The sequence below is a fragment of the Fukomys damarensis genome, unplaced genomic scaffold (genome assembly GCF_012274545.1).
Source record: "Fukomys damarensis isolate Sample0158 unplaced genomic scaffold, DMR_v1.0_HiC HiC_scaffold_9, whole genome shotgun sequence".
In the NCBI taxonomy this organism is placed as follows: domain Eukaryota; kingdom Metazoa; phylum Chordata; class Mammalia; order Rodentia; family Bathyergidae; genus Fukomys; species Fukomys damarensis.
This window is the reverse complement of record NW_022900921.1, coordinates 17,806,072-17,878,160: the sequence shown is the minus strand read 5'-3', so window position 1 is coordinate 17,878,160 and position 72,089 is coordinate 17,806,072.

The following is a 72,089-nucleotide window of genomic DNA, read 5'->3' as shown; positions in this document are numbered from 1 at the left end:
GGTATTTTGCCCTTATATTCATGAACAAACTCCTCACAGTTTTTACCTTCGCCCTCAAAGTAGCTGTGACAAGTCAGTCAAGGTCCACCGAATCCAATTAGAGCAGTTTTCTGGGGAAGGAATTATGCTTCTTGACAATATTAGGGCAAAGTACGAGCAAGCTGTTTTAACTTTAAGGGGGGCATTGGTAGCTACCATCATCTTTAGTCTGTGGCTTAAAACTCTGTCGTAAAACAGTGACAGGCACAAGATACCTGTCAAGCTCCACTGGCACCAGCCATTATTCTGTCGTACAAGGCTGTAGACTGTATATGCTCTGTTGCATAAATTCAGGAAAATGTTTAGGGTTTAGACATTTTCTGTCTTAAGAGGGAGTAGAGTTCTGTGAACCTTATGAAAAAGGCCTTTGGACAGTCTTTGCAATACAGACACCTAAATGTTACCCACATTTTCTTCATTCCAGGGAGCCCTGATGAACCACCTCCTGCATGCCTCGTTTTCTTCTCTCACTACACACATTGCACTATTATTTATCCCGTCATCTTGGTTAGGACTAGCAAAATCCTTCAATCTGGTCTCAGGACTCTGTTGTCCACATTGCCCTGTGCCAGAAGCACTTCCAAAAACACAAAGATAAACATGATCAATGTCTGGCTGATTCCTCATTCTAAGACTCTTAAGGCAGGATATCTTTCATAATAAGCTTGTGTTTTTTATAGACTCATCTGTTGAGTGCTCCATCCTTCCTGAGTTGACTTTGTGCTCTGGTAATTCTGAATATAGTCTAAAACCATGTTGTACATCCAGTATCGTGCCTGCCTTTTAATTCACTTAGAAAAGTTCCAAATATTATTCTCTGCCCTGCCCTGAGATGGTGCTTTCTCAGATGGGCTTTCTGGTTTACCTCCTGAGAGTTAATGGCTTTCTCCTCCATTTCCATTCAACAGCTGTACACAGTTGTCTCCAAATGATGAATTCTACCACCTCTTCTGCACTGTCTTATGGACCCACAAAAATGAGTATTACAGTCACAAAGCAGAGTTCTTGTACTCTTATAGTGCCATAAAAGAAATGAGAGATATTGAACTACATCTCTTAGTTTGAAGAAAGTATTTCTGTGTTTAATATTCACACCATTCAAAAGGCCATGACTGATTGACTACAATGGATAATATATTTAATAGTTCATGTAGAAAAAAGCAAACAAAAAGGAAAAGATCGTTTTATTACTGAAAGCCCAGTGGCTGCCCAATCATACACAGGCAAGGACGTTGTACAAATTTCTTCCTTTCTGGATTTAATGTTTATAGGTACTGCTAAGCAGATATTTATTCCCATTAGGTTAATATTTTCACATGTAATATTTGGTAAATAAAATCAACGAAATAGTGAGGCTCGGTTTTGTTTGTTCATGTTAGAGGAGGCCACACGGAGCGAATCATGTAATTATACCCATCCCTTCACTTGCTAACCCATGCTGGACATGAAGCTCTGATATCAATACAAACCACACTTAATCAACATGCAGGAGAAATGCAAAGGCGCTCTGCAGTTTTTGTAATGCTCTTTTCTACCTTTCAAAATTGAGTGGCTTTAAATAATCCTCCTGAAACTTCTCACTTCACACCCCTTCAAAGCCCGATGCTCGCGCACGGTAGCATTAGAGGAAGGATTATTAAAGACCCCCATTGGAACTGAGGCCTATTCATTTTCTGTGTAAACCACGGGACTCCTGTGCAGACAGTGATGTGCCAACACGAACCCAGGCAGCTGCAGCACTAAAGCTGCTCAGAGTGCAGGTGGGGAAACAGCTTGTGATATTAACAAGACTAGATCCTTCTTGTGGCTTTCTATAGCCTTCATTTAAAATACAGAAAAATGATTTCAAAGACTTATTTATAACTGTATCAAGCACAGATTGCAACACCATTATGCTGCAATGAGCACATGTGTTATTTATACTGATATTAAGTATTTTTTCCTTTTATGAAATAGCCAAAACGGAAAACACAGCGTTTCCTGATGATTTCAGATAGGAGCCACTAAAACTATATCAATGGAACTAACTTGGGTAAAAATAGCTTTGGGGGCATTTAAGAAAATCATGAAAACAAAAAGACTAAGAGTTGAGAAACTGAGACAAAAAATGAAAAATTTAAACAAAGGTTTTGATACATAACAGCTGTCATATGCATTTTTAACTCTTTCATATAAAGACCATAATTAAACTACATCAAGTGTTCCATATCACTGTGGGCTTGTGCTTTCTCTTTGTACGCTTCATTGAATCTTGACACAATCCTCCATGCTGAAAATATATTCACTGTTTGCCATGGAATTTTATGAAGTTCCTTTTGTGTACCTGATATCTGGTAATTACCACATCCAACATAAAAACACTCGAGGTATGCGGGTGGCTCTAAGGAATGCATGTCTGTGGGAAAAGGAAGAAATGATCATGAAGCATAGATGAAAATGAAAAGGGAGAAGAATAAAAATTGATATGAGAAAACTGATGCACTTTTTAGTTTACTACTACATCTGCTGTCTTCACACAAGTACTATAAGCTGAGAGTTATGGCAAATACCTATATTCCCAGCATTCTTGGAAGCAGAGGCAGGAGGGGTACAAGTCTGAGCCTAGTCTGGGAAACTTCATGATTTAGCAAGATGCTGTATGAATAATAATAATAATGATAGCGATAGTACTACCCCAGAAAGAAAGGCTACTATCAAGAAATGAACAAATTATGAATACTGGCAAGGCTGTGAGGAAAAAGGAATACTTGCTCACTGTCTGTGGGAGTGTAAACTGATACTACCACTATGGACATCAGTACTGAGATTCCTCAAAAAAACTAAAAATAGAAAGTCTATTTGATTCAACTACTCCCTTTTTAGATATTTTCCCAAAAGAAAACACCATCCCACAGTAATGCATGTGTATCCTTGTTTGCAGGAGCAAAATTCATAATAGCTGTATCTTAGAAACAGCTATTTTATTCCCATCAATGGACAAATGGATTTAGAAAATCCAATATTTATACACAATGGAGTACTACTATGCCATAAAGAAAATTAAACCTAGGGAATTCATAGAAAAATGGATGAACCATGATACTATAATGGTGAGCAAAGTAAACCAGATACACAAGCTTAAACATTACATAGTTTCCCTTTTATGAAAAAAGTTCATAGGAAAAAAAGAGGAGAAAAAAACTTACTGTATTTTAAGTATGTTTCCACTGTGAGTTTCTAGTTTGAAGTCAGTACGGTGTGAGAGATCACTTTGCAAGATTTCCATTTGTTTGGATACATTAAGGTCTTTATTCTTGCTCTGTGCATAATATATTTAACATTTTAAAAAATCTCTAGAACAGGAAAGCCTATGAAGAGGGAGAGGAGCCCAGTGGTTGCCTACATCTGGAGGTGGGGTGGGATTGGAAGATTATAGTTAGGAGGAAGAGTGATTTGTTTGGGGATAACAGAAATGATCTAAATCTGATTGTGGTGATGCTTTTACAACCTCATCAATGTGCTAAAATCAACTGAACATTACACTTTAAGTTTATAAATTGTGTGGTATGAAAATTTTAGTTCAATAAGGCTGTTAATTAAAAAATAGTAGCAATAATAATAAAATGATGGGGATATAGCTCAGTATGCCTTCACTGGTCTCATTCAATCCACAGTACAATAACATCAACGAGAGAGAGAGAGAGAGAGAGAGAGAGAAAAGAAAGAAGAAAGGAAGGAAAAGAAAGGAAAACAGAAAAGAAAGAAAAAGGAAGAAAGATGCATTTTTAAGTCTGCGTTCTGTTTACTCATTCTTATGATGAAAGCCAAACAATGACCCACCTTTCAGGGTTTTCCCAGGAATTGAAGGATAAGCAGTAATCAACACGCTTGACAAGGGTTTGATCACACAATAAACACTCAGGAATTCGTTACCATTTTTCTGTGATACTTAGTAGGAGCTGGGATAATTCTGGGATGACATTTGCAAAAGAGCTATACAGAACAGAAGTGATTTTTTTTTCTTTGCATTCAGAGTTAAAAAAAGATTTGATTTACTAATTGAAGGAGAAAGAAGGCTTTTCGCTCTGAAGAAATAGGAACTACTGCACAATATTTATGAAACAGTGAATGAATAAAATAATTACTCAGAAAGTGGTAAGTATAGGAAATACATTAAACAGAAAGAGAAGACTTTATGTAAAACCTCAATGCTACATTGGTTAGGGGCCTTTATTGCTTTTCTCTTAATTGCAATGTGGCTGTCTTAGGTTTTCAAATGTCTTCCTTACATTACACAAGTCAGTATTCATTCTTAGCTTTAATTTTCCAGGGAACTTTGACTTAGTGCTGGGAATTTATTGGTTTTAGTGCTTTGGGTGTTCACTTATTCTCCAGGTATCTCAGCTTTCACAATGTTAGAAAATTTTTCATTTTTAAATGATTCCTGCTTATCTACAAGTGGTGGTAAACATAAGAGTTAATACTTCACATCCTTAAAAGTAAAGTAAGAAAGAGTCTACATTTCATACTAAATATAAAAAAATATTTTTGAAATGGATCATTAGGTCAATAGAAATCATACCCTTAAAGAAACCTGAAATTATCATTTGAGAAATATTGACTCACTCAGTGTTTCTTAGAAAGAAAGAGTAATGAGTTGTTTCAATAAGGTAGCCAAATATTTTCAAGGTGAAAATACTCATGTCAGCAGGGGAGTGATATTTATGAAATTTCAAAAGTGAGAAAATTCTACAAGAAACTAACAATAAATACTAATCTCAAAGATGACAGTAACATGTGATCTTATCTTCTGATTACATATTTTGTTTTGCTGACTCCTTTCTAATGAGAAAAAAATAAGGATTAAAGCAAATCTCCTCAAGACAATATTAACAAACACACTTGTAATTATTACACCCTATCTTTTATTACACTCATCTGTGACTCTCTACAGGGTACTTCGGGAAATGATTAATTTCTGTTTACAGAAACCAGTTCATTTTTCCCCCTGAAGAACTAAGAAAATATGTAACAAATGTTTAATGTTTTTGCTTGAGGATTTAGGTCTAAAATTTACTTAAAGAGGTAAGAGTGAAAGTAATGAAAAATTGTCTAAGAGGGTATTATAACAAATCCCAGAAAAGAGAGAAGAGATTGTTAACAATAAAACAAAAACAAACAGATCATCTTCCGGTTATCAGTAGTTTGTTTGTCCCTTTTTAGCATATGAGTAATCTAATATAAAATGTAAGAATTGTATCACATATCAAATTAATTCAAACCATGACAGGAAGGGCAGAGAAGTGGCTGGTTGAGAAATGAATGGAGTTCATGAAGTATTTAATAAGTATTGATTCTGATTTCACCAGGGGGTAAACTACTCTCTGGTACTAAGTTAAGCATTTTTGAAAGATGCATTAACTGTAAGCTCCATAGCTCAGCCAATATCCAGTCATAAGCCATTGGCTCAATAGTCATTATGAAGTCATAGCAGGAATTCTTTCACATCCTCTTTCATTGGCTACAGAAAACATTTGGAAATTACAAAGATTATCTATTTGAAAATAAGGCACGCATGTAGTCCCATTAAAGACAGTGCTTGTATAGTGATGTGGAAATGAGCCTACAGTTTACCACTGGCACTAAGAGGCAAAAAGAATATTTTTGCAGATGTTTTAAAACCCTCAAAAAGGTCACTTAAGACACTTCATAAAACTTGATTCCATCCTGGGGTCTCTCTGTTTTAAAAACGTTCACTATTTTTTTTTTTAAAAATGTACCTTTATGGCAAGTCTTGATTCTCATTTTTTTCCCCTTACCTCTGCCCTCCCTTCACCCCCTCCTCCCCTCCCCATCTATTTAATGCAACATCATAAAGAGTAGGTACAGCTTCAGAATTAGAATGAGAAAGATCTTAGGAGCAACACTACTTTTTGCTTCATTTTTAAACTGTGTGCTTATATGTCAGTCTCTTTGGATGTCAATTTTCCATCTGGGCTTTGATGCTTATCAGGCTGAAAAGCTAGCTGAACAGGAAAAGGTGATTTAACAGCCCCTGCTTCAAAATGCTTCATAAATAGTTGCTAATATATTACCAACTACACAAGCTATCTCTTCTGCCCTTTCCTTCTTCACTCGAGATTTCTATATGGGCACATTGAAAAAGAAACTTGAAAGCCAAATTTAAATTGAATAGAGGGGAAAAGGTTCTGGGAAAATCTTCTTTTTTTCCCCCAAACTATACATTTTTCTATGAACAAAGTGACTGCTGCTTGGTAACACAGCTCTGAGTCTTGAAAAGGGATTTTCTTAATTTCAACAACGTGCCCCTCAGAAAATCAGAATAACTGTACTTATATTCCAGGATTCACACCATTTGTAGCTGTATGGAACGTTTTCCTAAGACCTTATTAAGCTGGCTGGATCTCACTATAGATTAAAAAAGAAAATAAAGTAGGTACTCGTATGAGAAAATATAAACACAGTGATAGGATGAACGGTTAAACCACTGTTACTTCCACTGATGGAGTTTATTTGCATGTTAATTTGCCTAATGCCTCAAATGCAGATTGATCAGAGTCGTAATCACCATTTTTCTTTTTAACATGGTCAAGACGAAGAACAGAAATAATCTACCATTTTCAAGAAGCAGACTTAGAACAGAGCTCCTCTGTCTCCAACTCCATCTCTATCTCCAGCCTTCAACATTCCTCACTTGAAACAAATACTGAGCACAAAACGTATTCTGCTTAACTTTCAATTTACTGTGAAACTACTTATTCATATAACCAAGAAGAAAATTAAGTTCTAAAATGCTGTCCCACAGTGATCTCTTTCCCCTAACTTATGCTACTTTATTCTTTTACTTTGATCATGATTTCCTTTGAAAGCCACTCCTATATAAGACTGAATTAGAAAAGCTCCCAGAGGGAAAATATGTACTTCACTTGCAAATGCTTTTTTTTTAATAATAACAATACTTTTCTTATTAACTGCTGGAAAATTATGAATTTTAAATATGCACAGATTTGGATTTTCTTCCTAATCTTAGAGGTCTTCTCTATTCACCTAGTCATCAGTTTTTCTTTAGCAAGTAAGATGAAAATTCCTATAAATTGCCAATTATATAGTAATGAGAAATATTGGGGTAATAAATCGGAAGTTTAATCCACCTGACATAATTCCAGCATGGTGCAGGAAACAAAATGTGTCCCTCAAATTGATGTGCACAGCTGAAGTGTTCCATTAACAATCTTAAAAAGACATCTTCTAGCAATAAAAATAAATTTAAATGAGCCCCTTGGATAATGACAAGGCAAGATTAACAAATACTTCTGATATATAAGAGCAATGGAAAGGCATTAATTTTATCATCCAATAATTTAGGCTGTGAAGCACTAGCAGGAGTATTAATATTTCCAGCTACAGATAAAAAAGTTCAGCATTTTGTCTCTAAGAAAAAATTTGAAAGCCATGTATACACCTAAGAGGAAGAAAATATTATATATAACTGATTTTGGAGAACTTTGTCAAGGAAATTACACTTACATCTCTTATGTAAACACAAACTTTTTAGATATATTTAAAACTTTTTAAATAATAACTACTAGGCAATGCAAAACAAAAAGGTTTAATGAAGAAGAAAATGAAAAGATGATATAGGAACACATCAATGGTCTTTGTGCAACATGTTGGGAAAGACCCAGGAAGATGAGGTAACACTTCAGAAATTAACTGATCATCTCTTGGAGGGTTACAGATTGTAGTATAGAATAAGCAATGACTTCAACTGAGATAGAGTGCAACTACACATTAGCAAGCTTCTTACAGGCAGATATCATGAGCTATTTTAAGGATGTGTATTACAGAGAGAAGTTTTATAGTCCCATATGATGAAAAAAAAGGGTAAATTTTTTATAATAATTACTAGGCAATGAAAAGCAAAGGGATTCTATGAAGAGGAAAAGTTAAACTAACCTAGCTGGAAGGTAATTTAAATACATTTACACCATGATTTTTTTTTAAAGAATCCACTTGACCTTTATCTCTGGGCCTTTGCAAGCCACTTAGAGGTAAGATACAAAAGAGTTATCAAATATTTCAAGATGTAAAGAGGAATGCGTATTACTAAATCCATTCCTGGAATAAACGAAGCCATTGTCTATTCCAGTCTCTTCAATCTATCAGATTACAATATATAATTTTTTTTTTCTGTTTTTTGAAACAGGGTCTCACTGTGTAGTTCAGGGCCTCAAATTTGTGCTGATCGCGCTGCTTCAGCCTCCCAAGGGCTGGAATCATAGGCGTGTACCACCACACCTGGCTATAATCTTAATTAGTATATTTTGGACAAGAAAACAGGGCTAAGGAAACACTAACCAGAAAACACATTAGTCTAAATTGAGAATGTCTGATATAGTTAGATGTTATCAGATAGAGTTAGTTTTATAAAAATAATCAAATGTATTTAACACAGATTCAGTCATGCGGGGGGGCAGGGCTAAGGAAGTAATCACACAACTGCCAAAGCTACATGCTCTTATTAACTGTTGCAGGGCTACCTGTATCATTGTGTACACATAACCAATTAATCAACCTGGAAATAAATGTCTAGGGCAAAAAGGAAATCAGCAAGGAAGGAAACAGTTTACACTAATGTATATATTTTATAAACTGATATATTTACAAACTGATATAAAACTAGGAGCAACAGAATGTATGAATTTAAAAGAATATCTCAAATAACTTGGTCAGAAGTGAAAACAAGGTGATCAGAAAAATACATAGATCACAAAATATTGGTCTTAGTGATGACAGAAGACAGTGATAGTGAAGATATACATAAGACTTTAGAACCATTATTTGAAACAAGGGAATAAAAAACAAACTACCATTTTCCAACCAATAGATTTATTTGATAATGTTATTTGAGCACATATATGGTTAATAAATTAATATTTTAGGAAGAGATTTCACTATGTTAGGTGCATTCTCAGAAGTTTATATACTAAAGTTGTAAGTTGTCTAACCTGTAACAATGAACAGTAAAAATTCTAGAAGTGAATGAGTTTATCTTATATTAGAAGACATTAAAGTCTTCTAAAATTTTAAGTGAGAAAACATAATTGAAAGATAATAAACACCGTGGCATCATCAAGTACAACATGCAGTTATATCAGAAACAATTACCTTTATGAAATAATTGTAGTGTAACAAGTAACAGGAACTGCTTGAATGTAGAAAATCAGGGTTTCAAATTTGAGAAATATTTTGGTTCATTCTGTGGAGGTATATTTCACAGGTGACTTTATAATAACATATTAAGCTATACTGCTATAATAATTTGTGCCTGAATGTTTTGCTTAAAATAAGGTCAAATTTCTGAAAGCAATAACAGAAACACTATTTCAGTGAAAATACTAATAGTAAGAACAGAAGATCTTTAAAAAGTAAGTTTGAGGAAAATAAAAACAACCCAACAATAAAGTTGGTAATATCTGTATTAAATTTCTATCATTTTATTCACATACTTGAAAATTTTTATGAGACACATTCCCCCTTAAAGAGTGAAAACATATCTTACAAATTCTAGAAGTAAATATATATTTGGAAATCCAGAGTTTTGGGAAAATTTTTTACTTTGGAGGTGAAAACTTTTTTATATTTTTCAAGCCACAAAAGAAAGTCAATTAATAAATATAACCAATAAATACAATAAATGTGGCTAAAATGGTCTGAAGGCAATATCCATTTACTCTACAAATTGCGACTAAAAGTACTCCTCATCCTTAAGAATGCTTGTAAAAATATTTGATGATCAAATTTGTTACAATTAAATATTTACAGTAGCATTTCAGAGTTGCTTAAAGTAGAAATATAAATATTAAAAATAGAGACAATTTTAAAATACACCAACTGAATGAATAGGCACCTATTAAATTATAAAGAGGTAAAATTACACCTACAATTTGTATTATATAGACACAGAATTAAAAAATATTTTGTTAGAATTTTGAAGTTTGGGAAAATAATGTTTTGATTTCCAAAAGTGTTGGTATAGTGTTGATTTCACAATTCTAATTTTAAAGCAATGTAAAGACTTATAAAGACAAAAATATATTTTAATGTATTTTGAATTTTCTATTTGCTATTATTTGTACACATACATAGTAATTTTCAAAAATACACATTTTTTGGAACTTATGTTTATCACTTGGCCATATGTCTTGAGATCTCTTCTATACTCACACTTGCATCTGCATAAGTATATGGAGGAACATTGTTTTAATTGGTTCTTAAGAATTCCTTAGCACAGATGATATTTTATTTATTCAGTAAAATGGCACAGGCATTAGAATTTTTTACATTTTAGTGCAAATATTAAGTTCCAGTACAAGTCTGAGTTTTTGGCTCTGTAGTTTAAAGCCACATATTTTCTTAGAAACATACCATAGGGTTATAAGAGAATTTACATTCAAATTCATTGATATGCAATGTCAGAAGCCTTTGTCTTTTAAAAAATAATTTCATGGGAGAACAAAAGTCTTATTACAAAACTATCCTAACATAATGATCATTATGTAATTTGTAGTGCATTATTTTTCCTAAGTTTTTCTTGCCCCAATTAAGTAATGATGTGTCTTCTTAGGTATGCATGACAACTATTAGGGGGTACAGGGCACTCCACTCATCTGTGTGGGAGCAGAATATCTAAGAATATTTCCTGGCCCTATAATTTAGTTAGAATTTGGAACAAAAATAAGTGAAGGTTAAATTGCTAAATGTATAGTACAAGCAGGAATAAACAGTCTCTGTGGATATCTTCTCCTGATGCCCAAAATATTTGGGGCTAATCTGTGACAGATTACAAACTTGGACATGTATGTCTACCAGTCGTGTATTCAACAAATGTATATAACATAACTAATTCTTGCATTCTGAACAAGTGGCTTCTCAGAATGTAGACCTTTGTTATTATTTAATGGCATCATTTATAATTCTGACTGTTTCCTCTTTAAATTAGAATTTGGAAAATATTCTGAACCTTATTTTCTTAGTATAGGCCAAAATTTGTCTACATGCTTTCCCTATTAAGACATAAAATATATTATAAGACATATTTTTAAGCAAGGTAGTTTTGAGTAGAAAGTGAAAATGTTTCAATCTGATACTCTTATTGATAAGTTCCAGGTATTTTTAAGTGGATTGTGCCACACCTGAGTTGGTTAATCTTTAGTCATCCTTTCCTGCATTATAATGGTTTATAATTCAGAAAAATGGTTTGTACAAGCAGTGAGCATTTCTCAAGTTGATAACAGCCAAGATTGACATCACGTAAGCCAAGGCTTGATTAAAATACTAACCGGTATATATAAAATCCAAATGTCAGCATGAAATTCTTGGGTGTAATTTAAAAGTATTTAAGCCTATTTCTATAGCTGAAACAAAATAATTTATTTACTTCAAATAATTTGGTTTAGCAGATATGAATTTGAAAATAAAAGTCTCTACCATATACCCTTTTCAGAATGAAGAATGTTATAATCTGTTAGAATATTTCTTTTCCTCTTAGAGTACATAAAGCAGATCATAAGAAAATCATTCAATCTATGAAATTTACTTAGCTATATCTTTACAGTAATCTCATTATATCAACTCCCACACCACTAAGGACAATTTAGGCAAGAAATCAGCTTCAATAAAAGTATTTGAAAAAAGAATATATGTATGTATATATTCTTTAAGGTAGAATAGCAATAAAAACACTATTATTTTTCATTCAAGTTTATAAATTCAAAGAGCTGCTTTGTATCTTAAAATTTAAAAACAATTTTTAACAAAGAATAAAGCACATGTAGATTTAAATCACTTGGCAATTTTGTAAGCATTACATGATTTTTATTTTGAAAGCATTCACACTAAAGTATGACATTCTATGTATAAAACTGAATCTTTACAAAAACAATTGAGGGAAAACAATTAGCTGTATTTACAAATTGGTGTAAAATCTCTACACTTTTCATAAAGATTTTGAATCTTGGTGTATAGTTACTCTCCCCAGTAGTGCCCCTGTCTGTGTTCTTAATTGACTTTAACAGTCACATAGGCAATAGTTTCAAATTCTTTTTTCTCTTTCTTGATCTCCTCCTATTAAACACTTATTCTTTACACCAGTACACTATGGTTCCCAATGGCTTTTGTTAACTAATTAGTACATTTTCTCCACTTCAAGATTTCTACTCTCCTAATTTCAACTCATGCCTTCCAAGCTCCTTCATGAATTTCCACGCTGTAAGACTTATTCTTCCTTTCTAGGCTCTAAAATCCATAAATACCAACCCACTAAACTCACCCTTTTCTTCCCCAATTCTACCAATACCTAGCATGAATCCCATGGCTAATCATCTCTTTCACATAGGCTTAAACCAAATAACTCATATCCTTTTACTTTTGATTGCTCAACTCCTAGTTTAATGTCAGTATCTAATCAGTCTAATCCTACTGCTAGACTAATGCACAAAGCTGAAGCAAACAACCATTTCAACTATATATTACTATCCAATTTCCAAATGCCTTTATCCATTGTCAAATGACAGAATCATAATAGACTATATTTTACCTCGCTGACTCGAGGACGTAACTTCAAGATGTTTTTCCCTTCCTCTGTACCATTTAATTTGCCCTCTTTGCTACATGATGCTTATAACAATACAATATTCTGTAATATTCATGACTTTTTAAACTAAAAACCTCACTCAAGGCCCCCGCTATCACCACTCACTGGCTGCAGGCCTTGCATGTCTCAGGTGGGAAGTAGGAACGGAGAAGACCGGCACAATCTGCCCTCTCCCCATTGATGCTGCCATTGCCCTGGGCCTCAAGCAATCATTGTGGGAGGCAGGAACACAAAAGACCCAAGGAACCCATCCTGTGCCATGGCTGCCATCAGGCTAGGTTGATTGTGATCCACACAGGATGCAAGAGGAGAGCAGCCAAACTACCAAATCCTAGACAGCTCTGCTTCTGCGTTCTCCATAGCACATGGCAGCAGAAGTGACAATCAAAAGGCGGACCTGACTGAAGATGAGACAAACATCCAGAATGAGCATCTCACTCCAGCACTGAAGGGTTACCTCCAACAGAGATCAGTTAAGAGACAGCCTTGGGAGATAGGCTTGGAAAGGATGAGAGCTAAACAGGAGCATGTTGAACTCCCCGGGAAGCACAGGCTCAGTCCAGGAGGATCAGAGGCCCTGCGCATAGTAGCAGAAGGCCACGTTTGCCAGGTATAATCTTTATGGGGGTAGACCTGAAGGAGATGGCATTTAGTCCAGTTGTACGCTTTAGTTCTTATAATACTGTCTACATGCAACAGAAATTAGTGGTCTAAATTAGAACAGGTCAGTATCTAGGTAGGTGGTTTAAGTATCTTCACTAAAAGCACTGACCTCTTTTTTTCTGGTTAAGGCCATTTCATAAGCAATTATTAGGGTTGTCATTATCCAGATTATATTAGATACCATTGTTGTTTGCTTGCCTTTATCACTATAGTCAAGGGGACATATATGATGCTGTTATTTGATTCTCTCTCTATGCCAATATCTGGATTAACTGGGGTTCATAATCAAGACAGTGGTTCATTCCCAAAGGTCTGTGTACTGCGCCAAAGAAGCCACACACTCCAGCACAAAAAATAAACAAATAAAAAAATGGAAGTATGAAAAGACAAGGCAATGAAATGCCTCCAAAAACTCCCAACTCCCTGAAAACTAGTTCAGGGGGCAGCAAGAAGAATAAATCATAAGCAACAGAGCAGAAAGTTCTAAAAGGGTAAAAATGGAGGTAAAACATTTCAATAAGCTGGTTGGCAAACTCAAAGAACATGTAACTAACAATATAAAGTCCTTAATGAAAGAAATGATCAATGTCTAGAGATGACACTAATAAAAATCTAGTAGCGCTAAAGAAAGAGATGCAAAACATTAATCCTTAGCATAGCATAGAATAGGATCCATAAAATACAACCAAACAGAAATCCAGAAGATTAAAAAGATGGTTGAATTTATGGGCAGCTGAAACAATCAATGAGAAGACAAAGTATCAAATCTAGGGGCTATGGCTTTGGTTAATGTTAAATTAAAGAGAGATATCTTAAAAAAAAACAAGAGAACATGAAAAATGCATCCCAATGCTAAATGAATTGAAAACAACAAGTATAAGGGTAACTGGAAATAATGAAAAATTGGGACACAGTAAAGACAACATTAAAAAAAAAACAAAAAAAATTTGTTACACAAGTAATAGCAGAAAACATTCCAGACCTGGAAAAAGAATGTAACATACAGACAAGTGAATTATAGAGAACCCTGAATAGCCATAAATAGGTGGGAAAAAGTCCATGAGACAAAATAATTTAAATTTCAGAAATCCAACACAAGAATAAAATTGTAGAGGCTGCTCAAGAAAAGCAATGAATTGCCTATAAAGCAAATTCATCAGAATTACAACAGACTTCTCAATACAAACCTTGAAGAGACCTTAAAATGAAGTATTTTAAGCCATGAAACAAAATCCAACCCATGCTGTTATTTCATCCTAAATTATCTTTAAAAAACTGAAATATAAACAGAATCCAAAGAAAACATGACTCAAACCAACACTCCAAAAAAATTCTCAAGGATATTCTACAAGAAAATTAAGCTAACAAGGCTAAAAAGGCAATACAATGAATGCATCAGGTAGAGCTAACAATTAAGTAGTAGGGAAAGAAACAAAAACAGCAAAGGCAAAATAAGATAAAAACAGGAGTAAGTCAATACCTATCAATTAGAACTATCAATGTAAATAGACCCATTTTGATAACTGAAAGACATAGATTAACAGAATGAATTTACAAACAAAATCCAGCAGTATTCTATGTACAGGAAATACATTTAATACAAAAAGAATTTCAAACTAAAAATAAAAGGATAAAAAATATTCTATGCAATAGGAACAGGAAAACAAGCAGTAGTAGCTGTCCTATTTCAGACAAATTAGACTCCAAGCTGCTAAAAAGAGTCAAATCAGGATGTGGCATATGGTTTAACAGAACTATTCAAAAGGAAGAGATAACAATAATAAATATATTCACCAAACCATGGTGCATCCAACTTCATAAACAATGAGAGACAAAAATCAGGTAAATATCAATATAAATACATTAAGAGCCCTCAATACCCTACTACCACAAATAGATCAAATAAACTATGAACAAAGAAATATCAGAGATAAACCAAGTCTTTAAAGAAATGGATTTAATAGATATATACAGAAAGTTCAACTCAAATACATAATACACATTCTTTATGGCAGCACGTAGTACTTTCTCCAAAATACACCACATACTACCTAATAAAGCATTGCTAAGTAAAGGCATAAAAATCAAAAGTTTACCAGTAATATTATCAGATCACAGTGCAATTAAACTAGAAATCAATAACAAGAAATAACAGTCAAGTGAACATATGGAAATTAAATAAGACACTCAAATGATCAATAGGTCATGGAGGAAAGGAAGAAAGAAATAAAACAGTTCCTAGAATTAAAATCAGTACACTATAACAGAAAATATGGGACACAGTGAAAGCAACCCTATGAGGGAAATCTATATCCATGAATGCCCACATCAAAAAGACAGAATGGACCCAAATAACCTGACAGTGCATCTTAAGGTCCTAGAAAAACAAGACAAACTGACATTCAGAGAGTGTGTAAGAAAGAAAATTATAAAGATCAAAGCAAAAATCAACTAAACAGAAACTGAAAAAGCAATACAAAGAATTAATGAATCAAAGAGCTGGTTCGTTCAAAGACTAAATAAAATATAAAAGCCCTTGGACAACCTTACCAAAAAAGAAAAAGAAAAAAGACATGAATCAATGTAATTAGAAATGAAAAAGCACAGATATTACCTAAGTTCAGAAAGTTATTAGTAACTATGTCAGAAACATATATGTCAAAAAAATTGGAGAAATGGGAAGAAATGGAGAGATTCTTAGATACCAGGAATTACCAAAATTTAACCAAGACAACTTTAAAATATTGAACAATATGATAACAGGTAATAGAATTGAAGGACAAAGAAGACACAATGAAGTAAGAAAAGTGCAAGACCTAATAGATTCACAGCCAAATTGTACAAGAACTTAAGGGAAGATCTAACAAAAAAACTTTTCAAAATATCAATGAAATTGAGAAAGAAGGAGTACATCCAAGTGCATTCTTGGAAGCTAACATTAACTCGATATCTAAAAGAGATAAGAGTTCAACGAAACAAGAGAATTACAGAACAATCTCTTGAATGAACATATATTCAAAATCCTTAACACAATAGTGGCAAACAGAATGCCACAAATCATCAATGCTATCATGCACCACGACATAGAAAGCTTCATCCCAGGGATGCAAGGATGGTTCACCATATGAAAATCAGTCGGTGTAATTCATCACATGAACAGAAGCAAAGAAAAAAAATCACACAATCATCTTAATAGACACAGAAAAGCCTTTGACACAATCCAACATCCATTCATGATTTAAAAAAAAAAAACCTGAAGAAAACAGGTACAGTATCTAACTAAGCAATTTATGACCAAGCAATCTATTGTCCACATCACATTACAGGGCATAAAACTGGTAAGTTTTCCACTAAAATCAGGAAAAAGACAAGGATGTCCATTACCACCACTCTTATTCAATATAGTCCTTGAAAAGTTAGCCAAAGCAATCAGATAAAAGAAAAAAATAAAGGGATACATATACCAAAGGATACATGTAAAGTATCAATGCTTGCATAAGACATGATCCTTTACTTATAAGTTCCAAAAAACTACTGAAGAAAAATCCTCCTAGAATAACCAAATTCAGTAATGCAGCAAAATATATAGCAGACACACAAAAATTGATAGCTTTCCTACACACTAATAATGGATTCATCAAAAATGAAATGAGGAAAACACCATTCACAATAGCATAAAAATTAAATATTAGAAATCAACCTACGAAAGAAGTGGAAGGCTTCTACAATGAAAATAATATCCCTCCGATAAAGGAAACTGAAAAGGATATTTGAAAAATATTTCCAGTTCCTGGACAGGGAAACCAATTTAGTAATCAAAATGTCACACTTCATCCAAAACTGATGTAGAGATTAAACACAAACCCAATCAAAATACCAGTGGCACTTCTCACAGATCTTGAGAAAACAATCCTCAACTTTATATGGAACAAGAGGAAACTAAGAAGAGTAAAAGAATTCCAACATAACAAAAGCAAATCAGGTGGCATCATAATCCCATACTTGAAGTTACTCTATAGGCCTATGGTAATTAAAACAGCATGGCACTACCAATAACAACAACAACAACAAAAAGAAAAACAAAACAAAACAAAAAACAAATGAACAACAACAAAAAACAGGTATGTGGATCAATGGAACAGTATAAAAGGAGCAGACACAATGCCAGGCAAATACAGCTATTTAATCTTTGACAAAGGGGCCAAAAACTTACTCTGACAGATAGACTTTTTAATAAAAGGTGATGAGAATATTGGACACTTACATTCACAAGAGTTTAGATCCATATATTTTATCATGCATTAAACTAAAATTAAAATTAACCAATGATCTAAATTTTAAATAGAAACACTTAATCTACTCAAGATAAAATAGATACAACTCTTGAAAGCACATGTGTAGCCAAGGACTTTTTGAACAGAACCCTAGCGGGATATGAAAAAATATGAAGAATAAACAAATAGGATCATATCAAAATAAAAAGATTCTACCCAAAGAAAAAAATCAAAAGAGTAAAAAGATAACTTACAGAATGGGGAAAAAACTTTGCCAGCATATACATATTATGTGCATAAATACAGGTATTCATATTACATGCATACCTATGTTTATGTAAAGAGTATATTTATTTCCATCAACAGGTGAATGGATAGGAAAATGTGAAATTTACACACAATGTAGCATTACGCTGACAGAAAGAATGATAAACTTGAGGGGCTTATAGGTAAATGGGTGCAACTGGAGAATATATATTAAGTAAAATACATCAGACACACAAGCTTAAGAATTACACTGCTTCTCTTATCTGAGAAACTATATAATAGAAGTTGGATAGAAGATGATAAATAGGGAGTTAGGAGAAGTTCAAATAATTCTGCATATTACTTTTTTCATTGTTTCAAAAATAGTTGACTATGCATGCTAATTTGTTTCATTTATACTATTAGTTTCTCTTAGTTAATTGAAGAGAAAGTTTTGTTCTATTATCTGTTTATTTCTTCTTTGGAAAAGTCTATTATCTATGTCTTGTACTCTGTGTAATTATTTTCAAGTAATGATACACAGTGTGTTAACTATTGTTATTCTCTCATTATTTTTATGGGATTTTGTTTTATTTTTTCACAAAATAAGCAGTAAACCTCTCTGTATACTCAAATGAAAACTATGTAGCTACACTGACAAAGATTTAAACGATCTCTTTCAAAATATAGAAATCTCTATAATATATACTCAAAAATGAAGAAAAGGAGCCTATGAAACTGTAAAGCATTGGTATAAAATTAATGACATGAAAACACACATGCACACACGCACACACACACACACACACACACAAAATCTCCTTTATGTCCTAGCATACATTTAAAGATAAATCTATACAGGAGCTAATAAAAATGGTTACTTAAAAATCAGGTAAACAGTAAATGAAGAAAGGCATAGAAGGACAAAATTTAAAGTCCAAAATGGTCATCCCACCACCTGCCTCACAAGTCAAAGGTCCTGAGTTCAATTCCCAGTACCAAAAAAAAAAAACAAAAAAAAGGTCATGTATCTTGTGTATGCCACCCAGATAGCTTATTTTTAAAAATGTAAGAATATGCATCACTTCCCTCCTTAAATTCTATTGTTAGTATCTAAAAGAGAGACCAAAACCTATGCATTAGCTCAAACCATCCACATTCTTACCTCCACCACTTCTCTGATGTTTTCTACCACTTAAAACAAAATATTGGTTTCTCTACCACTATCCTAATATATCAGAGCCGTTCTCATGTAAAGTTCATTTATTTTTCTTACTGATCCTTTTTTTTTTTAATTCTCTTGCTCTGATACTAGGAGCTCTCTTTCTTCTTGTATCTGTTCAAAAGTTGTCTTATCAGTGATACAGTACTGATTACTCTATATAATATGTAGAAAGTATTTCCTCCATGGTACATCTAGCCTCTGACACTAGATTTATTGTTATTTATCAACAAAGGAGGATGATATCATTTGGTGTAACATAATTTTGCTTATATTTCTCCATTTTCTTTAAATGGTATTTGTTTCATTCACTGGTAATTTCTCAATGCCTTCAACAGAAGGATCTAGCCCAAGTTTAGGTTAAATATAAGCTATTTCTTAGACCAATATATTCTAGATCACCCATCAAACAAAATCTTCCTATTTTTTCTACCAAACGTGTTCATTCATACTGCCCTAGAGCTCTACATATTTTACCCAGGTGTTTGGTAGGTGTAGCCCTAAGAAGGGCTTAATGAAGAACAAAAATAAATAAATGACAATATTCCTGTTGCTTTTTCTGCTTTGAACCAATGGAGCCATTTTGATCATTCCATTTTGACTGGCACATGGAAGCTCCAGGAAACCACAGAATTTTAGGAGATAAAAACCAACGATATGTGTGTGAGTAGACAGCATCTAACTTAAACCCCTTACCCTATTTTCACCTCCTAGTATACGGTCTGCCCAGCTCTCAAATAGTACACGAAGTATATGTTCAATGTATTCTGTCACGGCTTCTTTCGCTCTTACTTGGTAATATCTCGGGACCACAACTCTATAAATCTGTTGAGATCAACCTCTATAATCATTACCAACTAATACTGACAGTTGAATCTCAAATTTTTTCATGTGTATATATGAAATGATGTTAAAATGTACTAAAAGATGTGATTCATTTATGCAATTTAAGAACATATTTAGAAATTTCAATCTTCCTTATTTCTTGAGTATGAATAAGAGAGGAAAAATTTTTTCCATATCGCCATGAAGTTCCCTCTGTTAAATGGTATCTCGTCTTTAGTGAGCTTTTGCCTTAACCTGAGTAGGAATTACATGGGCCTATTTTTTTTTTCTTTCACTTGCCATTCCAAGGAACAGTGAGAATGTTTCTTAAACCACTTCTTATCTTCAGTTCTTTCTGCATAGCACTGCCCAAAACTTGCTGCTTTTTTCTCACATATTTCAGATCTCTGCTTTAAGCGAAGTCTCAAAATGTCTTTAGAAAGTGCATGTTCTGTATAAATCCCGGGACTTCTTTCACAGTCTTTCCTACAGCTTTCTGACAGACCTGGCTCCCTGCAGTTTTCCCTGGCCCTACATTTCTCGTCCATTTTTTCAACCCTTTCATTTCCCTCCTTTCTTTTCAGTCTTTGCTCTTCAATCAAGTTGGCCTGATTATGTCACAATTCGAGTTTTTCCATCTTGTCTCCCATCACCCTTACTTGCTCCTCATATCCTATTTGCCTAGTATCATCTTCATTTTCAAGACTGACTCAAAATTTCAGAGAGCTCATAAGTATGACTAGATTTGGCAAATACAGTCTGTGTCACCGGATCCAGGAAATATTAAATCTGCAAGACCTTTGAGGTTTTGAACTGTTTTTTGTTAGTGTTCCTCTTCCTTTGGGCTTGTTACTTTTTTTCTTTTACCTAAAACACTCTTGTCTCAGGGCTTTTTATTGCTCACTATTCTTCTAGTCTGCACACAAATACCATGTCTTCCAACAAGATTTTACTCACCACTCTGCTCCCAAATTAATATGTATTTGCAATTATTATTATAATAAGCAGTTTCTTTATTTTTATCTGTCTTTCCTGGTACAATGTCATTTCTTTATTTGTTTTTTTTCAATCTTCTATGGAAGAGTATCATTTCTTGGAAGACTGAGATCTTTCTTTTCTTTTTCATCGCTTTCCTCACACCCTTCAAGTTGCATTTTTAAAAAATGGGGAACAGAGCTCGGGGTGTAGCTCAGTGATGCTACCCCCTGGCTTTCAGGTGCAAGGATCTGAGTTCGATCCCTGGGACTGGGAGAAAAAAAAGAAACAAACAAAAATGGTGAACACTCAGTTAACACCAAATGATTTCACTTCTTTTTATTTCTTCATCACTACTTCATTTGAGTCATTTGAGAAATTTCACATGATAATCTTCTCTAAAGCTTATAACATTAATTATTTAAGCAATCATTTATTTTAATTTGAAAATTAATTTTGTTTTTACTCACTGATTTTTAGTCTTTTATGCACAAAAGGCAAGATTTTGCTATTAGCCTTCATTCATATATTTTCTACTCTGATTGCATCTTATTGCATAAAATGGGAGTACCTCATTTAGAACTGTAGTTTAGGTGGTATGATAATAGCAGGAAAATACAAGGACTATGGTACTCATACATTTTTTGAACATCTCCATACTTCAATGATTTTGAAAAATATGATTAAAATTATAAACTAGCTCATTATGATAAACTAATATATAATACATATTTAAATATAGGTATCACTTAAAAACAAACATTAAAATATCAAACGTTCCTGACCTTTGCGCTCTTGTATGTTGATGTCACAATGTTTTGGCATATTATAATTCTAGCTTTTAAATACTACTAAAGAAATTCAACAATGTGTTAAACACAGAGCTCTAAAGCCTTTTCTGTTACTTAAAGCTTGTTTCTTTATCATCTTACTTAAATATCGAAGAATATATACTAACTTAAAGGATAAATTATGCTTTCATGGTATATATAACACACTATATAATATTATGAGCTTAATGATATTTTCATTGTATATCTATAATTAATTCATAAGTTCATTCTATTGTTTTCATTACTAAAAACTCTTACTAATAAAGTACTAGAATTTCATTATAATGCTCAGTTCTAAGTGACTTACAATTAAATAATTTAAAATGGATCTTTGCTCCTATTTGAACATATAACCAATTTAAGACTTCTTTTGTTTTACTTTTCTTTCATTCCTAGACATTGTTTTCAAATTCAATACCTAAAAAAATTTCTTTACACTTACATGGTAGGGCACAGCTCTAATCCTAGAATTTAAGAAGACAACAAGAAGACTGTGAAGGCCAGCCAGGGCAACAGAGCAAGATATTAACTCAAAAAATGAAAACACAAAAGCAAAAAATATTTATTCTTAAAAAGATACAGATTATAATCCTAACTATATTCTCTTTAATATACAGCTAATATATACTAATTTAGGATTTGAATACAGACTATATTTATATACTATCTGACATTTCAAAACAAAAACCCCAACTAAAACACATACTAAATGTGTTAAAATTTTAGCTTTGCCATTTATTTATTATGTTTATTACATGATACTGGGAGTTTCTGTTAAAATTTAGGTACCTTTATTTCATTATCTGTTCACTGATTTCATTTCATAAAGTTTTCTGAGGAATTAAATAAGATGATGTATATAAGTCATTTGGCCCAAAGCCTGACTTGTATTATATTATAAAGTTTCAGCTATTTTACTTACTGGTAGTATTCACAAAATTACTGCTATTATTGAATCCCAGTTATTATTCCTCTCTAAGAATACCTCTTTAATAAAGAGGAGATTTCTCTATTTCTTCATAATTTCGTCCAGGTCTTTTATGGAGCTATTGTGTAACAAGAGGCTTAACTTGCTTTGTAGAATTGCTAAATGCAGTACATAGTACAGTAAACATCAATGTTTATTGTTTTCCTTTTATTTTGAATACTCAGAATTAGTATTTCAAAGGGAAATAAAGGTAATACTCCTCAATTATGCTGCTGTTCAGAGAGTATCAAATCTCACCGAAGCAGTACAATATCCTCAAATATCTACATTAGAAATGTAGTAAATAGTATCAAAGAGCAAGAAAGAAAGTAATCATTAAGTTTTCTAGTTATACACCACTGGCCAAATGGTAGAACAGACCTTTCTATTTTAAATGATTGAGTCTCATCATGGGTTGAATTATGGCCACACAAAAAGATTATATTGAAACACAGAGTATCATGTCATCTGCAAATAATGACAATTTGACTTATTTGTTTCCTATCTTTATTCCTTTTGTCTTGTCTAATTGTTCTGGCTAATATTTCCAAACTATATTGAACAGGAATGGAGATCCTTGTCTTGTTCTTGATTTAAGTGTAAAGGATTTCAGTATGCGCTCATTTAGTATGATGCTGACTATTGGATTTTCATAGATGGCTTTTATCAGGTTGAAATAAAGACCAACTATTCCAACTTTCTGTAGGATATTTATTATGAATAGATGCTGGGTTTTGTTGAACATTCTGTTGCATCTACTGAAATGGTCACATGGTTTTTGTCCGTGGCTTTGTTAATATAAGTATTACATTTACTGATTTGCATATGTTGAACCATCCCTGCATCCGGGGAATGAGGCAAACTTGGAAAGGATATATGACCTTCTAATATTCTTTGGCATTCTGTTACTGAGAATTTTTACGTTGATGTTCTCAAGGGAGACTGGTCTATAGTTCTTTTTATTTGGATCTTTCTCTGCTTTGGGGATCAAGGTGATGCTTGCTTCTAGAAAGGAATTTGGGAATAGAAATGTTGCAACCCTGCCTCGCAGTGCCTCAGGATGTGAACTTCTTTGGGTATTCTCTTTACAAAGCGGTTTTCCATACTAAAGTAATCAAATTAGAAGGACTTTAAGCTGGGATTTAATTCAAGACATCCAGTGTCCTCGCGAGAGGGGAATCTTGGACTCATACATGATATAACATGAACAGAGAGAAGAAAATGTAAAAACACAAGACGATGGACATGTCACTAAAAGGTGATACAACACAAACCAAGGAAAGGCAAAACTGCCAGCACAGAAGATAAAGAGGCAAGAAAGGATTTTCCTATAGAGTAGTCAAGAGGTAGTACATCTCTGCTGGTACCATGAATTAGGATTCTTGCCTCGAGAATTGTGAAGCCACACACTTCTGTTTTAAACCATGAAGTCTTTGGTACTTTGTTATAGCAACATGAGGAGTGCTGTCTGACAATGGAAGAATAATAAACCTATCAAGTACCAGTCAATGACTTTAAAACAAATTCTAATTGTATTTAAATCCATCTAAAGTTAAACCCTGTCCAGAATATTAACGATTTATACCAGAAATCAAAATATCTACTGGTTATCTATCTATATCATTACAACATTGTATAAATGTTAGGACTTGTAAATTTTTTCACTTAAACTGTAAAAATAACATGATCTCTTTTAAATGCACAAAAATTTATATCATTTGAAAAATTAAAAATGAGTACAGTAATGAGAATTAAAGTGATTACAAACAATATAGCCCTAGAAAATACATAAAGTAATTTGACTGCTGAAGTAGGAAATGTGTGGAAAAAATATTTAAAAATTAATTTACATCTATAATAAAATTTTTATTTACCATAATATTGACATTTTAAAAATAGTAAATTAATGGAGGCAGATAGTTTATAATACTACCTTGTTGACTTTCTCTTTAAGTATATCTACTGATCATTAGTTAAACTTGTTATTACTCAAATTTCAGAATATTTTTGTATAAAACAAAAGACAATAAAAATTTGAAAGCTCACACTCTTAAGAGAAAGACAGGATCCAAGTTTAAGTCTAGAATCATTGTAGCTTACAGAGAATGAATTTTCTGAGACTTACATATGTTGTACATTAATTATGAACCCAGTAAAGCCTCAATAAAATCAGAGAAAAATATCCAGGTAGGCAAAACTAGGAGATGCAGATTTTCTTGGCTTCTCCAATGTGCAAGAGAAGGAAACCTACACTAATTAACTAATCTGATTCAAAAAGTAATTTTAAAAATTATCTCCTAGGCTATACAGAAAGAAGAATGTCTAGTAAAATTCATTTATTTCTTTTAGTATTTCTTTTTTAAAATTTCAATCATCTCCCTAACTTCTACAGGGAATAAATTTGAAAGCAATAAATTTAATGTTTAGTGATCACCAAATTTCCAATCCCTGGTTTTTTAGATGCTCTTTTTGTGTTCACTTATATGTGCAAAATAAGGACTTCATTGAATGTGAAGATCACTTTGTGTAAGATGGATATTTTCACAACATTAATCTTACTGTTCCATGAACACTGTACAATTTTCATTTATTTATGTCCTTGTTAAATTATTTCATTGATACTTTAAAGTTTTTCAGAATACAGGAATTTCATTTTGTTAGTTAAATTTACTCCTGAGTATATTATTTTTATCTTTGCTGCTAATATAATTGGGACTTTCTTTATTTCTTTTATAATTTATTAATGTTTATAAATGCTACTGATTTTTATGTTTTACCTTGTATTCTGGAACTTTACTACATCTGCTTATCAATTTCAGTTTTGGCAGTTTTCTAAAAGAGTGGCTTTAGTTTCAAAGGTCCCCTTCAGAGTAGCGATTCTTCCTCATTTCTTAGATTTCAAGTAAGTGGAGCTGACACATTTTTGCATCTGTTTTGTTAAGCCATATGAACATATCAAGCACTACTACAAATGGCAGAGTGAAAATTAACATTAAATGGTCAAATTGTATGAAAATATTTCTTTCTGTAACTTTCCCCCTTCTTTTATCCATCTCTCAAAGGGAAATACATAGCTTAATGGTATAAAAAATGAAATCTCTACCTTATCTGGAGATTTTTCATGGTATTTAATACATAAAAATTGGCAAGGGAAAGAGAAAGTAGCAGGTTAAGTGAATTATATCAGACACACAAACTTAATATCACATTTTTTCTCTTATATGAGAGATCCAAAATATAAAGAAAGATCAAAAGACAAAATATATAATAGGAAGCAGGGATATAGATCCTTCTCAAATGGGAAGTGGATCAAAATGTGGAGAGGGGAAGGGAAAGGGACGTAAAGGAATTAAGATGTGTATCTATTGTAACAGCAGAGATACACCCTGAAGGAGGCCTTCAAATTTGTTTTTCTTTCTTTTCCTCTTATTTCTAAACTTTAATTTTTATTTTTAAAATTTCATTTATCCCACTCTTCAAATTCTTCCTTTTTTATTTCTTCTTTTTCCTATTCTCTTGCTGTCCCACATTGTTCATTACCTCTTTTGTGCCTGTTCCTACCTTAATTCAGATTTCTTCTTTCTGTTTTCTTCTCTTTCTCCTTCTTTCAATTGTCACTATTTTCAAAGAAAAGTGAGTACAATTTATAGCTTACCTATTACTGTTAAGTTGATCTATTCTTGTCTTTGTTACTGCACTTTGTCTTTCCCTCTTTTCTTCAAAAGTTTCCTAGAGTTTACGTGATCATCCTGTGTCCTCTGGCTTCACTCAAAACCTTCTCCTATCCTTCTACCTATCTATTCCTCTCCTCCCAACTCCTTCTAAGTCCCCAACCGGAAGGGGAAAGTTGCTACATTAAAGTGTTTATTCACAATAAATATATTTTCGGCTGGTCCTCAATTTGATTTAATTCACATGGTTAAAGGTGATAGATTAATAACTACCACAAATTGTCAATTTCTGAGCTGTGATTGATGCTATTGTGTTGCTGATTGTATCAACTGGACTAAAGGGTTGTGACTGATTTAATCAGTTGTCCTTTCTGATATTATGAAAACGAGAATGTCTTTGAGTCATAAGACACTCAAACCCTAAAGAGCAGCAATATCAGGAAGATCAAAGCACTAAATCAGGAAGTAGACAAAAAACAGTACCAACAACAAAAATAAAAATGAGAAGACAGTAAAGGCACAAATACAGACTTCCATCTCACCAATGGCAAATTATAGGGGAAACGAGGTGGAAAGTCTGATAATCAACCACCAGGACAGCCTGAACTTACAGCACAGGAAGTAACAAAACAAATCTACCAGGCTGTAGAAAAATTTAAAACAGAAATAATTTCCCAGATAACTGTAGAGATGGTAAGCACAACAAAAAAAGACATGATTAGAGACTCGAGAACAGAAACAGATGAAAAAATAGATGAGTTCAGGACCATGACAGAAGCCATGAATGCCCAGCATAGGAAAGAAATGGAAACCATGAAACAATCAGACATCCAGATTAAAAACTCTATATAAAGCATGTGCAGCAAAATGAATGAATGTGAAGGTAGAATTTCAGATATAGACAACAGGACCATGAAAAGAGAGATCTCTTAATAACAGTTAAGAATCATGAGAAATTGATCCAACAAATCCTAGAAGATGCAAACAAGAATACTGTAAGATCATAGAAATCCATGAAATGGCAGGAAAAAGTACAAATGACATTACAAAAACAAAACAAACACACAAAAACAAAGTGTTCACAGAACCAATGACAGAAAACTTACCAAACAGAGGGGAAGAATTTGACATACAGATAAGTGAGACATATAGGACTCCAACTAACCATGATCAAAATATCTACACCTAGACATGTATTAGTCAAGATCCTGGAAACCCAACAGAACAAAATACTTCAAGCAGTTAGAGAAAAGAAACAAATCACATGCAAAGGAAAGACCATCAGAATCACAGCAGACTTTTTAACAGAAACTGTCAAGTCAAAGAGAGCCTGGAGTGTGGTATTTCAAGCCCTAAAAGAAAACAACCACCAACCTAGACTGATGTATTCTCCAAAACTCTCTTTTAAAGTGGATAAGGAAATAAGACACTGCTATGACAAAGAATACCTGAGAAACTTCATGAATACCAAACCAGCACTCCAAACAATTCTAAACAATTTCCTAGAAAAGTACAATGGAAATCACAACACCATGAGACCCAACACAGCAAATCCATCAGTCAAGACAAGAAATCAAAGTGAGAGGGGGAAAAATTTAAAAGAGGCAACAACAGGACAACAATATGAAAATAATAAGTCAATACACATCAGTTATAACCATTAGTGTCAATGGCCTCGATTTATCTATCAAAAGAAACTGACTGACAGAATGGATTAATAAGCAAAATCAAACAATATGTTATATACAAGAAACACACTTATTAAAAAAGGAACTCATAGATTGAAAGTAAAAGGATGGAAAACAGTTCTCCATGTGTCAGGAACACAGAAAAGAAAAAGCAGAGGTAACTATCTCATTGGCAGATAAAGTAAATTTCAAACCAAAACTATTTAAGACAGACAAAAAAGGACACTACATCCTTGTAAATGAAACAACCCAAGAGAAAGAGATGACAATCATAAATACACATGCACAAAATATTAATGCCCCAAACTATATAAAACAAATATTAAAGGACATGAAAAACCAAAGAAGCACTGAGACAATTGTAGTGGGGGACCTAAATACCCCACTATCAATAAGAGATCATCTATACTAAAAATCAACAATGAAATACCAGAACTGAACCAAGCTTTTGAACAAATGGACTTGGTAGAGGTATACAGAGTGTTCCACCCTACAAAATCAGAATATACATTCTTTTTGGCTGCACATGGGTCATTATCCAAAATAGCCTATATCCTACCTCATAGAACAGGTTTAAATAAATGCAAAGGCACTGAAGTTATCCCATATGTTATCACGTATATTATGCAATTAAGCTGGAGATCAATAGCGTAGGAAACCATAAGAACTTCACAAACACATGGAAATTGAACAAACTCTCCTGAACAATCAATGGGTCACAGAGGAAATTAAAGAAGAAATTAGTCAGTGTTTACAAATAAATAATAATGTCAATACAACATACAGGTATCTATGGGACACAATGAAAGCAGTTCTACATGAAAAATTCATAGCAGTGAATGCCCAAACTAGGAAAACACAGTAAACTCAAATAAACAACCTAATGATGAATCTTAGGCTCCTAGAAAAAAAAAGAGCAAGAAAACCCCAAAGTTCATACAAGGGAGGAAATTATAAAGATCAGAGCAGAAAATGATGCAATGGAAACAGAGAATGATACAAAAAATCAATTAATGAAAGAGTTGATGTTTTGAAAGAATAAATAAAATTGATAAACCCTTAGCCAACGTTGTCAAAAAAGGAAAGGAAGGACTCAGATCCATGCAAAAAGGTGAAGTCACAACAGATCCAGCAGAAATCCAGAGGATCATCAATACCTACTTTGAGAACCTGTACTCTAGTAAAATGGAAAACACAGAAAAAATGGACAGATTTCTAGATACTTATGAAATACCAAAGTTGAATGAAGATTAATATATTCTAAACTCCCTCATTACAACCAGTGAAATTGAAAACATAATTAAAAATTCACCACCTAAGAAAAGCTCAGGTCCTGATGGCTTCACTGGTGATTTCTACAATACATTTAGAGAACTACTGCCACTACACTTTAAATTTTTCAATGAAATTGTAAGCAATACTTCCAAACTCATTCCTTAATGCAAGTGTTACTTTGATTCCAAAACCAAGGAAAGACCCAACCAATAAAGAGAACTACAGGCCAATCTGCCTAATGAACATAGATGCAAAAATCCTTAATAAGATACTGGCAAATTATAGAAGGCCACCAAGAAGATCATACACCCTGACAAAATTGGATTCATTCAAGGGATACAGGATAGTTCAACATGCGTAAATGAGTAAATGTAATACACTATATTAACAGAGTCAAGGACGATACTCATATGATCATCTCATTAGATGCAGAAAAAACATTTGACAATTACACAATTCAACACCCATTCATGAGAAAAACCTTGCAGAAAATTGGAATAGATGGTCTTTATCTCAACTTCATAAAGGCTATCTAAAAAACACCAATATCCAACATCATAATAAATGGCCAAAAACTGAAAACATTCATGCTAAAATCAGGAACAAGACAAGGATTTCCACTATCACCACTCCTGTTCCATATAGCTCTGTCAACATTAGCCACAGCAAATAGACAAGAGAAAGAAATAAAAGCAATAAACATAGGAAAGGAAGATGTTTAACTGATATTTTTTGCTAATGATGTGATGCTCTATATAGAAGACCCAAAAACAATCTGCCAAAAGACTTCTAAACTTAACACTTTCAGCAGAGTAGATGGATACAAGATCAATACTCAAAAATCAATAGCCTTCTGGTACACAAATAAGAGACTCACTGAGAGAAATTAGGGAAACAATTCCTTTCACAATAGCATCCAAAAAAGATGAAGTATCTAGGAATCAATCTAACAAAAGAAGCAAAAGACCTCTCCACTGAAAACTATAGCACTCTGAAAAAAGAGATTGAAGAGGATATAAGAAAATAGAGAGGATAATAAGATACTCCTTGCTCCTGGGTAGGAAGAATCAACATAGAGAAAATGACCATGCTACTCAAATTGCTATATAGATTCAATGCAATCCCAATTGAAATTCCAAGAGTGTATTTCACAGAACTACAGAAAATAATCCAAAATTTCATTTGGAACAAGAAGAGACCTAGAATAGCAAAAGCAATTCTAGGCAACAACACAGACATGACAAGGGGTATCACAATGCCTACCCTGAAACTATACTACAAAGAAACTGTGATTAAAAACAGCATGGTGTTGGCAAACAAAGAGACCCAAGGAACAGTGGAATAGATTGGAAAATACAGAAACAACTCCAGATATACTCAGCTACCTCACCTTTGACAAAGGAGCCAACCATCCTCAGTGAAGCAAAGATAACCTCTTTAATAAATGGTGTTGGAAAAATTGGATTTCAACATGCCAATGATTAAAACTAGACCCTTTTCTTTCACCACACACTAAACTAAAATTGAAGGGGATTAAAGATCTAAATATTAAAACACAAAACTAAACTTGCTGGAAGATAAATAAGGTAGAACTCTCTAAGACATTAACATGGAAAATAATTTATGAACATATCCTCAGTAGCACAGGGACTAGCACAAAGAACCAACAACTGGGATCTCATCTTATTAAAAAGCTTATGTGTAAAGAAACTATCAACAGAGATAAGAGACAAGGTGCAATGTGGGAAAAAAATTTTACCAGCTGCTCCTCAGACAAAGGAATATTATCTAGAATGTATGAAGAACTCAAAAAAGATCAAGCCCCCCCCAAATAAAAAGACTTGATTAAAAAATTGGCCTGTGAAATAGACATTTCTCAGACAAACAATAAAAGTAGCAAATAAATATATGAAAAAATGTTCAACATCACTGGTCATTCCAGAGATGCAGATAAAAACAACACTGAGATTCCACCTCACCACAGAAAGAAATCAATAAATAACAAATGCTGGCAGGGTTGTGGGAATAAAAGAACGCTTTTCTATTGTTGGTGGGAGTGCAGACTGGTGCAACCACTGTAGAAATCAATATGGAGATTCCTCAAACAACTAGGATTAGAGGTTCCATTTGACCGATCTATCCCTCTTCTGGGTATCTTTCCAAAAGAATTAAAAGAATACCACAGTGATTTATGAGCATGCATGTTATAGCAGTACAGTTTGTAATAGCTAAACTTTGGAGACAGCCCAATTGTCCATCAACTGGAGACTGGATAAAGAAGATGTGGATTTTCCATAAAATGGAGTACTACTCCTCCACAAAGAATGAGCAACCAGAGTCATTCATCGGAAAATGGATGCAAACTGAGGTCTTAAGTGAAACGAACAGGACACACATGTGTACACATTGAATAGTTTCTCTGGTGTGAAAAACTAAACATGTAAATAAGATTCATATTGTATAACTTATAATGTGAAATAGGAAGAAAAGGGCTTTTAAAAGTGTAGGGGAATTGGGAGGGGCAGGGAAAAGGAAATAAGGGAAAAGAAAAATACGAGAAAAGGGAAAAAATGGAAACAAAATATTTGCAAATAGGGAAAGGAGAAGGGGGTAAAGGGACGGTAGGGGTATGGGGGAAAAATGAGAACCAAGATCTCTCATATAAAGGTACAAGATCCCAAAGATGTATGTAACTCTACTGTATACCTAAAAAGTACCAATAAATTCAATGAAAAAAAAATAACTGACATAATAACCTAAGAAGTAAAAATAATAAACACCAAACACAATTTAAGTGATTTTTAAAGACTCTAATTTTTATACTGGCATCCTACATAATTACTGAGTGTAGCAATCTTGATATTTTGTGTGTGTGTGTATATATATATATATATGTATATATATACATATATATCGCAGGGATACCTCAGATCAGTAAAGTCATGGCTCAACAGAAAAAAAGTCTCATATTCTCAATGTATTATTCTACTGTTTTTATAAATTAAGTTAATATCTAACCAATTACATAGCTATTGAAGAGCAAGGAAGTATTTGTTAGGCACTAGTCTCTGCATTTGAATAACATATATATTAACATTGGTATGAATACCAGAAGGGAAATATTATTATTATTTCTTCTTTGCTTTCACTTATACAAATTTTAGGACCTTATCTATGAGGCCACACCAGCTCCACTATTTTTTTTTAAAAGAAAGACATGAATAATTTTTTTGCAAGTCTTACCCAGGGTCTTGCAGCCTGATACTAGTTTTGTGCTTATCTACCAACAGTTACCTTGGTACTTCTCACCCAGATATTTTGAGATTGTAGAAACTTAAGAAGTGTCTAAACGTGGTTGAATGTAGATGTGGACAATGCTAACCATTAGCTGTAAGCAAAAGAGAATCAGGAATAGCGGGTCAGAACAGGTCACACAAAGAGGTGAAAGATTGCCTGGAGAATCATATAAATGAACAACAATATAGAGAAAATAAGCTTTCCACTTCTGAACAATTTAAAGACACAGCTCTCTTTTAGCAAAGATTGCATGAAGTACTTCTACTCAGTGACCTCTCAAAGTCCCTTGCATGTCATGTAGTCTCTGATCCTGTAATGACTACCTCTACAAATATTAGTAGACAGACAAGAAATAGAGGAAAGGAAGGAAAGCATCTCAAACAGTGATAACAAGGTGGAATTAAGTCATTGTTTTATGAGACACTGTTTTTCGAAAGCTTCTAAGAGAAAAGAATTTTTAAAAATTTTTTAATTAGATTCCACATTGCATCGATCCATCATCTAGTATATAATGATCGTATTAGAGAAAATAATTTGTCATCCAAGATCTTGCTAACAATCTCAATAGCTATGGTCTCTTAGAAACAGATCTCAGGAAGCTGACTACTAACAGGTATGTGTTGTTGGAGAACAGAAGAATTTTTACTTCCTCTGCTAGTCTGAACAGCCACTTGATTTATTTGGGAACAAAAGCACAATCTTCAAAACCTTATAAAAGGTACCAACATAAACCCATTTAAAGCTAATATTTCCTTGGTATAATTTGAAAGATGTGTTCACATACTAAACCAGTGTATAAATCAGCCAATTTATCAGTTCATTCTGATGATTAGCTGTGAAAACTTAATGGAATAGTAGGAGGCAGAAAAAACATGAAAGTATCTGGCAGGAAGTAAAGATTTCTGGGTACAGAAATTCTATGTAACTAGTCAAGACTAGAAATCAGGAAGAATGGTATGAGGGTTTTGGAAATGAGTTACTTGTGACCCATGTACATGTATACAGGTAGGGATTGTTATTTCACCCAGAAATCGTATTCCAATATATGTAATTCAGTTGAATCATTTTGTAGTTCACAAATGTTGGAATACTGAATAATCCATATCTAAGAGTAAAACATAGCTACCACAAAGAAATACACACCCCTTATTAGTTTCAATAATTAATAATTACTTCCACGTATAATAAATTTATCATGGGATAAACAAATTCATATGTAAAATATATTTCATGACCACGGTGGCATGAAGGGGCTATATTAACCTAGGTTAGGACATTTCTATTAACGTAAAACTGTATTTTTTTTCTGAATTTAAAAGACTGATACACTTTTATGCATAGGAAGCAGGGTACCGACAGTTCCTAAAGGGGAATGTGGCTAAAGCTGCATTCATTTCCACCACATATGACCTTTAGAAAATTATACAACTCTGGGTTTAAGCTTTGTCCTCGGTAAAAGGAGAGGACAATCACAGTACCTGGTATGTGGGGTTTTGGGTTAGAAATGAATCACACTGATCCATCTTGGAAATTCAAGTGTGCCTGTAAGGACAAGGACGGGGAATGATGAGAGTAGAGAGGTGTGAGAAGGAAATCTGGCCTAAGGTTTGGGGGATGCAAAGGACTCTACAGGGGACTTAAATTCCTAAGCACACTTAGTGTTTTTTTAACTCAACGACTATCTTGCATGTATTTACATGCTGCCATCTTTCAAACACAGTTTCTCTTCAGTGAAATACAAGATCATTTAAACAGTCACTGACTTCATGCTTTTTGTTATAGCACATTTTCTCAAATAACCCTGAAAAGGCACATTTATTCTTAATGTAGGGATTTTTAAAATTGACAGTAAAAGAAGGTAATCATTGGTGTCAATGAGATAATTTGGAGGATTACAGAGTCAAAAGTTTGAAAATTTAGAACTGAAAGAGACCATAATTATTCAGTGAAAGCCACAAATTTTGCAGCTGATGTAACTGAATCTCAGAGAACTTTGCGTGATGCCACAAATTAGGATTATAATTCAAACTTCTGATTCTTCTACTCAGTGCCCCACCTCACTGAATACCAGAGAGAGGTATTCTGAGGCAGAGGTTTACAAAAGGGCCATCAATGCAGATTTGGGGATTTTAGTAGAGAGAATGAGAAGTTTGCATGAATCCAAAAATATATATTGTACCACTAATATGCTTGTTAACATCACACAGTAAAGGAAAGACAGTATGACCATTAGTGGCTTCTAGTTTATCCAACAGCATACACAGACAGAAAAGGATTAACCCAGCATTTGTACCATGGTACTCATGGCAAGTTCTACCAGTGGGAAGTACAGGGTACTAGAACAGTGAAAAGTACAAGGATATGATGTGGTATGGAAGTTCAAAAAAATACTTCCTTCAGAAGGAAATTAATAGAATAAGACCTAACGCCCTAGATAAAGAGGAAGGAGAGGGAGTTTTAGGTAGGCACAAGTGGGGAAGCATTCACGTCCTTCACAAAGTAGAGGAAACATCAGCAGGGTTGGAACCAGGTAAATGAAGTGTGTAGGAGGCAGGACAAACTGGAGCCCAGGTGAGGGCCAGCTTACATGCACATGTATTTAACACAGTAAGGATTGTGCAGTTTACTCTAAACATAATGGCTTGCCCACAAGTATCTGAGTGTAGACCAGATGCAAAATGATAGCAGATTGGGATAGGATGGTAACAGTAAAAGAGGGGCAAACAGAGAACGCATAAAAGTATTTTTAGAGACAGAATACTCAGAACCTATTTTTTTAGTTGTAAGGGCTGATGCTGATGAGGAACTAGCAAGGATGTCCCTCGCTGCCTAATACAATGCACTGGTGGGCAGTCTTTTTCTAATTTAGACTAGGATAGAAAGGAGGATTACATTTCTTTTGTTTTTTTTTCCCATGTACATTATTCCTGCTAGTTTATCCTATAAAATTTGTTTAGTAGGTTAGACAATCCAAGCAAACCTAAGATGAAACTTGAAAAAAAAAATGTAATCACGTTGATTGGTACAATACATAGCAACACTGACTTGTAGTTACTGGGTATCCATCATTTATCAGATGCTTTTCTAAGACAGCTATGTTGATATACTTGTTTTTACTCATTTCAATCTTTAGTCAACACAGAACAGATACTACTTTCATTCTTATTTTGATAGAAGAGAAAACTAAAGCAGAGGACAGAAGAATTTAAAGAAATAGTCAAGTGACAGAATCAGACCATGCGGTCATGTCCTCTTTTAAGAGATTCCTCTAGTTTAATTTTATGTAAAAAGTGTCAAGGAGTCTTGGCAACCATATTATAGTTCAAAGCTGGAAAATTTAGGGCAGAAAACCTAATGCACATTAAACAGCATTACTGTCACCACTGTCCTTTTGAGAACCAAAGAAGTAACATAGTGAGGCTACAGGTGGGAACAGAGACCCAAGAAGATTTTGATTACTATTTCTAGTTATCATAATGCATATAACCAAAGTGAGAACTTGGAAAATTTTTATTAGTCCTGAACTTTCACAATTACTTAGTCACTTTGAAATCTTGGGACAATACACATTTACGATGCACAAATTGTAAAATACAGGCATGCACTTCAGAATGAACTTACATTTTTTATGAACAAGGAAAATATACTAGTAGTAGTCATCAAAATTTTGTGAAATTTTTTATCTTGCTATAGCTTGACAGGTGGAGACCTACGATCTCCACTTTCCATTGCACAACACATTACTTTGCATAGAGGAATGATGCTATCTTTCTTTAAAAATTAAATTGAATTTATTGGTACATTCTAGGTAGACAGTACAGTTACAATCATTACTGGGATCTTGTACTTTTACATGCCAGGTCTTGGTTATTTTTTCCCCTTGTCCCCACCCTCCCTTCTCCCCCTCCTCCCTACCCCACATTCAAACACTTTAATTAGATTTTTACACTTTCTCATATTTTTTTCCTTTTCCCTTGTTCCCCTTTCCCTTTCCTTCTCACTGTCCCTACATCTTTGGTCCTTTTCTTCCTATTTCACATTGCTAATTGTCCCATTAGGATCTTGAGTACTATTTTAGTTTTTCACACCAGAGAAACTATTCAGTATTTGCATATGTGTGACTTATTTATTTCACTTAGGAGTAGGTCCTCAAAATGTACCCATTTACCTATGAATGAATCTACTTTCTCATTCTTTATGGCTGAGCAGTATTCCATTTTATAGAAAAACCACATCTTTATCTAGTTTCCAAATGATGGGCAGATGGGCTGTTTCCAAGTTTTAGCTATTACAAACTGTGCTGCTATAAAAATGGGTACGCATATATCACTGTAGTATGATTCTTTTAATTCTTTTGGAAAGATACCCGAGAGAGGGATGGCTGAGTCAAATGGAACCTCTAATACTAGTTCTTTGAGGTATCTCCATATTGACTTCCATAGTGGTTACACCAGTCTGGACTCCCACCAACAATGGAGAAGGGTTCCTTTCTCACCATAACGCCACCAACATTTGGTATTGTGTGATTTCATGATAGCAGCCATTCTTTGTGGGGTGAGGTGGAATCTCAGGGTTGTTTTCATCTGCATCTCCCGAATGACCAGTGATGTGGAACATTTTTCCATATATTTAGTTGCTGTTTTTATTTCTTTGTCTGAGAAATGTCTGTTCATTTCAGATGCCCATTTTTAAATTGGGTCTTTATATTTGAGGGGGCTGTTTGTTTTGAGTTCTTTATGTATTCTAGATAATAGTCCTTTGTCTGAGGAGCAGCTGGTAAAAAGTTTTTCCCACATTGTAGGTTGTCTTTTAGTTCTGTTGATGGTTTCTTTTGCAGTGCAGAAGCTTTTTAATAAGATGAGATCTCAGTTGTTGATTCTTTCTACTAGTTCCCGTGCTACTGAGGAATTGTTCATAAAGTCTTTTCCTATGCCAATGTCCTGTTTGGTTTTTTTTTGTTTTTGTTTTTGTTTTGTTTTTTTTTTGGTACCCGGGATTGAACTCGGGTCCTTGTGCTTGCAAGGCAGGCCACCGAACCGCTGAGCTAAATCCCTGGCCCTCCTATGCCAATGTCTTCAAGAGTGCTGCCTAACTTATCTTCCAGCAAGTTTAGTGTTTTTGTTTTTATATTTAGATCTTTAATCCACTTGGATTTTAATTCAGTGCATGGTGACAGATAAGGGTCTAGTTTTAATCTTTGGCAGGTTGAGATCCAGTTTTTCCAACACCATTTATTAAAGAGGCTATCTTTCCTCCAGTGGGGACAATCAGCTCCTTTGTCAAAGATGAGGTAGCTGAGTGCATCTGGAGCTGTTTTTGCGTCTTCCAATCTGTTCCACTGATCCTCAGGTCTGTTTCTTTGCCAGAACCATGCTGTTTTTATCACAGTGGCTTTGTACAATAGTTTCAAATTAGAAATTGTTATACCCGCTGCCATGTGTCTGTTGCCTAGGATGGCTTTTGCTATTCTAGGTCTCTTATGGTTCCAAACATATTTTTGGATTCTACTTTCTAGTTCTGTGAAGTATAGTGTTGGAATTTCAATTGGTATTGTATTGAATCTGTATAGCAGTTTTGGTAGTATGGCCATTTTCACTACATTGATTCTTCTTTCCCAGGAGCAGGGGACATCTTTCCATTTTTTTATATCCTTCTTGATCTCTTTTTTCAGAGTGCTGTAGTTTTCAGTGTAGAGATCTTTTGCTTCTTTTGTTAGATTGATTCCCAGATACTTCATTTTTTGGGGTGCTATTGTGAAAGGAATTGTTTCCCTAATTTCTTTCTCAGTGAGTCTGTTATTTGTGTACAAGAAGGCTATTGATTTTTGGGTGTTGACCTTGTATCCAGCTACTCTGCTAAAAGTGTCTATTAAGTTCAGACGTATTTTGGAGGAGTTTTTTGGGTCTTCAATGTAGAGTATCATATCATCAGCAAATAATGACAGTTTAACTTCTTCCTTTCCTATCTTTATTGCTTTAATTTCTTTCTCTTGTGTAATTGCTATGGCTAATGTTTCCAGAACTATATCAAAGAGGAGTGGTGATAGTGGGCATCCTTGTCTTGTTCCTGATTTTAATGTGAAAGTTTTCAGTTTTTAGCCATTTAATATGATGTTGGCTGTTGGTTTTTCATAGATAGCCTTTATGTGGTTGAGATATAGACCATCTATTCCAATTTTTTGCAGAGTTTTTATCATGAATGGGAGTTAAATTTTGTCAAATGCTTTTTCGGCATCTATTGAGAGGATCATGTGGTTCTTGTCCTTGACTTTGTTAATATAGTGTATTACATTTATTGATTTACGTATGTTGAACCATTCTTGCATCCCAGGAATAAATCTGACTTGCTAAGGATGTATAATCTTCTTTATGATCCTCTGTATTCTGTTTGCTAGTATCTTATTGAGGATTTTTGCATCTACATTCATTAAGGAGATTGGCCTGTAGTTCTCTTTTTTAGTTACATCTTTCCCAGGTTTGGGAATCAAAGTGATATTGGCTTCTAGGAAAGAATTTGGAAGTATTGCTTCCCTTTCAATTTCATTGAAAAGTCTGAAGAGTAATGGCAGTAGATCTTCTCTAAATGTCTTGTAAAATTCAGCAGTGAATCCATCAGGACCTGGGCTTTTCTTTGTTGGTGAGTTTTTAATTACATTTTCAATTTCACTGATTGTAATTGGTGTGTTTAAAATATTTTTATCTTCATCATTCAACATTGGTTGTTCATAAGTATCTAGAAATCTGTCCATTTCTTCTGTGTTTTCCATTTTATTAGAGTACAGCTTCTCATAGTATGTATTAATGATCTTCTGGATTTCTGTGAGATCTATTGTGACTTTGCCTTTTTCATTCCTGATTGCACGAATCTGAGCCTTTTCTTTCCTTTTTTTGATAAGGTTTGCTAAGGTTTTATCCATTTTATTTATTCTTTCAAAAAACCGACTCTTTGATTCTTTTTTTTTTGTATCGTTTTCTTAGTTTCCATTGCATTGACAGTGCTATCTTAAAGTACTAAATCATTTAGTTTTATTACCACATGAATATCATGTAATCATTTCTTAGCATAGCACTGTGCCATAATACTGTCCACGGTTCATCAACAAAATGATACTTCCACGTAGGTAAATAAGACTGTATAGCACATATGTGATGGGTAACTCTGAATCAAGTTTTAGGCAGTGGAACTAGTTAATGTTTACTGAAGAATGAAATCCACAAATTCAATTTTTAAAAGACAAGTCAGCTATCCACCTATAATATCTTACAATGATCTTACAGTTTAGTAAAATTTAAAATAAATAGGGTGTTATTATAAAAATGTACTCATGTTCAATGATGAATCCTTTGTTGCTAACTTCTTTTGATGTGGTAGCCATTCACATACAAAGCATATTATAAACAAACTCTACTTTTGATTTACATTATTTAGCTTACCTTGAGGATTATGGATGAATTTAGCTGACATGGAACAGCATATTTTAGTCAATGATGATAAAAACTCTGGTGAAACCTTACTTTTCATAGAAATTGTCTCTGAAGGACATAACCTTTTCTGTCATGATTGCAACTCTCAATGCAAAATGAGAAAATTAAATCACTTGGGAATGCTAGAAAAGACAGAAAACTTTAAACTAAATGCCACTCATAACACTAGAAAGTGGAGTAAATGATGTGTTAGCTTTGATACAAGAAAACATCTATGACATTATCTATCATTAAGTTGAAAAATCTGTCAGGTACATTTTCCTTGCAATGATTTTTTTTTTTAGCTGAGTTTGGGAGAGAGCTGTTTAAATAAGAACTGACGCATATATCAATTTAAAGAAAATTTGCAGCCCACCTATAAAATTTGGACCAAGGAGGACTTCAGAATTTTGGATCACTTACCAATATTCAGGGAGACTAAATAAATCCGCTGTTACATTTTGCAGTATGTCAAATTCTAACCTATGATAATTAACCTAGTCAAAAGGTCTGCAGTCTCCATAATAAAAAAGCAATTGCTTTTCTGATGGCAAAGCTATTGTAGGGGCAGAAGATTTAAATAAATTAAATAGGGGGAAAATAGTTGAAAGGAAAACTGATGTTTGTTATCAAATCCTGGCATTGTTTAGTGTAAACTATATAGAGAATAAAAACAAAACTGCTTCAAATTTAATGACCTTCAAATATATATTGTGGCAGTAAAATTTTCCTAGGGATATTTTTCTTTGTAAAGATAGAAATTCATATTTTCCTCATTGATGAAATATTAAAAATTATTTTCATGTGTTGAGTCTTTTGTGCTCAAGGACCTATTTATAAGGAATTTTATCTCAAATGTACTTTTACTTAGCAATATTGTTACAGTTATAATCAGAAACATGATCACAGAGTTAAGTACATAAATCAATCATTTTTTCTGTAAAATTTCATGATATCATAAGATGACCCTTTCATTTTGCTATTAATTTGTCTGCATTTTAAAATATTTTAGAATTTTATAAATTTTTCTATAGGCCTCTCTTAACAGATATTGAATATATGCTCCTTTGAAACTACCCACAATTACACTGTTTTTCTCATTTTTGTAAAGGAAACTTTTCAGTTTGGCAGCTACTCTAAATGCCAGAGCATTCCATGTTAATTGCTGGCTGTACAAAATCATCTAAATAGCCCTGCATGGCTGGGGGTTTAGCTCAGTTTTACCACACCTGCCTCACAAATGCAAGGTCCTGAATAAGCAAACAAGCAAACAAACAGACCAACCTGCAATATCACTTACTTCTACATCATGAAATCTGACTTAATGCATGATTTTTTTATGTCATTTTGTAGCTCTGTGCCTCTATATTTTGGAACACTGTCAAATTTAAAACACAAAAAACAAGATGATTTTCAAGTATTTGGTACAACAAGTAGTATATCTTCAGAAGATGATTGAATGGAGACCGATTATATATGCTTTTATGTAACTAGTAAATTTATTTGTATCATGATAGATTTTGACACCTTAACTTTTAGGGGTTAGCAAATTTATTCTGCAAGAGTTCTACCAGTAAATGTTCAGCACTTTCTTCTATTTATGTCAGACTATGTAGCACAAAAACAATCACAGACAGAACATAATGGAATGAGCTCTCTTGTGTTTTAATAAAACTTTATTTACAAACACAAGTAATACATTGGGTTTCATCAGAGGGTTCTATTTTTCTGATCTCATCTCTAATTTCATCAGATAATGATGCTCCTTTGTATTAAAAAATATATATATATAGATAGATAGATCTAGATCTAGATATAGATACAGATATCTTGGGGCCAGGAGTATAGCTCAGTGGTTCTGCCACCTGCCTCACAAGCACAAGGACCTGAGTTCAATTCCTGGTACCAAAGAGGGAAAAAAAAAAAAACCTCAGTATCTAAAGTGGAAAAACAATGTTCATCAAAGATGACCCAAATATACGCACATTTGAAATTAAGTATCATTTATGGACATTTATTAATATCTATAGAGATTATTATCAAATATTTACTTCAATCTTTTAATTGTATGATTGTAATACTTTACAGTTTATGGAGGAATTTCCTTAAATGAAAAATCTTAATATATATGTATATACTGCAGGCTTGCAACTACTTAATCCTCCCATTTTTCTTTTTATAGCTTAGGAACCCCAGTAACCTAACCCAGGTAGGCCAATGATAATCATTAGAATACAAAAGGAATGAAGCTACTCAAACTATAATGACTTCAGAATTATGGAGTAAAAGCAAATTAAGTTTATTTTAGTCAATTCTGTATAATAATTTGCCCATGCTGATATTTCTCCATTAAGATGTTTCAATTGGGAATTCTTCTATGGGTACAAGTCCTTCATCCTCAGTGGAACAATGACCTATATCTTGACCAGCTGTTGACAGTGACACTTGGGTAACAGCCACAGTACTGGGAGGTGTTTCTTGGGGAAAACAGTAATCTGAAACCTAGCTAAAGTAATTCCATCTGGTCCTAGATCACTATTTAGTTGCCTAGTGATCCCCACCACATGTCGAGGTAGCAGCACAACAAAGACATCCACTACTGTGCCTGGATGGTGCTTACTAAGATCAGCAGAGCTCCTGATATTGAGGGTAAAGGAGCAGAGCACAACTAAGTTTTCCAAATACTTTTATCTGTGGCTTCTGCTTTATTATATTTACTTTGGAACTCTATAAAACCACTAGCTCAGCAAAAGAGGATAGGCAAATTTGACAGTACTGCAGCACACAAACTGTACACTGCCCCCAAAGTAAGTAAGTGTACAAAGCTCATGTAGTGACCATGCTGAACTTGTCCAGGTCATTCCTCGGACAGTGAGGCCCTCTCAGTTTGGGACAGACATTTTCTTTTACATTTGTCCAGAAAATTTAAATAACAATGGTCTATCACATGACTTTCACACCAAGGAGACACTGGCAGGTGCCAGGTGGAGTAGAGCTAAAAGACAGATCTTTACTAAACTGAGATTTTTCAAACTCCAGTAGTCATCTTCTCAACTCTACTGAATAGGAACTAAACATTACGATGTACAACACTAATAAGTAGAAATTATAAATTGTCATCAAGACATAATTAAGAGAATAATAATTTCTTACGTTTTGTTTTATACAAACGGCAATTGTAAAATAGAATTACTTAGAAAAAATAAAAATAAAACACAAAGATTATCTGTGAGATTATAAGTGACACGCTATATGTATAATACAAATAGATACAGTAATACATCTAATCGTTATTTATCCATCTATATATGCATATATATAGATGTAAACATTTATACAGACTATATATATTTGAACTATATGTATGTGTACAGACTATATATAATCCCTGAGCATTCACTCATCCCAAGTCACAGAGCTTCTAAGTGGCAGATTCAGGATCAGAATACAGGGAGTCAGGTTCAGAATCTATACCTTTACTGTCCTTTTTCACAATTGTATCAAGTATCCCCTTCTTTTTCCAAATTCTAATACTATCAAAATGGTTAATTTTAGCCAGGTGTGGTGGACACGCCTGTAATCCCAGCACTTGGGAGGCTGAGGCAGGAGGATCGCTGTGAGTTCGATACCAGCCTGGGCTACATAGTAAACACCAGGGCAGTCTCAACTACATAATGAGACCCTGTCTCAATAGACAAAAAAAAAAAAAGTTATTTTTAAAGGCAGTATTAAAAATATACATAAATTACACTGGATACTTTCTAAATATTCACATGAAAATGTACATACGTGAAATTATGAGGAGCTCTGGGGAGAGATTTACTGTTTACAGTTTTCTATTTAACACAAATTTCTTTTCCACTTTGTCTCCTATTTGAGGTTCATGCAACACTTTCAAAAATTAAAATGAATTAAATAAGTCATTAAAACCAAATACTAATTTATCATTCACTTGCATCATGTAAATAAAATATATGTCTTTTTCAAACAACTAGCAATAAATATTCTAGAGGCAATATACCTTTCGGATTCATCATTTCTGACTTGTTTCAGTTAAACCAGTAAATTCACATAAGTAAAACAAACTTCCCCTCTATGTTTTCAATTAATAGGATTTTAATGTGTTTATAAAATATCTGGTTGAATTTAGTGAAACAGCCAATTATGAACCAGGTGCTTCTATTGTATAAATAGCCTAAGATGTGGATTGCATTAATTACAGCAAGGCTTTATCTGAGCTCCAAACCATCCTCCTAAAAGCAGAATGAAGAGTATTACCCATTTTCTCAATTTAAATCTAGATGGCGTTTTAATATCTCATTACAGTTTTAAAGGATGGAATCAAGATCTCTACAGCATGTACAGCTCCTTGGTAATTACAAATACAAGATGGCATTAATAATAAACTTTTATTTCCATTCATTTTTCTCATTAATTCATGTTTCTAAATTTTGTATATTGCAGTACTATCTTTTTTCCTCCCCCTGTTACAGATGTTTGGATTCTCTAATCCCCTAAGGTATCAGGGGCATGCATATCCCATCTGTAGTGACAAACATATCTGGTGATTAGAATTTCATATAAAGCAAAATACTAATACATCATTAAGCCTACAAAATATTTAGTCCTCCATATGTTGTTTGTGCTTCAGATTTCTCAAATATTTTGCTATAAAATACAATTCAGAATAAATAATAGATTAAAGTGAAGGAAAAGCAAAGCATATTTGGATTTTGAAAGCTTCTTTCTTTTATATTTTGTTTCTATGAAGTATGCTATTCACCTTTCAGTGTTCCTTTCTACCTAGACATGAACTCTGAATATTCACAGTCTATGAAGTTTGCAGAAAATACTGGCCAATAACACACTCGGCATCAAAAGGAGCTTATTTAACATGGGTGGGAAAAACTCATCAGAGGTTTCCTGGGTGAGTATTAATTGCCAGTAAAGAAAGTAACCCGCTTTGTGGAGTCTGTGCCAAGAAGACAAGAGACTCTCTCTCTTTCTCTCCCCGCCACCCTTTTCCCAGGAGCTTTGGTGCAACCTTATATTTCACTGCATCATTTAAGAAATAAATCAATTGTAAAGAAAATGTACATACATTTTATTGTTCATAATAACCCAGAAAAAACTCAAAGATGAAATGAATCCAAAATAAGAAGCTTGAATGCAAAAAGAGCAAAATGCTAAAAAGAAAAATATTTCACCAATAGACCCATATATATAGGATATGTTGATAACTAAACAAGTACTAGTAATAAAACTACTTTAATTGTAGAAAAAAGGACTCCAAAAATCAAGTTCAAACTTTGGACTATCTGGTAGTTAATAACAGGTAATGTATATATTTTCAGCTTTGACTCTAAAACTATTTGTTTTCCTTTGCACTGGTTTTCTTCGCCACTGCCTTTCAAATGTACTTAACTCCATTTTGTCTCTGATTACTTCAGCTAGAGAACGAGAAGATAAATACTAGAGAGGTTAAAGTCCTAGTGAAATAGTGTAAGTGATACAACATTTCATCAAGAAGCCAAAAATCAAATCCAAAACTTGCAACCTGAATATTTTAGTTTCAAATATGAGCATAAATATGACCCTTGAGAGTCAACACTTTAATATTTTTCTTATTTAATGAAGTCGTGCACCCTCCTGAGTACAAACGTTTAGAAACATTTTTTTTTTTAGACAAAACAAACCAAAAATGGGAAAGACCTTTCAGGTCAGCGAGACCAACCCCTGGAGACAATGGAGGGCAGCTGCCTAGAATAAATACACCAGTGTTTCGTCCCCTTCAGCATGAGAGCTCCGAGTGTTAGGCCAGCTTCTGACCTTTTATTTACAGTGTTATTTATTATTCATATTTTATTAAATATTTAAAATGCCACCTATTGTATTTGATGACTATTATGAGAAGAAAAGGTCCCTGTTCTTCTGATCCAGCTAGTTAATATCTTCAACTTGGCATTAATTATATGGCATTTCTTTTAAGGTCCCTGAAGCTTTATGCTTGTATTGAACAGCCGGTAGTTGAAAATCCCTTTGGTAGAAACCATATATCACCAACAAGATGGGGCACTTCAGGAATGACTTCTCTCTTGACCACTTAGTTCCTGAACAGTTGCTTCATTCCATTTATTTCCTTCAGGAACACTACTGGTAACTGCTATGAACAAGGAGATACCATAGATGAAAAAGTAGCAGAGCCTCCTAAACCAAACCAAATATGTGTAGGCCTTTCCTAGGGCTATCTTTTTTAGCATGTTAATGGCCAATGTTACATGAAATTTATTAAATCAGTACATGCTCATACCTCTCCTCTCAACCCAATGATCACTTTCATTGAGTAGAATTTAGAAGGTACACAGAGGTTAATGTCATTCTAATTATTTAACTACTTTTATGTTGTGGATCTGAACTACACCCCTAAGGCCATGTGCAGAGGGCTTGGTCACCATCCTGGAGAGCTACCCTACCTGGAAAGTGTGGAACCTTGAAGAGGGTGGACCTATGGGAGGACATTAGGAACAAAGGGCATGGCCCTTCTGCATCCTAGCCAACACGGGGCGAAGAGACTCCTCTGCCACACACTTCCTGTCATTCTTTGCTGCCTTGTCATAAGCCAAAATCAACACAGCCAAGCAACTATGAAGTTAGAGCTTATATCTAGCTGTTTAGCCAAAGCCTCATATGGTCATCGGTGGCGCTTTTCAGAAGTGGCTCAATCTAGCGTGTGTGACTGCGGATTAAGGGTGTGATACTGGGATCAAGGGTGCGCGTTGCTAAATTAGTCCACTGATTGTAATTAGCAAAGTTCTGCGTGTGGCTGAATGAATTTACTGAAGACCAAAGCTGCATCTAGAGTGGGTGGCGCCACCCACAAAGGTCTGCAGCTTGGATAGGATAAATGGGACAGGCAAGGGTGCTGCTGTTTTGTTTCCTGCCTGCCATGCCAGCAATGCCAGCCATTAGCCATCTCTCCTCTGCCATGTGGCCTGCTTTGGAGTTAGCTGACAAGGGTCTAAAAACAATGAACGGTGAGCTAAAATAAACCTTTTCTTCTTTCACTTGTGAGTATCAGGTATACTATCCAAGCAACATGGACTACAAGTCCATGAAAAAAGTTGCAAGAAAAAAACAAAAAACAAAAACACAAAAAAACTTTCTCTTCCTTGAGTTGAATTTTCTCCCACATTTTGTGACAGTGAGGAAAGGCTGATTCACATAAACACAACTTATTTCCTAGGTCTTGGATCTAGTTCTTTCTGGGGAACTCATATTCTCACATTAAAAAAATAATTTTTTTCCAAATTTTATCTTTAATCTAACCTAAGACCTACACAAGAGAAAATTCTGTAAGAAAAGACAAACATTTGAAAGGGCATTGTAACAAAAACAAAAATACAAAAGGCAATCTTAGAACTTAACTTGTGAAGCCTGAAGTTAACCTATTCTGGTTACAGAGAAACAAAGGCGTAGAGGAGAGGAATGTCTGAGAGGAATGCACGCCCCCAGGTTATGCAGACTGCAATCCAGAGGCAACGTTGATAGATAGAAGAAAGAGTGTAGTTCTGATACTACGTTTGGTGTTAACATTTTGAAATGCACACATATAAGGAATTTAATACATTTAAATGCATTCGGACACACACTCTAACTATTTCTATGAAGTTTTATTACAATGTGAGCCTGGCCGTGATTATACTGTGTGTGCTAAAGGAAACGGTCTACATAGGATAAAGGCATTTGCTACCATCACAGGTGCAAGGAGCAGTGGGAAGTTCACAAAGGTCATCCACAGCAGGACTTCTGAGGCATAGGCCTAAGTGCAGCAGCAGCACATAAAATAGGCAGCGAGCAGATGAGGTATCTAGAGAAATTTGCAGAATAATTTTCCAACCTACCCAACTCCTTATCTTAAAAAAAAAAAATTGTGCAAGATCAGTCATCATGATTTGGATTATGCTATGTCTTCTTTGGCTGCTCTGATTGCTACTTTTCATTCTTCAAATCACTTTCTACATGGCTCACAAATGTAAATTTCATTTATTTTCTTCTTTTTTCTTTTTTGTGTCACATCTCCTAACAGTTTCAAAGGATACTGACATCGGTTTTGATTTCTTAACATAAAATTTTCTACTGATTCAGAAAAGACAATGAAATTCTTTTTTTAAGAATTAAATCTGATATCATGCTAATTATTTGTGTGACCTTGGAAAACAACACATCAGAGACTCAGATTCCTCATGAATATTATGGAAATAAAAACTAGGACATACATAGATGTTTTTGATGAATAATTGAGGTTATTTGGGTAAAGCACTTGGCAGAGTGCCTAGAATACAGTCTATCAATATTAGCTGCAATTATTATTAATTATAATTAGTCAGATGACGATAAATATGTATCTCCAACCTTAGTATTTATACTCTACCCGAGCCTTTATTTCTAGCTCTTGGCTGATTATATCTTACTTTTACTGCATATTCAACATTTGTTACACAAAAATTCTCCTGTTTTTAACTTTTGAAACTGAGCTATGTCATGCTGATGTCCCAAAGTCCTTAAACACCAAGCTAGCTTTTTATCAGATTCTGTAGGTATCACCAAAATATCCAAATATTACTTTTCCTCTTTTTCCTTCCAAAGGTCACTCACTGCCTCTGCAGGAAACCTGATGCTGCTTAGTCTCAAGTTCTGAAATTGTCTTCTCACTTTTCTTTGTTTTTCTAAAACTCCTTAGTCTCTTCACTTCTAATGTTGGAGACAAATTATTATTCAACAAATACATATCTTTGTCTATAGATCTTCCAAGTTTGCAGTGGTTCTACACTTTACGTTCTTTGTAAGTTTAGGGACAGTCTTTAGCTCCAGTTTGCCTGTTTCTCTAGAAAAGCTTAGGCTCCAATGAAACACGTATTCTCTAAACATCCCACACATTTCTGTTCCTATTAGTTAATGTTTATTCTCTCTTTCCAAAAAGTACTCATTAGTAAAGTTCTGTGCAAAGTAGTAGATGCCCTTTAAGGTTTATCTGTAGTGAAATAATACATAGGTAAAGCTTTTCTCAAATCTGATATTGACTTGACCAGAGATTTCTAGCATTTTATCTTTGAATTTCTTCTCCCATTTCACTGTAACATGTAGAGTATGTTTATGTCTCCATTGTTATGCCTTTTGTCTCCATTAGCTTTGAATATTTAGGGCCAGGTTAATGCACATAAATGAATTTTGCATTTACCTTAGTTTCTACACAGTGTGCCGGGGTGACATTCAGATTTTGGAATCTTTGAGTGCCTCTCTTCACTTAAACAACCTTAATTTCTTTTATTCATATAAACCATTCAAGGTTATGGCTCAATGAAAAGGAAACAGACATTCATTACACATACAAGCTCCAGGTAGCAACTGGACCAAATTATCAAATTGTATGTCTTCAAAATATAACAATTTAGTTTAAAAAGAAATGATATTATTTCTAACAAAGCAAATATCATACAAGTAGAAACATACATATGCTTATTCTTTACTTGAAGCACAGAATTATTAAAATCCAAAGGTTCTGGTTCCAGCTGTTTATCTGGAGCCGGAGAGAACATCAGGTTACTTAGAGGCGATGACACAAATGTGCATGGTAAGGGTGGTGTGGTACAGAATCAGAGCAGCCTGCCTAAGAACAGCCTTAGTCAGCTGAGACCTGAGCTTCCCTCCTGGGAACAAATTTTTAGTTTACATTCAACCAAGGCTAACTGCCTGACAGCACCAACCAAAAAGAAATACTTCACATTTTCCAGAGAAACATCATTTCTGCACTCACAATTCTCACAAAATATAGTTAACATATAAAAAGGTAAAATCCAAAATTACCTGATCTCTGAAATACTAGGAAAATGTTATGAACTCTACAGAAAAACAAAATCATTGGCAACAACAGTTAGGACCTTGATACTGGAAATCATTAAGTACACTCAAAAGTATGAAGAGTAATTTTCTGCAGTGAATACAACCTGAGAATATTTCAACAGAGAAAGACTGTTTAAAAACAATGAAATCGAAATTCTAGAAATAAAAGAAATTTTAAGATTACTAGCTGTGTTCAACAACTTAGTAGAAGTAATAAAGAAAAAGCCAATGAATATAGGAATTAACAGAAGTTATCTTACTTGAAGAATTTAAAGAAAACATTGGTGAGGTGGGTGTGATGGTACATACCCATAATTCCAGCATTTAGGAGGCTGAGGCAGGACAGGGTGAACTCCCTGCCAGCCTGGGCTACATAGTAAGTTCAAGGCCAGCCTGTACTACAAAATGAGAAACTGTCTCAAAAAATCAAAACTAAAGTAAACTAACATATTAGAGAAAAAAGAAAACTTAAGAGACCTACAGAACAACCTTACAGCCGGTAAATATGTGTAATTTGAATTTCAAAAACACACCAGAGAAAAGAACAGGAAAATATTTTTTATTTGGTGATAGGTATGAATTGATAGATTTAATAAGTTCATTCAACTCTAAGCAAGAGAAAACGAAACAAAACAAAAACCTATGCATAGCATACTCAAACTGAAAGGGGAATTTTGCCTCCATGGCTCATGCTAGACTTACTACGGGAAAATTCCTTACTTGAAAATTCTTTGTTCAACATTTCTGGATCTATTTGGCTTCACATATATACAAGCTCAGGAATGTCTTTGTCTCTAGAAGAGTTTTGTCATTTCACCAGAATGCAAAGGAGACATAAGCCTCAGATTCTAAATTACCCTCTAAACATGTTGCCAGCATCATGTGTGAGCCAATACCATGACTGAGCCCACCTGCTAACAAATATTCAAACTCTGTAACCAATAAATGTGTGTCAGATTGCCTTATCTGTAACCCCACCCCACCCACTGCATATATCCTCCCTTGCGAGCCCTGGACTGGGCCAGTCTCCCATGTGCAGATGCACACTGGTCCACAGGTGTTAAAAAAAGTTTTACTTTCACTTTGCCTGATGTGCTTTCCATGCTCCCAGACGGTGGTGAGCTAACTCAATTAAGATGGAGACTTTGCTGTTTCAAAACCGCTAAAACTACTACAGATAAACAACATGTTAAAGCAGCCAAAGAATAACAAATCTTGCCAATGGAGAACAATTAGTCATTTTAACTTATTAACTTTTGTATATCAAAAACAATGGATAAAACTTTTAATTACTAAAAGAAAAATAAAATCTGCTAACCCATAAGTCCATATTTGATGGAAACATACATCATATATAAGGAAAAGTAAAGTTATTTTCAGATCAGAAAAAAATATTATGATGCTTCATTGCTAACAGACATGAAATACCAGAAAGGCTAAGGAAGTTCTTCAGGCTAAAAGCAGGTGAGACACATGCTTGCATATCTCCTCCCGAAGGAAGAGTAAGAATCTAGGTGAGGATAAATGACTATTTTCCCCATCTGTTAATTGTTTTAAGGAAAATATAAAATGTCCTTTTATGAGTTTTAAAAGTATGTGGTTATTATACGTATGACAACTGTAACATAAATGATGGGGGAGAGCCACAGAACATGCAAAGTTTTAACAATGCTTCATTTTGTAAGGAATTAGCACAACTTTAATCCTACAGAAACAATGAGAAGCCAAGGAATTACACTCTAACCCTACAGTAAGCACAAAATACCGAAATGTCTACTAAAAGTATGATGAGTTCAACTGAAACTCTTAAAACATACTTGAATGATCTAAGAAAAAGCAAAGAATAAAAATAACAAATTTTTAAGAATAACAGAATATGAAACCTACATTTAATCGTGTGCAAATTTACATAAAATGACAATGGAATAGATACTTCAACTAACATCATAGGTTGTGACTAGAGTAGACTTCCAGCTGGAATAGTCACAGAAGAGGAGGGAGAGAAACAGGAACTAACTAATAACTAATGCCTGTTTTCATGACCTAACTCACAGCCATTAGGCGGATAAGAGATAATTAAGAATAACTATGACAAAATATTAACAACCTAGATTTTACAAGTTCTTAAAAATACAACTCATAAAAAATAGAGATTGAAACAGAAAATACACTGTATCGTTATATGTAATTTTAAAGGTGGCAATACAACTTCATATTATCAAATTTACCAAAGGGAAATTTCAGGATGAGGCAGTCTCACTTTACAATTTTATTCAATTTTCTAGGTGAAAATAAAGATAAATTTTTAAAAGTTCTTAACATTGAGCCAGGGATTTAGCTCAGTGGTTCAGGCGCCTGCCTTGCAAGCTCAACAACCAGAGTTCAATCCCCGGTACGAAAAAAAAAGAAAAAGTTCTTAAAATTGAGAGGGAAAATATCCCCATGTTAGTGTGGTCAGCATAACTTCAATACTAAGACTAGGCAAAGTAACAAATGAGAAAATAACCCTTAGCTCTCATGAAAATAGATGAAAAATTTATTTTAAATTAAGAGAAAAATCAAATCTCCCAATATACAGTAGGATAACTATATCTGGCAGAGTCTATACTTTTCAGAAAGGCAAAAAGTTGGTTTCAATTTTGGAAAATCAGTGTAATTCATGGTAATACTAGAATGAGCTTTCAAAATGTAAGAAACAATGCAAAAATATATTGATAAAAACTTGTTATATTTTTATAGCAAAACCTGCACTGGTGCATTTTAGGTGCACATAATGGCTAACACCCATCACAGGAATTTGAATCTCTCCATGACACATCACTCCTTTTTTCCCATTCCCCCTTCCCCTCAAACTCCCCTCCCTATGTACAAAACTTTGTTTCCATTTTTTTCTATTTCCATTTTTCCTTGTCCCTTCCTTCTTTTCTCCTTCCTTCCTACTTTGTTTCCCTTTCCATGTGAACATTTTCTTCTCATTTCCTAACATCTATTATACATTTCAGTCCTTCTTTCCACTTTTGGTTTCTCACACCAGAGAAATAATTCAATATTTAAACATGTGTGTCCAGTTTATTTCACTTAAGAGAATGGTCTCAAGGTGCATACATTCAGCAGGAAAAACAAATCTACCTCAAAATTTAGTATTGTGTGATACACTATACTAATTTGGGCTTCAAATAACTGCAGGTCAACAAAAGTCTTGGATTATAATACATCTCTCTCTCTCTCTCTCTCTCTCTCTCTCTCTCTCTCTCACACACACACACACACACACACACGTAGGACCGAATCACTGTAACAGAACAAGAAAACTGTCATCATTTAAATTAAGTTTTTCCAAATGGAAACAAAGTCTTTGTAAATAAGACAGGGTGGAGGTGGGGAAGAGAGGGCAGGGGAATGGAGAAAAACAAGAACAAAGACCTGTCATGTAAAGGTACAAGATCCCACTGATGAATGTAAATGCATTGTATACCTAAAATGTACCAATAAACCTAGTGGGAAAATATAAATAAATAAAGTTTTTCTGTGCTGAAAAAATAAACCACAGCAGTCTGTCTGTGGGAGGACATAGGCAGAGGTTGTTAAGGATAGAACAGGAGGAAAATTCCTAGGAATTTTGCTACGACAACAGTCAAATTCCTTTGAGTTATTATTTCACATGTGCTTATAAAAAATGTGTGTCTATATTTAAGAATCACCGATATGTTGCATTTCATTGTATGTTAATTTTAGTTAATAAAGTAAACATTTTATATGAACCTTCTTAATATTCTGCAATTTAGTTTGAAAATAGCAGAAAGTTAAGATTAATTAATAGATGAATAATGATATAAACATATTGGTAGATACATGTTTTAAACAAAAAGCAGTTAAATGGTAATGGTAAAATTTTGGAGGTAAATGTACAGATTCACTCTAATTTTTTTCAGATTTGGTATATGTTTAAAATATTTAAATATAAAACACTAGTAAATCATATATATGCAATATATACATATATGTATTTATATACTTTTTCATTCCAGGTAGAAGAAAATTTATGTCAGCTGATTTATGTTTTAGATTCACTTTAGAGATCTGAATAAAGACAAATAAAACTTACAAGTTCTGATGGAACACACTAGAGACCAACTAATGTACTCCAGATTAGAGAAGCCATGCTTTCCAATAAAAGAAACAAAGAAGATAAAACTTCATCAATTATCCTTTTGAACGCTGCTAATTCCTTGTTGTTGTTGTTGTTATTGTTTTTTCTGAATGAGAGGCATTCAAAACAACAATTTAGAGCTGTCTGCTGTATCACAGGGACAAAAGATAAAAACAGAATTATAAATACTCTTACTAAGGAGGATATGAGGGGAAAGGCCACAATTATAGATAAAATAAAAAACTGTAGAATTTTACAGGAGTAACCCCTTCAACCTATTTGGAAATCTTGAGACAAGTGGAAAGAAATTAAGAATCAATGTGAATTAACAGGGTAAGTATGCAGGTTTCTGGGATAATGGGAATATTTCATCTATGTCTTCCCTGGAGTTATAACTACCCAAGCATATCCACATTTTCAAAAAGTCAGTGAGTTGAATAAATATGATTTCTGCAACTCTTCAGTATACACAATGTAATAAAAATATTTTTAAAATATAAAAGGAGGAATTAGCTCTGGAGCACAGTAAGATATTAATGGCAAGCAACAATCTAAGTTATATTCCAAAAGAAATTCCAATGATTCCCAGCACATAGACATGATTAGCATTTAAGGAGATGGCAATACTAACTATACTGATTTGTTCATTACATACTGTGTATATCTAATGTTATCGAATGAATGAAATATTATCGATGAATGAAAAACAAAAAAGATAAAAGTATTCAATGAGGAAACTGCATCCAAGAGTAAAACATAACTGACAGCAATCGGGGCCATCTCTTTCTTCTAGTCACAAACAAGTGGTTACTGGGAAGGTCAGGTCGGAAGAAACCTGCCTGACAAGTCAGCTCACACTTCCAAATGAGGGCTTGGAGTTAATCTCTAGAAATGCGTGCAACCTAGCAGAAGTCTTCCCCTCAAAAGACTGAAAGAATGTTAAACTATTTCAAACCCTGATGGCCTTCCCTACAATGGTCAGTGTAACAAAAATTAAAATCCCTCTGGTGAAAAATGTCAAAATCAAGAGCTTAATTTCTTCCCCCCACCCACAGGGTCCAAAAATGTATTGAAAAACATATACCACTTTCATTCAACATTGGATCAAATTTACCAGTCATATAAGATGAGGAGAAATCACGGTATAAAGATTTTAAAACAATAATAATTATTCTTTTTAGATAAAATCCTTATGAGCATAGAAAATCCAAAGAAATCTACAATTATTGGCAAGTTTACTATGGAGAGTGCTAATATGCAAAAATCAAATGTATATCCACATAATAACAAGATATAATCAGAAACTAAAACTTGCAAAATATTTATAATGAGATCACAAAACATAGAAAACAACAAAACGTCTAAGAAATGTGGAAAACATGTATAGATTTCTACAAACATAAATGAAAACACTTAGAGTAAACCAAGTTGAGCATTAGATAATTTTTAAGGTGACAACCAAATTGAGCAATTTTCACTATCAGCTATCAGCCTTGCTTTAATATAAAAAAAGCACAGTAATGATATAGTGTCATTTTTCGAAGAGTATTTTAAAAATACTCTTAATTCTATGAGCAAACCCACACAAAGTAGACCACCGCTATTGAAGTATTAGGTTAAAGAATAATCTTTTTTTAAAAGTGGTTCTAGATCCATAGGAAATTAATAACAAAGTCCCATTTATTTTCAGTGACACAAATGAATAAATTACAGATAGTTTTGACACCATGATATAAAATTGAAACAATTACATTTTCAGAAAAAATTCATTGGAAACTACCTCACCTGTGATACCTACAAATACTATTTTGTGAAACTGGAAACATAAAGCACTACTGTAAATGAAACATTGATAAACTAATTTATTAATTAGCATCTCCCCTGGGAGAACGTAGCTGCAGTCCCATCCATATACCCAATAATATTCTACATTCTAATCAGAAGATGCAAAACTTACATAAATTTAGAAAACCATGATGATAACAGTTTCAAAAAATAGATGCCAAAGATGCCCATGAAAAAGGATACGCAATATCTACCAAACAAACAGAAAAGACTGGTAGTAACCTTACTTACTGGAGAAAAATAAAACTACTGGAAACATGCAAGGCCACATAAAATGTAAGTTTGACAATATTAAGTATTGTTAAAAATATCATATCATGAAAAGCTCATGTTGTACTAGTGCAACTATTATTAAAAGCCAATTATGGTCTAAATCCTGTCCCTGAAATTTCACTTTTGAATATACACCAAACACAAATAAATACAGAATAATCCTGCAAAATCATGTTTCAGAGTTTGCAGCCCCAGGCATCGGAAGACTTTTCCTTACAACCTAACTAGTAATTGTTCACGAAAACTGCACAGAGCCTCCACAATTTTTTTTTTTTTTTAGCACCTCCAGCATTCTATAGTATGGGTGGCCATACTGCATGCAGCTATCTTGAATGTCCTTGGTATTGTCCTCCTTAAAGCCTTAAATATTGCCAAAATTCCCTATGCCTTCTAAGGCTTTATTAATACAGTATTTTATTAAATTAAATTGTGTAACTGCTGGAGTTATAGCATATTTACGGTTGAAACTATAAAAATAGTCGTTTTTAGTTTAAATTATAAATAGGCACTTTTCTGACCACATTTGAAACTCAGTTTTTCACAATTTGTGGGTGCTCTTGGAACATAACTGTCATGAATTGGGGGGGGTCTATTGTACATTTAGGAACCAGAAATCATGTACACATTAAGATACCTATAGCACTAGAATTTGTATTTGAAAAATTGATATGACCACTTAAAAATAGAAAGGCTACATAAATCATGGCATATTTATACAATGAAACACCAAAATCATATGGACATAGATTAATTTGTTATATTTACAACCTGGAAATAACTAAAGACATAGCATTAATAAAAAAGAAAGCCAAATGCAAAAGGATACTGACTACATAACCATTTAATGTTCAAAATCAGGTCAATATAATCAATACTGAAGGGTGTTGTGGGGGCCCAGTCATGGCCCACTGGAGTTTGACATTTGGAAAATAACTTCTTCCTGTATAATTAAAGCATCAACATTTGCTACTTTTCAAGGAAACTGTTTATTGAGCTTGTTTTGATTCTTTGACCCTGACATAACAGGAAACTCGTTAGCGGAAGATCTGATGTTATCTGTAAGAGTCAGGAAATCCGGTCTTTGCACAAAGATAAAAAAAGATTGCTTGGTGTTTTCTGTTGTTGTGTGCCCTTAAAAGCTTCCTGTTGATGCGAGCCTATAAAAGGAGCTGTTTCTGTGAAATAAATCAGACTTCTCTGTGTCTCCACTCGGGCTTGAATGTTCTTTCCCTTCTCCATTCTCACGCTCCGACTCAGGCATGTTCGTGTTGTGACGGCTGGACCGCCACAGGGTGTCAAAATAGTGGACAGAACATCATCAAAATTGGTAGGCCACACGAGCAGGTTTCTGGGTTTCATGGAAACATTCTTGTTTCTTCATTGGGATATAAGTTATACAGATATATCCATATTTTTTAAATTCAGGGAGCTGAATAAATACGGTTTGGACAACTTTTCAATAATTATACTTCAATTCAAAAATTTCTCTCATGAATATTAGATTGAACTATGTAGATGAATGAAAGCCACTGGAATAAAATTTCTTTCCTATTCACCAAAAGAGCTGTACTTTCATTTAAGACTGAATGCCTTGAGTGCTCTGATATTTGCATATGGACTTTCCTGTAAGGCTATAAAAAATAGATTAAAAACAAATCAGCAGATCGATTTTGGTATGTTTCTATAATCTTCCCTGTTTTTCTTGCCTCTTCCTATTTATACAACACATAAATATCTGGATTTCCTCCTGAGCACTTGGTTATTCAAAAATAAAAGGTACGGTGTTTGTATGCGGACAGAAATCATCCCAATACCTTTTTTCAATGCCCTCTCCCTCCTCCCCTTCCCACTGCATCCATCTCTTGATCCCCTTCCATTTTAAGACAAATCTATGTCTGTACTTCTTATTACCTATCTCTGGATTTTTACTTCGATTTCTTATCTAAGAGAAACCATGCTCTATTTAAGCTGTGCATTTCAGTGATTTCACTTCATGGGATGTTCTCAAGGTACATCCGTCTTCCTACAAGTGACTCCAGCTTATCTTTCTTTATGGCAGAGCAGTACCCCACTATATATAAATACATTTTCTTTAGCTATTCATTTGTGGATGGACAGATATGCTGCTCCCAAGATTTAACCATTATGCATTCTACAAGGAATATAAACATATATACAAAAAACAGATAAACAACAAGCAAGGGAATCGAGAGATAGGTGGATGAAAGAGAGAGGGACGCGAAAAGGGAGAGAAAAGAATTAAACTGTGCTGTATATGTGAACCAACTGAGGAATGCAGATATTATATACTACACACATTTACCAATATAAATAAAATAAAATAAATTCCTAGCACTTGAAAATCAGAGAAATTTTAGAGGCGTGATCTGAATGGATGTTGAAAAATGTGACTCTATAAAGGCCATAAAAATCTTTCCTGCTCCCTCTGCTCTACGGAAAACAAGTACACGGTCATTGATGTTGATATGCCCTACTTATTATTTTCATTGCTGTACACATTTTAAATCAAGGCAAGGTGATTATAGCCACATACATATTTGCATAAGTGAATTCATAAATGGTCCCAACGTAACACATTTTTGACTACACAGTAGTGCAAAATCACTATGCATTTGATTAAAAAATCTTGAATTTTGATTTAATTGGAGGCTTGCTAGCAAGATATGGTACAATGCTTTTACAATGGCCAAGTATAGGCTATGTGAGCATCTTAAGCATATTTAAGGTAGACTAAGCCAAGCTATGATGTTCATTTAATACATTAGTTATATAAAATGCACCTTCACCTCAGGGTGTTTTCAGTGTATAATGGTTTTATGAGGATATAATACCACTGTGAGCAAAAGAACATTTGTACATGTATTTTACTCATATGTGTATATATGTATTCTCTCTCTATATATGTATAATAGGTATTCTATATAAATATATATAAAATAGGTATTCTATTATTTCTTGGAACATACAGTGCCATATTATTAAAAGATAAATATATTCTAGTTTTGAGACGACACAATTTAATATACTAAAATACGGCCCCTTAATAGGCAAAGTAATATATTTCAAAATGTGGTTTCTTTATTTCACTTTTTATGAATAAAGAATTCATAAATTGTGATGCCAGCACATAAATTATTGTTATTAATTTATTTTTATTTTTATTTTGCTGATTTCAGAAAGCACTGCAATTAGGTTAACAATGATACTACCTCCAGTTTGGCATGACTGGTGATAGGCTCCTGGAGCATATTATTATTACATTTGTGATAGGATTTGTAATGAGAAAAATAAATAGCAAAAGCATATGATTATTTCTGTAATTTAACTTACATTTTCTAAAACCGGTAATAACTAGTGTAATTTAGATCTCATAAAAGAAACAGAGATGCTCTACTGAATCTAAAATCAAAGCCCATGAAAACCTTTTATACACAATGTAAACAGACATGTTTAATATAAGCATCTGCCAATCTAATCTGATAATTTTGCTCATGTTGTATTTTTTGCCCATTTGGCATGTTTTTATGCAGCAATTTATATACAACACTGTATCAGCATATATGGGGGTATACAACCAGCTGTGTCCTATTATATAATTTACAGGAAAAAAAGTTTAACAAAGAAAATTGCTTTCCAGTGAAATATGTAGGGGAAATTTTAAGATGTGAAACCTGTTGACCTATTTTCCAAGAGAGTCCAAAGGACATATCCTGTGCAGAGATTGCTGGCTACGTTGATTCCTCCTCTGAAACAGATCGGTTTGTCTCTTCCAAGGCACTACTTGCCCATTTGCTTCACAAAGAAACCTACACATTTCAAGTGAATTCTCTGAAACGATAGGAAAGAATACTGTGTGCTTGCTTCCCCCAAAGAGAGTTGCTTCTGAATTTTTTTTCCAATCTGAAAGTCATGATTAGTAGTAAACAGAGTAAGCAGTGGGGGTAAGAAACAATGTACAATCAGAAGCATACATGAGAAGAGCAGCTGCCAGCAGTTAACACAGTTTCTGTGCACTGTTTTCCAAAGCAATGGTTATATTATTTAGCAAAAAATATTCTGGGGAATACAATTGCGCAGAATGGCTCACAATCCTTTCTTCGGGGCTGTTCTGCCAGTCCTCCACCTCTACTTAATTTTTCCATGTTTATTTCATAACCTATGCCAGGGAGTATACTTTGATGGGTTCTTGGTAAGCTTAACACAGAAACACCTCCTTTTGTATCTCTTAGGTTATAGTAGTCCATTCACTTTAAATGTTTCAGATACATTAGCAAAATCACCCCTTACTGCCAAAGCATTTATTTTCCTTATTCCCTTCGCTCTTCTTGTTTCTAATTTTCTTTATTCTTGTTCAGGATTCAATTTTCTCAGTTTATTTCAGGGCCCATATCAGTACGCCTAAGACTATGGAGTTTCATCCTTCTCTAACTGCTGCCTTGGTCCGTATAGGCTGACATTAGTGAATGCACTCTGAAAGTGCTTCAAGTTGAATCGGATACACTATTTGTTTTGAGCCCTGGATTTAGGTGAGACTTTACCAATCCAATGGATTTTTTCCTAATTTCAGTCGTAATTTTCTCTCCTGGATCATTAACACAATGGCTTCCCTCTGTAAAATTAGCTTCTATCGGGTCAGATCACAGTGAGACAACGTTGATCATGGAGACACCATGGGTCATGGTTATAGATCCCACACTGAATTGATATGCTCTCTGAGGAGTGTCTCTCTGAGGGGTGCCCTGTCTCTAAATATGTAAGACTCCCAAAGAGGGTCACTCCACAGTACAATAATCTCTCAGATGAGGCCTCAGAGTTGTTGTCTTGTTCTGCTTAATCTTGTCTTATTGGAAATAACCACCATTCCATGTCACTAGCAACAGGTAAGTAGTCCATTAACCAGCCTTTCAGTTAAAACTGTCCATTGTCTGGGGAAGCTATACTTAGATCTGGGGCAAGACACACATTCATCAGATTTGTTCAGAAGGCATTTTTCATGAATACAATAATTTATATAGTTTCCTCATAGTATTGCTGCTGTCTCAGGATTATAACCATAACTTCACCACCATTACTAACAATAAATGTTTTTTTAACTAAAAGCACAATATAAATTAAGCTTTTGGACTATGCAGTATGCTTCAAGAACTTGTCTCATGCATAGCTCCATCAATTGTGTAATGCAGGCACTACTTTTCTCATTGTACAGATGAGGAAACTGAGTCACAGAAAGTTTAAACTACTCTAAGGGAGGAATATAGATAGACACTCCTTGTGAGTTCTGTGTTCTCCTCTATCACAGCACATCTAACTGGACTGCATCAGCGGCTGATATTATTATGTAAACACATCAATGAACTTCTATTTGCAAGGACGCTTTCTGATTAGGCACTGGTTTAGAAAAAGCATCATAAAAGGAAGGAATGTTTGGCACCACTGGGAGGCCAGGAAGTAATGAGCTTTACATAGAATTACTAGTAACCTTCACTCTGTATTACATTATACTGCTGCCTAATATACTCACAGCATATGCCATCAACCATATGTGGTGATTGCTGTGTAGTGAATTAAAATCCTGCTTCATCATGCCCTATAGAAAAATAACATCTGTTTTGATAACTATTATCATAGAGACCCTTCGTGCACCAGGTATCCTCCTAAACATCTTGGCTACATTTCAAGTATCGGTGTATAAAAACAATGGCCAAGAGCTCACCAATAATAGTGGTATGCGATAATCTTTGAGAATAAGGAGAAAAATCCACATGAAAAGGACATGACACATTTCTCACCAATATGTAAACAGAAAAGTCAGGAATACTTATATTTCTGAAAAAAAGAACAATTGCAGCCATACAGGATCAGAGTGTTATTACAATTTAGTAGGCAGAAATCATAGTATTACACCCTATTCTGACAAAGTTTATGACGAGGCAGAGGGGAGACAGGGTTCCTTCATCAACAAAACTTAAGCAAAATCACAACACAACTATTTAGACACTGGTAGTTCTTATATAGGAAACATTTGAAGGAGACTATGACCAGTGTCTGATCTCCTGAATAATGACCCACTTGGTACACTTCCTTGCTCAGGAGCTAATTCTGCAAGTTACCAGAGTATAAAAGCAATAAAACTAAAATATAAACAACATCTCATTTCTCATTCTAACTGATTAACGCAAGCAAACAAAATGAATTGTTTGCATATATGGTTTTCCTGTAAGAATGTTCTGGTTAGACTAAAGGGATCAGGTGGGGTGATGGACATTTGTTTTTCCTGTTGGTAGCCATCTACTTTCAGAGTTGGTATATCCATGTAGTGAAAATGGCAAAAATACAGTTGTTAACCAATAAAGTCAGTTAACCTGTAGGGCAACAATTAGTCAAAGAAAAGCAGTTTCCAAGCTGGAGCAGGAAGGCCAGCCAACATGGCTTGGAGGGTCAGTGTGCTCCAGGAAGGTGTACTGCTTAGCCATTGTCCGAGTCGGACGCTGTGGGTACCATCAGCCACGGAAGCTTCAACATGACCTTTTCCAGTGGTCCCCATACAGGGACAATCTGAAGAGTATCAGGAGTGTGGGACAAATTAGCTTCATTTTCCCAGAAGAAACTAAGACTCAGAGAGGTAATGGAACTTCTTGCTCATAAGCGAACTAGTAACTACAGAACCGAAGAGTAAATCAACACTGATCTGGCTAAAAATTCTACATTCTTCCCTCTACTCTACTGAGTGAGTTCCCGGAAAGTTACATAATATTATAAAACCATCGCCCAGGTAGGGGAGAGAGCATGCCTGAGAACAGACATAGTATGAGAATCTTAGAAACGACCAGTGGAACCAAATGAGAGAATCTAAGGAATGGGTATGATTTCACAGGGCTTTCATTCTTGTATTTCTCAGTTTGTAGGAAATAAACACAAATCTCCAAGCTGTGACATGTCAGACAGCTCTAAGACTACACACCGTCACTTCCGGTTCACACAAGCATGCTCAGTAGACTAGTTTGGCTTTTGCCTAATTCGGAAAGTATAAGCCGAACGTTACTTTCTGTAACCACCAACTCCAGTTATGCTTAGAAAAGAAGTACAAATTGACAGACAATTCACAAGACAAAATACATTTGTACAAGGAGGTTGTTCATTAAGCTAAATTTGTTTCTTCTGCAAAAAGTGAGGGAAGATGAATATCAGAATCCAAATGCTTCCCCTTCATAGAAGACACTGTTTCAGATTTTCAAGCCAAATTGAGTGTCAGTGAACCACTACAAATTTCATAACCATTAATATGACTCAGAAGCATTAGGAGCTACTTCAAGTAGAGTTTGCCTGAGGCACAGTTGCAGAATAAGTGAAATTTCTCACTTGAGTACATAGCGTTCTTTGCGGTATTGTCCTATCCATCTGGTACCTTCCTGCTGGTGTCCTTATTTTTATTATTAGAACAGTTATTAGTCATTTACACTTTAGTATGAATGTACCACCGTTTGTGTAATTTGTGTGTTTCCTTATCTAAATTAAGCTCATTATAAGAATAATCTCTAGATATGAAAGAAAAAGCTTTTAGAACATCAGGAAGAAAAGCACTCTTCCGAACGTCATTAAGGAATCCTTCATGTATTCCCTGAAATGACACCACAAAAGCAGTCATGGAAAGAAATGGGGATATGTAATTGTTGAATATCTGCAACTCCTCTTAATGAAGTATGGTTTAAAATATGGTATGAAAACTTGGAAATGAAATATAAGATGAAGGTAGGTGTAAGGAACCATTTTCTTGCAGTAACAAAATTTTAAATTATAGAGCATTATCAGTGTTTTCCATTTTGCTTCCTTCTCTTTGACCAGATGCAAGGGAGCTCTTTTTGAACCAAATTCCACAGGCAGTTTCATCTTCAAAAGCATTGCTCTGTGTCCCTCATGTGTTTTTATTTTTGCCAGTACATCTTCCCACACACATCAAGCTTTCTATGTCTCAGGGACGCTTATGCCTGTATTAGGTGATAATCTGATCAATCTGTACTTGATAAAATGTGTGTGGGTAAGAACTACTTAAGTGCTTAACCATTCAAATCCTTAAATGCACTTATTTTAAAAGTAAATTTTTTCAACCCAACATAAGATAGCCACATAATGCAGTTGATAAAAGTTTATAAACTTTAAAAACCATACCAACACCACACACAGCAAGAGGTATGAAGGCAGGCAACCTTTCTAGCTTCATACCAGCAGTAAAATCTTCAAGAGCAACAATAGCAGTAAAAACAGGCACAACGCAGACATGATGGCCCATGCCCATAATTCCATCACTTTGGTAGGCTGAGGCAGGAGGAGAACTTCAAGCCTGATTCCAGCCAGGGCAACTTAGCAAGAACTCTTCACAAAATGAAAACACCAAAAACAAAACAGAAGGTTGGGAATAGCATTTTCTGGTATAGTACTCTTGTATTTGCTCGCCAGTAGTAAAACAAAAACAGACATAATAACAGAAAAGGAAAAAAAAAATGAAGACAATCTTTGTAAACAGGGAAAGGTGGAGGAGGGGGAAGGGAAGTGAGCTAAATCCCCAGCCCTAATGATTAATGTAACTGCACCTTGTATCTAAAATGTACCAACAAAAATATTTAAAAATATAAACAAAAGCAAAAACAAAAACCAGGAGCAATCAACACAGCTAACCCCTGAAGAGGGCGAGTGAGTGGGTGACCTTCTGCCATAGGTATGGATGAAGTTAGCCCCTCCATTGGACCATGTGTCAGACACACTCAATTTCACAAGGGAGAAAAGGTGCTCTAAGAAAATTCTAAAGCACTATTTATTAAGAGTAGGAAAGCATTAGGTATTCTCAATATTAAATTGCACTACGATGATTGAATTCAACATCTAATAATTACAGTTGCTGCCTTAAGTATTGTTCTGATCACACTTTATGTCCCATTAGGGCTAAAAAGTTCTTGGAACTGTCCCTAGGATTTATTTTTCTCTTTCCAGTAGATGCACTGTTTCCCTCTTCCATAACCCAGCCATATCTAGAGTTTTATGATCTCCAGTAAAAGGATGTTTGGATTAAAATCTTTAAGCAGTTACAGAAAATAACGTGAATCCTTTCCCCATATAGGCACAACAAAAAGGAGCTGTGCGCATGCAGAAACAGTTCTCTTTCTCAGTCTCACAGATCAGGTCCCGCAACCACTGCTCTTTGATCTTCCACATGGTCTTGCTCTCACTTTGAAGCCGCATGGCTCGCTCTCTGGGTACCAGCTTATTAAATACAGGTTATTGTTAAAGGAAAATTCCAACGGAGACTGAGCTGATTCATGTATGGTCTCCCTTGTTTACTGAGAATACTTTTGACTGTAAAATATTGAAAGGAAGCCTGCTTTTCCCTTTCGAAAAGAAATTTTAACTCTCTTCTATTTGGGGAGAAAAATCTTTGAAGTAGAATTTCACCAATCACTTTCTAAATTTGCCTAATCCAAGAGCTTTTTTATGTGAAGGTATCTGAACATCACTGGCTTGGTTAAATATATGTCCTACTGTTCCGTTAACTAATATTGTCACTTTTTTGCTGGAAAACAGAAGTTTCATAATCTCACAGTCATTGAAAAGAGGAGTTTCAAGAATGCTACCTGCATTCCTTACTGGCATCTATCAACTCTTGCAAACGTATGCTTTTTCCTAAAAGTGAAATACAGAAAAGTTATATACAATTATAAGATTATCATATTTTTAAAATATAATACACATATATGAAAGACGTATGTATACACACACAATTGTGGCAGTGTGAATTACAGAGTCAAACACTTTATGACTTTCCTTCACTGTGTGGCCTTGAAGACTTTAACTTCTCTGGAACTCCATCTCTGCACATATTATAGATCTGGTAAATTTCATTTTGTGAAACTGTTGTTGGGACCAGAAACAACAGACACCTCTAGAGAAGCTGACAGTGAACAGATCCTGATAAACCATCAGGCAGTTTATAGTTGCTGATTCAGCACTCATTCACCCGCTTTGGTAAGTAAACCTCCCTACCAGTTGCTTAGGTTGCATTTGTGAGCAGCGGTACCACAGGAAGCGCACCTGCACATCTGGACATTCGCCCCTGCAGTTCTGCAACTTCCAATTTGTGGTCCCTACCTTAGGGCCTGTCATTCTGTCCTTTGTACCGAAATGACTGCAGTTTGTATCTCTCACTGATGTTGCATGCACGTCTAGAGCTGGACCTATTTCAGTGACTCCAGATGAGGCTGACGTGCTTATACCTGACGGATGCCTCACAGGTTGATTTTCATCATAACACAGAACTGTTATTTAAAATCAAAGGGTTTCAAACCTAGTTTAGATACTTTGTGAAAATCCATATAGATTCTGTGTTGAAGAATTCAACTAGAGGGGAAGAATTTTATTACCGTAATTAGATGCTGATAGTGATAATTCTCTTGCCAGATGGCCTTGGGAAAAAATGCTGCAAACCTCTAAAGCAAATACACACACACACACACACACACACACACACACACACACACACACACATTCTCTCACACCCAACTGCATAGCTTGCTCATCCATATAATTATATAGAGATTGTAAATTATTTAACATCGCATTCCACCTCCACCTTGTTCATTGATAAAAAGCTCTTAGGTTTTATCACAGAATCTACAGCTCAAACCAAGTACTGATAAAACCCTTGCTATGTGCATACCACTGGGGAATCAGGGCTACACCTCTTGGGAGGAGTCTGGTGTCAGACTGTGGATTCTCAGAGTAGAAGTCAGGCCTGGACTTGTATTCTTCATGTGCTGTCTGCTCAGTGCTGAAACTTGAACAATTTCTTGAGTTCATTTGCTTCCTACTTCTCATTTGTTTAATGAATTGACTGAACCAGATGATGTCTGAATCATATGCTGCTGTTTGATACTATGGTCCTTCTCTTTCCTCAGATATGAAGTGGGTTTTCTGAGTCAGCAAGGGAAGACACTTTGATCTAACCACAAGGAACTACATTCTTACTTGTTTCATATCCAATCTTTTATGAATTCTAATATTTTCTCCAGAGAAATCCTCCTGATCGTTACATCCTTTAGGTTCTGGGTTAAGTACAATTTGTTGTTCCACTTGGCTTTCATAATCCAGAGGGCCTCTTTCCTCTATGCTGAGTTACTTGCTACTCTTGTTTGCATAGCACCTTAAACTTTGTTGGTTATAACATTCATTGCACAGGATTCCATTCACCACTTATCTGAGTGAAATCTCTGCCCAATGGTTGGTTTCTTGCTTCAATTTCACCTCATAGCATTAGGTTCTATGCTGGATTCTGGCTCAAAGCAGATGTTCAACAATTTCATCTTTAGAGTATAGGAAATAATTCTCCAATTTGAGCCTCCCAAAGACTTTTATCTGGGGTGGACCTCATTCTATCCTCACAGGTACCCCTGTAAGATCAAGGCACTCCGACCACTGATTGCATGCAATGGGTGACCTTCCAGCCTAGTGGTTTTCCAGGCATTCATACTGGACAGGATACCGAGGCTATGTCTCTTTCCTGGTAACAGTTGCGACTGATTAAAATGGGGTGAAAAGGTCCAGCCCTCTTATCTAAATCCAAAGATTTAGTCCATCCCAGGATCAAAGTTTCCCATGGGAAAGTGTGAGCCACACATCTCTGGTGCCTGCATCCCACTTCCATTCCTCTGAGTCCCAGCAGTGTTTTCCTTATACAAATGAAAAACTCAGCAACAAACTTTCTGTCTGCAGAACTCAATCTCAGAGTTTTTCTACAGGATCTAACCTATGATACCACCAAACTTTGAATGAAATCCAACTTCCTTGAAAGGACAGCACAGCCATGAATCAGAGGGTTCTTTCCTTGCTCTTTATCATCACGCCATTTTTTTTTGAGTCATCTCTCTCTTTTCGTTTATATTATTGAATAGTTTTTCCTTATTTGATCTCTCTGTCTATGATATGCTCTTAAAATACATGGTGAATGATTTTTTTAAGTTATTAAAATAAAAGACACATTGCAATTGATTCCTCTCAAAACACTCCCCATCATTTTGAATACAGATATACAATTAATCCTGCCACTTTCTGAAGCAGTTCTGGAGCTCTTCTTTCATGTCTTTACAGACATAATAAAAAATATGCTGAATGCTGGTGCTGAGCACATCCAGGGGAAAGGCGGGCTCATTACAACATGATGGTCTGTCCCTCTCCAGCTTAGTCACTGAATCTAGAATCATATGATTTCTAATTCTCCCGTCAATTCAATATGACCATGCAAAGCAACAATCTGAATCAATGCAGGACATAAGTGCAGCTGCAAAAGTCTAACTCAAGACACGCATGAAATCAAACTTCAAGAACTGCTTCAGGAAGGGCAAGGATGATGGCAAAGTATGTTTGAGGCACAGGGTTTCCGGTTAATGACAATGTGCCTCTTACTGTGACAGACTGAAAATTTTTAACTTTCACTTTATTTTCTGACCATGCCTCATAGTATACCTACTTTGCGTACCTCATAGATGACTTGTTCCCATCTCACGGGACTCAGAAATTTTGGGTTATTTCTATAAAAAAATACCTTGCTTGACTTCTTATCCATAGTGACCACTATTTCACTCCTCTCTCACTCTAGCGATTTCCATGTTGACACTTCTCCTGCGGGGATTTTCTTGCCTAGTAATGCATCAAACACATCAACATCTAAACATTTAAAACCACAGATGAATAACAATAACAAACCAACTGGGTACAACTTGAGGGGCTTAGAATAATTATTCCATAAAGGAAGTATCATTTCTTAACTTTAAAAATGAGGAGACTGAAGAATAGAAATCCCAAATAAAGCTGTGATTTTGAACTCATTACTGTTACAAAAACCTGCTGTATTAACTCATGTCATCAGTACACACAGCAGCTTTTTAATTCATGTGTTAAACAGGAATGAGTGAAGAAAACAGCACAGAGCCTATGTTTAAAGAATCATACATAAGGGGCCAAGGATTTAGCTCAGTCATTCTACTACCTGCCTCGCAAGCTCAAGGTCCCAAGTCCAACCTCTGGTACCATAAAAAAAAAGAATCATACACAAAATTTTATACTTGTTATAGTTGTTATCTAAAATGTGCCCCCAAAGCTCATTTTATTGGGGTCCTGATTGGAAGCTGGTGGGCTACTGAAGTCACTGGCTCATGCAAATTTAAATTTCATCAATGGATTAATACATCGAGATAAAATATGATGTCACTGGGGAGCTGACGGAAGCAGGAGCTGGGGCCTAGGTGAGGGCCGAGGACCATGGGAGCACCTCCGTGGGACGGTATCAGGGCCCAAGCGCCACCTCCTCAGGCTCCTGTTCTCTCACCTTCTTTGCTCTCTGGGTGCCAGGAAGTGAGAAGCTCTCGTCTACCATTTCCTTCCACCATGAGGTGTTACCTTGGCACAGGCCGAAAAGGAATGGAGCCAAGGGGTCTCGGACTGAAATGTCCGTAATCGTGAGCCAAAATAAATCTCTCTGCCTCTAATTTGTTTTTCTAAGGTATTCTGTATAAAATGAAAAGCTAATACAAAATATAACTTTTAATATATGTCTCTTTGGAATGCAAAATAAGCATTTAGGAATTGTGTCTCACCCTGGGTGCTGAAACAGTAGTTTTGCTGCTGCTACAGAACAGAAACACGTTATACACTCATGTCAACTCTAATGCTGTCTGTAATATAGATGAGCATTTACGTTCCTAACTACCGTTTAATATGCAGGCCATTCAACTATGAATGAACTACTCAACAGAAGACATACTTAAAAACACTGCTATCGTATGAAAAATTAAAGATACTTCTAAATTGAGGGTTATATTCTCTTTTTATATCATTATACATAATACTAGCACACATTTCATTTCATGAATTCTTGGATTATGAAGTATGGTAGTGCAATATGTAAGAAGTTTAAATTTCAGTAACATTCTCCACTGCCCAAATTCAAAATTTTATGTACAGCATAATTTCTGGGAGTGAAAAATGTGGTCAGTCATCTAACTGTTTTGTCCATATTCTGTGAAATATTCTGCTGTATCACAAGGTTGAGCACTGTTTTTCATTTTTGTATCTGCAATATTTAGTAAAGGTACTAAGTCAAAGAAGTCCACTGAAATGACTATGCACTCCTCATTTTCCTCTGCCAGCTAATTTCTTAAGTACATTTAAAAAACTCAACATATTTAATATATGTAATCTGCATTAACTAAGAGAAAAGCACAGTTATAAGTTATATAATAGGCCAAATGATGATAAAGGACACAAATGTATTTATTTGTATGACAATTTTGGAAGGCATCTGGCAAGATAAAGTATTACAAAGATTACTTCTTCAAGGCATTTCCTTTCTTCTTTTTTCTGTTCTAGTTTTACTAACAAAACTGTGCATTACCTAGAAAATAATCCCTTCATAAACATGAGTACATACTTACATATTATTATCATTGAAATAGCATCACATATAAATAAACTTTCCCTTAGGATCCATACACCTAAGAGCAACTATATTGTCAATGAGAGTACAGTAGGTCAGTAATAGTAATTTTCCTCAAGAAAAATTATAATGCAACAATTATAGTTATAACATCATGTGAAGTTTATCAGTAATTAATATTTTATTTCAGTACTGGGCTTTAAATGCAGGGCATCCCCAATGAGCTACCTGCCTAGACATATAATATGTTTGATTTATAATATGTTTGATTTCTAGCACAAGACCTTGCTACATCACTAAGGTGTCCAAGCTGGACTTAAACTTGTGATCCTCTTGCTTCAAAGTTCCAGAGTTCTGGCATTATAGGTAGGCACCAACATGCCTGGCTCCTTTTAAAATCATATTTTTTGTCATTATTATACACAAACAGAAGTTGTCATGCTTTAAGTTTATACAAATATAACATTCTTTAGGATAAACATCATTAAATTTTAAGGAGCTAAGGGAGGCATTCAGTTAGTTGAAGAAACATATTTTCATGAAACTTCCAATTAAATTATGAGTTTTTAAAAAAGTCATACTTCGTTATTCAAGAACTATCTTTTATCTCCTAATGAATGTCACTGCTCAGTTCATATTGGCAGAAAAAGAGTCAGGCTGAGATAAATTCTGTGGCCTCTTAGAACTTGTGTTTGAAATAAAAACAAAAATTTAGAACCACTGGTCTGATCAGGGCATTAATTTTAGATTTTTTTCCTCTCAAAGGCAACCATTAGATTAAAAAAAATAAAGACTATCTTTTAAGACTTCAATAGTTAAAAATTTGGGAAATGTTTTACTAACTTGAAATGTTAAGCTTAACGCTATATTAACCAGAGTATTTTTTATGTAATTCTTGAAGAGTACTCTCCTAAAATAGTCAATAAGTTGTAAATAAATAATTTAACTACTCTCCATTTCAAAACCCCCTAATAATTTCATTAACGGAAGGTATACAATCAAGGATATAAATTTTATGACTTTGTAAAGCAGATTTAAAAGAAAAAAATGAAAATCGGATACTGATAATTAACGTCTTTTATTTGAAGGCCTTAAAGTCATTGGCACAACTGCTATTTCATCAGCATAATTTCTTATTATTCCTTTATAAAACGGTAGTCTGAGGTACTTATACCAATTTAACAATTCAAATGAAAAAAGTATGTAAAAAACTTAGAGCATGTGAAATCTTTAATCACTGATTTTTTTAGTTGAATTTTGATTCATTAGTCAGAAATGTGTTTAAGACTTCCAAATAGTATATTTAAACTTGTACTTCAGATATCAATAAT